The sequence below is a fragment of the Danio rerio genome, chromosome 4 (assembly GCF_052040795.2).
Source record: "Danio rerio strain M-AB ecotype USA chromosome 4, GRCz13ab, whole genome shotgun sequence".
NCBI classification, from domain to species: Eukaryota; Metazoa; Chordata; class Actinopteri; order Cypriniformes; family Danionidae; genus Danio; species Danio rerio.
The window spans coordinates 29,124,795-29,196,883 of record NC_141024.2 but is presented as its reverse complement, the minus strand read 5'-3'; the positions used below and the strand labels follow the sequence as shown (position 1 = coordinate 29,196,883).

Sequence of the window (72,089 nt, the reverse complement as noted above, 5' to 3'; positions counted from 1 at the left end):
GAAATATTTTTTCATGCTTTCTTATATTTGAACTCCTAAAGTTGGTTAAGATGATATTGATAATTTAATAATGATGTAATACATGTTTGATGCGTTTCATATTGAAGATAGTCAAACATTTTTGTTTTTGTCTAATTAAACACAAAAATGTTCATTGTTTTATTCCTTGCAATAAACAGACAGTATATATTGGTACACTGTAAAAACCAAAAAGGCAAGGTAACTAAAACCATTTGAGGAAACTAATTGCTAATTGCAACAAATCATTTAAGTTTAAAAACAAACTTAATGATAGTTGTGAACTAAATTCGTTTGAGTAAATGAAGCAATTTGAGCTCAGAAAAAAAAAATAAAATAAACAGAACCTAAACCAACTGAATGCTTTAAAACCTAATAAATAAGTTTAGGCAACTCTAACTGTTTGAGGAAACCGATTGCTACAAACCATTTGAGAAAAAAAAAAAAAAAGCATCTATATGAGTACTGTGACAATTAAGTTAAAGTAATGAAGTATTTAATAAACTCGCTACCTTCACATAACTCTTTTCAAATTAGTAGATTTAACTTCCTGTCAATTTTGAGTTAACTACACTCATTTCATTTATTAAAGTTGACTGTTGGGTTTTACAGTCTACATGTTAAAAATAGCTCACATGTTCATTCTATTTTTAAAAAAAGGCTATATTTGGCATTTTAACCATCTTATTGGCGAGAAACTTGAGAAATGTAACATAAACTGTAAATTAGAGATGAGCGGATGTGCAACAAGTGCTGTGAGCGAGCGCTCCTTTAGCGCAGCAGGGCGCATTGAGGCCAGGCGCTCTCGTCTGAATGTTAAAATTATGTGTCAAAATGCGTTTTCTATTAGGCTACAATAATAATAAAAAAAATTGTACAGTACAGTGCGTTTAATTTAGGCTATTTATTCATTTTTGTCCCTGTGCGCCAATTGGAGACGGAGTTCACTGCTGATATTCTGAGAGCTTTATAGGGTGCTTCTCATTTCTTATTTGTGTATCCTCGTTTCCTTTCCTTGCTTTCTTTCCTCGTCTTTCCACCCCTATAGGATGCGAGGGAAGGACGCAAGGAAAAGACTCAAGGACCGAGGAATTGAATCAAGTGAAACGACACGTCCTCGTATTGTTTAGCGTCACTTCAAAGCATCAATTAATGCTGGATTTGACTTGCACGTTTGAATTAACTGCATGTCATTAAAGTCATTCTCTATTTTCTAATAATCAATACAGAAACATTCATTTAATAGTAAAAAGGAATAAGCCATTCAAATAAAGAGCTCAGTCAGCAGATGGCGGGCGGGTGCGGTTTTAAAATTTGGTCAAAAATATTAATGCGCATGGATGGCGGACGGATGATGAGTTTTGTGATGCGGTTGCGGATGAAATAATAGCCCATGCGCGCATCTCTACTGTAAATTGTCATATTTAACTCCTAAAGTTAATGCATAGTCAGACTTTAAAGAACAAAGCTGTGTAAGATGAATATCAGTAATACTATCGGTAACCCTAACACGTTTTCAGATTTTACCACGTTCTCACCTTATATGCTTATCTATATCGTATATACTTATCTTATATACTTGTCTATTTTATTTTTTGGCTTCTGTTTTTGTCTTACTCAATTTCTGGAACAATGCTTTGCCGGACACGAACCCCATCGTCATTGTCAACTGCTTTTTTCATCTCAATTCCATGTCGAGCTAACTGGACAAACTAGTAACAGTGGAAAAGCCATCCACACTGAGGTAAACAGCCAGCTGGTGAGCCCAAAAAGGAACGGCATCATACCGCCTCATAGCGTTCATTTTAAAGCTGAAATGCAGCCATACGTACTTCTGGCTACATAATTTGCAATCTGCAGAAATGTATATAGAGCTACGTTTTCAGAATGAGCCCATAGTGTGAGAAATAGTTTTCTTTAATAAGAACATGTTGTTTTAATCAACACATACAGTAATTACCATGTACTATCACTGTAAACAAATATTAAAATATAAAAATATTAAGGTAAACCCAACATAACAAAAAGTGAAAGCTGATTCACTTGTTAAGAATATTTGTTTTCATTTTTTGTCTTTTTTTTTACATTGAAGAGCAGCAAAATAAAAGGTAACCTTAAAGTAACATAGTTAAACATACACTTACTATAGTAATTACAATAAATTATGCATAATTACATACAAAACTTAAGCTCCATTTTAACCCCAATCATATAGTAAGAACATGTAACTACATCACCTAAAAATAAAGTGTAATCCATTTTTTTTTAATTCCTTACGGACTTGAACATAAACACATTAAAGCAAAAAAATCCAGCAATTATGTAGTGGCTGAACAGAAATAGCATAACATACAGGCTCGTCTGACACAAAGGTGGCACTCGTTCATTGTTACTGTAAGCAGGCGGTTGATAATGTGTGCTTGTGCGTGACGGTGGCTATAGATGTCCCAGCCAAACACTCGTATTCGTGGATCTGTCCCAGAGCTGCTTGCAGCCCTGCAGTCTCTCATCCAAATCCAGCACAAGTGGATCTAACCATCTGCTCAGTGTGTGGAGACAGTGGCCACTCATAGCTCTATGCTTCTGCAGTCCCCATATGCGATTTACAAATAAATAAATAAATAAAAAGACATGCTCTTTATTTATGATTCACATTTACATTTGTTCCTTTAGCAGATGCTTTTATCCAAAGTGACCTACAATTGAGTACAAAAGGAGAAAGTAAGGTCACCACAAAAACAACACAGACAAAAAAATAACTAATATTAAACAAAGAAAGAACAAGCAAATTTAAAATAGAATAGAAAAATGCTAGTGTTTGTGCTGTTTATTTAGCTGTATGGTTGTAGTTAGAACTATACACAGTTAAAAATATGACAAAAAATAATAAAAACTAATTTTTGTTACTTTAACTTAAACATTTTTTTAAGATTACATTTATTCAACAACAACAACAAAAAAATGAATCAAAAATTTTTTACAGATATATTTTTAGTTTTATTTTGTAAATTAATTTTGAAATTTCTTCCAAATTTTCAAACCAAACGTTATAATTTCAGAGCATTTTAATTTAACAAGCCTGATTTACAATAATTGTAATCTTTTGTTATTCACCGATTGTCATTTTCCAGGAAAAGTAGGTCTAAATGAGACATAATTGACATGAAATTTGGAAAAGAGTCAATAATAAATTTAATAATCATAATAATAAAAAAAATTAAATAAAACTTTTTTTCTCAGGTAGTTTAGCTTTGTACACACACACACACACGCATATATATATATATATATATATATATATATATATATATATATATATATATATATATATATATATATATATATATTTTTTTTTTTTTTTAACAAAAAAAGAACTAAGGATATAATATTTAATTTTATATACTTTTTTGATATAATATTTTCGATTTGCTGTACTAGTAGGCGGGGCTTTATTAGCCATATTGACCGTTACACTTTTCCCCATTCAGAATTTTATGAGTGACATGTCTTGTGTATTCTAGAGTCTTTGGTATTGCACCTTTCACAATACATATCATTTCAAAGCAGAATAGAATAGAAAGTGCTAGAGTTGGAGGATTGTTGATTATTAGTTGTGTAGTTGTAGATTTATACAAACCCAGGCTCATTCTGAAACGTACCTCTATATAAATTTCTGGAGAGCACCAAATACGTCCCAGGAGCTATGTTTTTTTTTTTTTTTTTGCAGTTTTTGTTTTTGTGAACCCACCAGAGGTCGCTGTGTACACTTTTTGAGACCAGAAAATTCTCTTACAATGCCATTCACGCCTTCTGTTCTCGTGTAAATCTATCAGATGCCTGACTGACTGACTGAACTTGATCGACTAACTCACCCTCCTCCTTGCCTAAACCCAACTGATAGTGTTTTCAAAAGCACTAATTGACCTGCCCACCCACTTCCCTAAACCCAACCGACAGTTTTAAAAAGCAATCTTGAAAAAGAAAAGCCCTTGTCTGATTTTTACCACGTTTTCAGATTTACCACATTTTCACCCTGTTATTTACTTCTTTATTTTTTACGGCTTTTTTTGACCTATGCTCTTTTTAGAAACTATTCTTCGCTGAACTCGAACCCCGTTGTCATGGTCAACTCCCCTCTGCGTCTCAACTCTGTCAACGTACATGGTGAGCAAACTGGACAAACCAGTAACAGAGGGAAAGCCATCTACATAAGGGTGGGTAGTCAGCTGGTAAGTGCAAAAGAGGAACGTGACATACCGCCCCATAGCGTTCGTTTTAAAGAAGAAATGCAGCCATACATACTACTAGCTACAAAATCCCTGATCTCCAGAAATGCATATATTTACACTGTAAAACATTATATGACAAAAAGTTAAGACAACACATATTTTTGTCATTTAAGTACATTTGTTAAAAAAAGTATATTTCATTTAACTTAAATAAGGCAGACAAAAAATAAGGCAGTTAGAACTTTCCTATTGTTTTTAATTTTTGGTTTGTTTTGTAAACTGCTGATGAAATTTGATCCAAAATTTCAAATTAAAAGTCATAATTTTGAGCCTTTTAATAGAATAAGCCTGAATTCATTTATTCATTCATTTTCTTTTCAGCTTAGTCCCTTCATTAATCAGGGGTCGTCACAGAAATGCCAACTGACCCAGCCAAGGCTCAAACCAGCAACCTTCTTGCTGTGAGGCAATCATGCTACCCACTGCAGCACCGCGTCACCCCAGGCTGAATTACAATAATCTTAATCATTTGTAATTTTTACCACCATTTTCTGGAAAAAGAAGCTCTAAATGACAAAATCTTTATATGACATTTGGAAAAAATGAAAAATAGAGTAATATAAATGTTTATTATTAATAAAACATTATTATATAATTATTAACAAAGAACATACCCACACCTCTGTTCTCCAGTCCCTGTGTGAAATTTACAAACCGACAACAAAACTCATTAAGCAGATGCTTTTATTCAAACATATCTCAATATAGTACAATAGAAGCAATTAGGATCATCTGAAAAACATGTAGATGCTGTGACAAGCCTCATTATTCAATGCAGGTATATTTGTATAACAACAAATATCAATCTAAAGCAAGAATAGAATAGAATAGAATAGAATAGAATAGAATAGAATAGAATAGAATAGAATAGAATAGAAAAGGATAGTGGTAGTGTTGGAGTAACAAGTGTTGACTAATCTATAAGATTAGTTTGAATAAAACATGTATTTTGATTTTGTGTTTTATTCTGTAATCAACAGATGGAACAAAACTCCATCATTGGATTAAGAAATAAAACAAAAATTGTAAATTCATATGTCCAATTAAAATGTTATTTTGAGCATTTTAATAGAATAACCCTGCTTTAAATTGATTGAAGCCATTTGTTATTCAGATCGATTATGATATCTGAAAAAATAAGCTTTTAAAATTACAATATTTTTACATGAAATTTGGATAATGAAATTGGAACAATAATAATGATTTTCCATAAAAAAACCCTACCCACTCCACTGTTTATTCGGTGTATTTACAAAGCATCTTCCTTAACATCCCACTGCGCATACATGGAAATCTTGATCTACATGAGATGACAGCACACATCAACCCTATACGTGACCTCCAAAATCACTAAAATGAGTCAGTGTTGCTTTTGGGGAAGTTGGCCCTAAAATGGAACAGTCCATCTCTTGAGTCGTAGGTCTCATGCAAGGGTTTAATATGTGACATAACAAGCGCAGGCCATACTATGTTTGACAGCATCATTAGAGACACATCAGGCACTCGGAGCACCTCTGGGTGACATGCACTACAGCACCATCTTTGTCCTTCTGCCTATACGACGCTCAGGGCGAAAAATCAGTCAGTGTTCTAATCCAAGAGGATGTATTACTGTCTTGAGACTTCCACAGACATGGCTGACAGTTTCGGAGAGAGCTCTGTCATTAGAGATGAGAGATGAATTGTTTGCCTTTGTGTGCTTATGCGATTACAAGCCCCCCATAGCAAACAGTCTCTGCTCCAGATACATAACTAAGCAGTTCTGAATGAACATTGTTCATTTGTGCTGTTGGGAAGGGTGAATTTCTTAAAAAAATAACAAAAACATGCCCGTGTCTCCTTTCACCATACACACACAAATGTATTATATTTATATATTATTTAACTACTGTTTCTAGGCATAGGTGAACTAGGCAGTTAATTCCAAGTTCCTAATTCCAGTCCATGGGACCACATGCCACGCACATTTTCTATGGCTCTTTCATTTGACACAGTTTATGGATCTCTCTGCACTGAAAGAAGTGATTATTTACAGTACTTTACTTTTTTTATAAAGTGAGTAAACCTATTGCTTTAAAAGCAACCTATTGCATTATTTAGTTATCTATTTTAAGGCATCAGGCTTACTTTTTTTAGATAAAGTAAACTAATCAATAGAAGAAATAGAAGAATGGGATAGAATATATATATATATATATATATATATATATATATATATATATATATATATATATATATATATATATATATATATATATATATAGGTAGGACACTGTTTGTTCTCACATTCTCCAGCTGACCGATTACCTCAGTAAGGACGGCTTTCCCTCTGTTACCAAATTGTCCAGTTAGCTCACTATGTACGTCAATGGACTTGAGACATAGAGAAAAGTTGACCATGATGACGGGGTTTGGGTTGTAGAAGTACAGTTCTAGGAGCGGGTAAGACAGAAACAGAAGGCAAAAAATAAAATAAACAAGTAAATAACATGGTAAGAATGTCATAAAATCTGAAACGTGGTAAAAATCAGGCGAGGGCTGATGGTGGGATTATGGCTGTCGGTTCGGATATTGAAAGTGGGTGGGCAGGTCAATCAGTGCTTTTGAAACACTATTGGTTGGGTTAAGGGAAGGAGGAGGGTGGGTCAGTCAGTCAGTCAGTTGATTGCAGCCTTTAGTAAATTTACTTGAGAACAGCAGGTGCGAATAGTACTCGCGAGACAAATTTGTGTGTATATATATATACACACACACACACACATACATACATATATATTGTATATATATATATATATATATATGCGTGGGTTTCCTCCGGGTGCTCCGGTTTCCCCAATCGTCCAAAGACATGCGTAACAGGTGAATTGGGTAGGCTAAATTGTCCATAGTGAATGAGTGTGTGTGTGAATGTGAGTGTTTTCCAGAGATGAGTTGTGGCTGGAAGGGCATCCGCTGCGTAAAAACTTGGTGGATAAGTTGGCGGTTCATTCCGCTGTGGCGACCCCAGATTAATAAAGGACCTAAGCCGACAAGAAAATGAATGAATGAACATTATATTAATATTTATATTAATTATATATATTTTTTTTTTCTTACGGTACAAATCACACTAAACAACAAGTTACAGTTAAAAAAAAAACATTTAGACATTAAATAGTATTGCAAAAATAGGGGATGGGTGGAGAAAACAGTTGAGGTAGAGCGAGACATTTATATTAATATCATAACCTTAATTTTACCATTAAAAGCACATTAAGATTAAAGATTTATTTTACAAGAGTGGCCTGGCCAAGATTTGGCAGTATACAGTACACATGGGTTTAACAAACAAATTTTTACAAACTTTTTACAAAAACAAATAACAGATAACAACGTTAATGCATCAAAACACACATACAATGACAGTTGAAAACTTTTTGGAACATCTACAGGCCAATGTTTCAAACACCAAATATTTTAATATATATATATTACAATAAAAAACAAATAAAACTTAATATAACTAAATTAGCATTAATTAAAGCCAGTTCACCAAAAGCAGCAATAATCTATTTTTTTTTATTTCTCGTGAAGTTGAGGTGAAATATTTTCTTGACAGGTTTCATGAGATTCTCCCTCATAGGAGCAATGGTACGCATGAACATTATATATCAAGAGGACATGCTCTTGGGCTGCTGATGCATTTGCTGTATAACTCATACAGGGCATTACAGTTGTGATGTAATCACCATGGCAACAGATGCTGGCTCTCATTGTGAAGTCCACTGGCTTGCATGTGTGTTTATCATGATTTACTGACAAATAGACCTTAAAAGACAGAAGAGCTGTAATTTATGTGGTTCAGACATGCCCCTGAAACACATTAATAATATCCAGTGAGATTGAGAGGGAAAAGGACAGAGGTGTGCTTTATGGAGAGGGAAGCTATTTTAGGAACAGGGTCTGTCTGAATATGGTTTAAAGCCTCATTTCAATTTCTGATGCAAGTCAAACTGCAGCTGGAGTCAAACTGTTGAAAAAACACTTTTTTTGCACTTGACTGCAGGAGGTCAAAGGTTGAATGCCTGATGAAGTTCTGGTTTCAACATGAACCTTAAAACACACACAGTTCTTCAACATTCTGCCCACTAATTAACAGGACTTATGAAATCTGCTAATTGTTCCCAGAGAGCCATGTCAAGACACAACCAAAAAGTGTTCAACATGAATCCACCAATTTCTAGTAGTTGTTTTAAGCATGCATTGTATTCAACATTCAGTTCCAAACAGCTCCCACCCCGCAGATGGGTCATTCTTCATTATGAAAGGTTCATTTTGTGGTTTTTCCATTATCAATTTTTTTTTTAATAGTACATTTTTTGTACTTCAGAAAAGGCTCTTGTTGTAATTGTAGTCTTTTCCTGCCGAACTACATATCCCAGAAATCATTGCACCAATCACTCCTGCCACTCAGCTGTCAGTCATTTGGACACCTACACTCAGAGCTGAAACTCATCTTCATTGATTACCTGAACTATTTAGACCCAATCCCAATTCTACTCGTTAGCCCTTTCATTATTCCTCGTTTTGCTAGTTCACATAAAGAGATGTCCCAATTCTCTTTAGCGTAGGGCTAAGGGGAAGGGTTAGATAGCCCTTCAAACTGAGATTTTTTAGGAACACACCCAAAACCAAGTGGTAAGAAAACTTCCCAGAATACACCATCTACAAGCATCCATGTCAGAACAGTCTAGTGGCTGGGAATGACCTCCCTACATTGTCTGGTATAATGTTCAATGTTGTTTTTGTGTGTTTACATGAATGTATATGGCCACAGTGTAAATGCACAGTGCAGTTACAAGCTTATTGCCACATTATATCATTATGATATCATGATACCGTTGCCTTCAGTGATTTCCTGAGGATGAATACCAAAAATTAATGCAACTGGAATAACTACGGCAGTTCTCATCGTCAATCTCACATGAAGCAAGAGATCATGATGACATACGATAAAGTGTGCAGGTGTTGTAGTGCTGTTCTATTTCTTAGGGGTCAATTTTGAAATCCTTCCCCTTCACACTCTGTTTCAAGGGTCAAGGGAAAGGGGTAGGGGTACAAAAATAGAATTGGGATTGGGCCTTAAACTGCTTAGTTTCACACATACATTGCTGAGTATTGTCTGGCAGTTGTATTCAATTCAAAGCAGTTTTACTTGTTTCCTGTGTGTATTGACCTTGGACTGTTTATAATGTGTTTTGATTTTTTGGATTTTGCTCTTGGATTGTCTACTACACTGTGTATGCTGGTTTTCGACCCCTGCTTGCCTGTAGTAGTGGGCAAAGTGAGGCTTCATTAAACACTGGAACAGTCAAAGCAAATTTGTTAAAGCTTCAAAACGTTTCGAAAACCTCCTCTAGAGTGAGACCTATTGGTAATTTTTTAAATGAAGGTATTAAACACTACGTTGTAGAGTTAAAGCTTCAAGTGATTTAGTGAAGCGTTGAGAGTTCCATGCTAGTATGCCGAGATAATGGTTTCGAATCCAGGGTTTTGCAGCGATAGGTCACCCATGTCATCATGTCGACCTATGTCACACATGACATCACACGGGTCCCTGGTTGCAAAAAAGACCCGCTGCAATAACAAACATGTTGTGTTGTGCGATAGGATGCCAAATTCGAATCGTGATTTGAAATTTGAATCGAAAAAGTGAAAGTTATTATGATAAAGTTGGTTTTATATTCACATGTTCATTCAGTGACAACTTGTGACGCACTCCCTATATTGTTTACCATGGCACTTTGATTATTCAGACTGAAATAACCTGCAAGTGTGACTTGAAAACAACATTAACACTGTTTATTTGACTGTGAACAATGTTGTACTATGATAGTCATTGGCTGCTAATATGATTTCGCTATTTAGAGTTTGCAAAAAATACTTTTATGAAATTATATTATCAAGGAGAAAGACCGTATGTGTGAATATAAAACCAACTTAACCTTTATGCGTAAGTTCACATAACCTGCAGTACAGGTGTAGTTCGCTGTCAGAATGCAGTTGTTTTGCTTGTTGATGATTAACTACCCAGGCCTTGTACAGCTCCGTCTTCTTTTCTTGTTTCGCCAGGCACAACCTCGGTTTTTAGCACTACATAGTGTTCAATCTGGTAACCATGGAACATTATTTCTTGCATATGACCAAACAAAACAACATTTTTGGCATCCAAAGACTTGCAGGCCTTTAACGTCTCTCTTGTAGAATTGCTTGGAGCTTCATTGAGATTGTATATTTGAGGCTGGATGCTTGGTCATTTCATCTTATCCAATATTCTTTGGGAGGTTGCTATCGCAAATGGACCAGACCATAATATGCTGAAAGCATTATGTAAATTAAATATATATATATATATATATATATATATATATATATATATATATATATATATATATATATATATATATAGTATAATCAATATATCTTATATCTAAGACAACAACAAATCTTTTACTGCATCGGTTGTCATTCCCACGCTGTAAAAGTTAGAACTTTTTCTTTTGCCACCTCCCTGCACGCGCACCCTGAATGTTTACAAACATGGTAATTCGTCTATGTTAGTTTTTAAATGCTCTGTTTTTGTAGTGTGTTTTGTTTTAACATTGGTCTGACATTCGAATGAACAGTTATGTCTTGAATTAATAAATATGTCTTGTTTTGGATATAAAATGTAACATTAATAAAATACATCAATCGGAGTTCGAACTCTGTCAGTCAAATGCAGATTCGCCAGGTCTCAAAATGCTTCAGAAATGGCCAATGCTTTGAATTGCTTTATTCACGTGACCTGGTGTTTTAAAACACTTTAGTCATGTGACCTGTGTCAATCTTGACATTGTGTCGAAACATTAGTTTCACGTCAGTCATGCCTACTTGCCTGACTATTCTAAAATAAATCTGGATTTTATCCAATTTTTAATCTGCTTTTATCTGGTGTGAGTTATATATTTTTATTCTAGTGATAATGATCTGGGATGCTGAGTGAGGGTGGAGCCTGGACTCCCAAAAATAATGGTATGAAGCTGTCAACCTTTTAATGTGTACACTTTTGTACATAAAGGAAACATATTTGTACCACAAGGAATCATATTGGTACGTTTTAGCAGCAGGAGTGTCAAACTCCTGCACAGTTTAGTTCCAATCCTACTTCAACACACTTACCTGTAGGTTTTAATCAAGAACAATGATTTTAGAAAATACATTTTTTTTCCACAAAACTTATCTTTGTGCAGTTGCAATGTGCAACACTTTTTATTTTACTACTAAATAGCATTTTTAATGCATTTAATTACTTCAACTTGGACTGATTGATGGGGAATTCTTGCAATTTTGGTTAATAAAACTGTCCCACTGACCCTTTAAACAGCACTGGGCACTCCTACCATAGAATATGTACATAATTCATCATCGCTTCCATGTCTTCTAGGTTGTTTTTGAAACTCTTCTTCTCTGTCACAGCTCTCGAATCTGATTCACAGAAGAACACATTGAAACCTACTGCCTCAATACATGAAGTCAATCAATACAACATCCATTGACATAGGACACCATTTAATTACGAGCCAGCATCACAGTGTTTTTCAAACAGCCCTTAATGCCTCTCTCCTTGTTTCAGACATGTCCACCTTGGGAAAATGGGTTCACGTGTGACACAGCACACATCTGAATGCACACATGTGCTTCTCCTATAGAGACAAAAGCATATAGTGCATGTCCTTGTCTTGGTAAAGCGCATCTTAGCTGAATTGACGTCTTCCTCTGAAAGCTCTAGGCACCTAAAGAAAGCTCTGTCTGGCTGAGCTCAGGGCAAAACAAATTAGTGCCTTGCGACTTCAAAGCCTCTCACCAAGGAAACGGCTGAAAGCTGGCCAGACCAGAGCCGAATTCAGCTGGACAGACTGAGGGTTTAATACAGAGGATACTTCAATCCTATAAGTCTCTACCATAACATTCCAGGGTGCAGCTATGTTGATGATAGCTTTGATCCAATCATGTTTTATTTATCTGTCCATCCATCCATCTATCTATCTATCCATCCATCCATTCAGACAATCCCTGAATTAATTGAATGAATCCTATTATTGGATGAATGAATCAGGCAGACAGCCAGTCCATTTATCCATTTGTTCATTCATTTGATCAATCATTTCTATGTTTATTCCTCCGTCCGTCCATTCATTTGTCCGTCCATCCATCCATCCATCCATCCATCCATCCATCCATCCATCCATCCATCCAACCAACCAACCACCCATTCAGACAATTCCCACTTATATATCTCCATCTGTTAATGAATGAATGAGCCAGCCAGTGCATGTATCCATTCGTTTGATCGTTCATTCATCCATTTGTTTGTTTGTTGGTCCGACCTTCTGTCTGTCTGTCTGTCTGTCCGTCCGTCCGTCCGTCCGTCCTACCATCCATCCATCCATCCATCCATCCATCCATCCATCCATCCATCCATCCATCCATCCATCCATCCATCCATCCATCCATTCATCTATCCATCAGGCTATCAGGATTCAGTCAATCCCCACTTATATATCTTCATCCGTTAATGAATGAATTAATCAGCCAGCCAGACCATTTATCCATTTGTTCGATTGTTTATTCCTCTGTTTGTTTGCTCGTTGGTCAATCCGTTTGTCCACCCATCCATCTATCCTTCCATTAAGATAACAAAATTAAACTGCATATATAATGAAATAATAAATAAATTCTTTAAAAACAACTATGGAGCTTTAAATAACATTTCAAGCAAGAATGATTATAATAACCATAAAAAGTTCTTAAAAAATGTCCTCTGTAAAATGTTGAGTTGCTTCATACCAGCTCTGAATTTCATACAATTGATTTAATATATAATGTATTTATTTATTTATAACTTAGAAAGAAAATATGTAGAATGCCATAAGGTTTACATTCTAAATAATTGCAAATTTAGGGTTAGGGTTAGGATTATGTTTATTGTCTGTATATTTGCATGTATAAATATACTGAATACTACCTGGCCAAGTGAGCTTAACTTGCTGCAATTTAAGAAACTGCGTGCAAGAACAAAAAATGCCTACAAATTGAGAAAAGATAATCATCTGTTTGACAGCACACATGCTGCAAATCCTCACAACACAATATTTTTTTTTTTCAAAATTACAGTTAACAGTTAACAAAATCTGCTGCATTTTCTCACAGTGCAAACAATTTATGAAAATGCGCTGCATTTTTACATACTTTCAATTAGCTCAAAACACAACGTAAATGGTTCAAGGAGACTCTAAAACGTGTTGGACCTGGCTATTTTGGTTATGATTTTTTAGGCTAATACATAGCCACAGCACAGTCACGTTTTTTTAGTCCCCTTGAAACCTTTCCATTCTGTTCTGTTCTTTTTGTGTTGTGAGAAAATGCAGCACATTTTCGTAAATTGTATGCATTGTAAGAACTTGCAGCATGTGGGCTGTCAAATGGATTAAGATCTTTTCTTAATTTGCTGGCATTTTTATTAATTTAAAAAAAATGTTTTTATTGCATTTGCATATGTATTGTAGATGTTTTCTTATATTGCAGCATGTTAAGCTCTCTCTGCCACTGTAAAATACACTATGAATAAAAAATAAATAAAAGCACAGTTTTGCAGAAGAAGCATATCAAGTGAGTTTAACTTTTGTTGTAAAAATTATTTTATTTATAAGTTTATTTATTCATTTTATGGATTTGCTTATTTTATTTGAATGAATGCTGTCAATTTGACATGTTTTATAGAAATGATGTGACCTCCCTTGGGAAGTATTGCTTTAACTGTTTTGAGGAGACTCACCTGTAGATGCCTGGGGTTTATGTGGTTCAAAACTTCGCAATCATTAAATATTGAACAAATAAATGCTTTTCAAAATTAATGCTATAATAGTTTAAAACATGTCTGTACAGTCAAGAAATAAACAACCCCATGAATTCACTAATCATTTCCAACACTGCGTGTAGAAATGCAGATGCAAACATTCTTCTATCTTTTTTTCCAAGTCTTTTTTCCATCTGTCTTAATAAAACTGATGAAAGAACAATGAACAAATGAATAAATAAGTGCCTGTATTTTCTGGTTGTATTATAATAATAAAAAGAGAGATAAATACTTCAGCAATATGTCAACATTATAACACGTCTAAAACAACAAACGTAACGGTAGTCTAAAACTTTTGCACAGTACTGTGGATTGATGGTTCATTATCATCTTACCAAGATCCAGAAAAAGTTGCCGCAGATTATAAATTACCTACACAACGTTTCTCTCTACAAAACCTGAACAACAGGCGACGCTTCAAATAACATGAAAAAGAGACAGAACGACACAGCTGAGAGGAAGGACTGACGATATTTGCTCTGTAATACCTGCTGCTGAGGGGGATCAGTGAGTTGAAAAGCTAATAGTGGCCCTGGTGTGCGGGCACAGTGGGGGGACATCACTCGACTCCAGGCCCGGGCTTTGAAGCAGTGTAGCAGCACAGGTCTCTCCGTCTCACTTCCAGCACAGCTTTTCTGCCAGAGCTTGCGGCGGCTGTGATCACAAACCAACCCTGACGGGATGGGATGCCGATCCAGCTCATTACCAACGGAACTAATGGAGCTTGTGTCACAGGTGTGTTAGGAACTGAGCTCGTGTGCGTGTCGACAATCAAAAAATGGGCTGTCTTTTTGGTCTACTACAGACTGCAACATTTATTTGTACATGCGTAACAGATGATGAGGTGTTAAATAGGCGTGTATTTAAAAATAAACACAAGTGAGGATAAATCTAAACGCATCATGCTGCTGTAAAGTGGTTTAAATGGTTGGTGTTTTGCCCGTTAAAGAATTTTTATGTATTATTGTTTTTTTTATTACCTATGTGTTAACAGCTTGTGGTACTCCTGAGAGGATTTCTAATGCATGAAACAAATAACAATTGCGTAGAATGTTCTGGATAATGGCAAAAGAGTCAATCTGTACAGTAATGTCAATATGTCATGCAAAGATAAGGTAGTCAATCAAATTACAGTCTCGCAAAGCCAAATATTTATAACTTAGGTTTATTAATAAAATTTTAAAGGTTATTTATAGTGGGAAGGGAGATTTATTAAGTGTATATGTACTATCGAAATGCCTACAAAAATAGTGCCCCTACCTTACGATATAATGTGAAGCATATACACTATATTGGCAAAAGTTTATAGACACCCCTTCTAAACACTAAATACAGATGTTCCAAACCTTGACAGATTAATAGGTTACCCACTGTATAACTATATTCATTAAATTTTCTATATACTAAAAATTCCACAGTTAATTGTTATAAAACCAGTTACCCCTTTCATGTGTGAGTTTTAAATAATCCAGCTGACCCTCGTGTGCGAGTTTCTTTTTTGTGATTGCTACTTAGAATCCATTGTGCCTAAAGTTCCCATGGCAGCGGCGTCAAGTTTATAAGGTGACCCACCAGCCCAGTGATCTACACCACACTTTATACTACACCACATTTTATCTACACCACCTGTCCAACTGCTCGTTAAAGCAAATTTCTAATCAGCCAATCACATGGCACCAACTCAATGCATTTAAGCATGTAGACATGGTCAAGACGATCTGCTGCAGTTCAAACTGAGCATCAGAATGTGGAAGAAAGGTGATTTAAGTTACTTTGAACGTGGCATGGTTGGTGGAGTATTTTAGAAACTGCTGATCTTCTGGGATTTTCATGCACAACTATCTCTAGGGTTTAAGAACTATCATCTGAAAAAGAAAAACTATCCAGTGAGCAGAAGTTTTGTGGGCACAAATGCCTTATTGATGCCAGAGGTCAGAGGAGAATGGGCAGACTGTTTTCAGCTGCCAGAAAGGCAACAGTAACTCAAATAACCACTACACATCATAGGTATGCAGAAGAGCATCTTTGAATGCACAACACTTCAAACCTTGAGGCAGATGAGCTATAGCAGCAGAAGACCACACCGGGTTTTACTCCTGCTAAGAAAAGGAAACTGAGACTACAATTCACACAGGCACAGCAAAACTGGGCAATAGATTATTGTACAAATGTTGCCTGGACTGATGAGTCTCGACTACTGCGACAACATTCGGATGGTAGGGTCAGAATTTGCCGTCAACAACATGAAAGCATGCATCCATCCTGCCTTGTATCAATGGTTCAAGCTGCTGCTGGTGGTGTAATGGTGTGAGGAATATTTTCTTGGCACCCCTTGGACCCATTAGAACCAATTGAGCATTGTGTCAATCCCACTGCCTACCTCAGTATAGTTGCTTACCATGTCCATCCCTTTATGACCACAGTGTACACATCTTCTGATGGCTACTTCCAGCAGGATAACGCACCATGTCATAAAGCATAAATCATCTCAGACTGGTGTCTTGAACATGGCAATGAGCTTCCTTTACTTAAATGACCTCCAGAGTCACCCGACCTTAATCCAATAGAGCACCTTTAGGATGTGATGCAATGGGAGATTCACATCATGGATGTGCAGACAACAAATCTGCAGCACCTGCATAATGCTATCATGGACTATTTCCAGTACCTTGTTGAATCAATGTCACAAAGTATTAAGGCAGTCCTGAAGGCAAAAGGTGGTCCAACCCTGTACTAGTAAGGTGTACCTATTAAATTGGTCAGTGGGTATGTGTATATATCATATTTGTTTTTGTTTGCCCTTTTCCGTGAGTATATTATATCTTTTAAACAGGTTAATAATGATTGTATTATTTGTTATATATAGGTAATGGGCGAGGCAGTGGCGCAGTAGGTAGTGCTGTCACCTCACAGCAAGAAGGTCGCTGGTTCGAACCTCGGCTCAGTTGGCGTTTCTGTGTGAAGTTTGCATGTTCTCCCTGCCTTCGCGTGGGTTTCCTCCGGGTGCTCCTGTTTCCCCACAGTCGAAAGACATGCGGTACAGGTGAATTGGGTAGGCTAAATTGTGTGTGTGTGTGTGTGTGTGTGTGTGTGTGTGTGTGTGTGTGTGTGTGTGTGTGTGTGTGTGTGTGTGTGTGTGTGTGTGTGTGTGTGTGTGTGTGTGTGTGTGTGTGTGTGTGTGTGTGTGTGTGTGTGTGTGTGTGTGTGTGTGTGTGTGTGTGTGTGTGTGTGTGTGTGTGTGTGTGTGTGTGTGTGTGTGTGTGTGTGTGTGTGTGTATGTGTGTGTGTGTTTCTCAGAGATGGGTTGCAGTTGGAAGGGCATCCGCTGCGTAAAAACTTGCTGGATAAGTTGTCGGTTCATTCCGCTGTGGCGACCCCAGATTAATAAAGGGACTAAGCCGACAAGAAAATTAATGAATGAATGATAGGTAATGGGTGCCACCATGTTTAGTCTGCGTATGGTATGTTTTGCTGGTAGTTATGTGTAATTTTCCTAAAATAAATATTATTTTTTTGAAAGCATGGATAAATTGTGATTTATGACGAGCACTGCGCAGCTCTTTCTGTGCCTTAGTGCGTGCCAGATTTGTATGCTTCAGGGACCAGCCAAGGCTGATCACACCGGTGTGATCACATGCATGAAAGGGTAGTGGGATAAGGAACAACAGCAATTCAGCCACAAAGTGGTAGGCCACAAAAAGTGCATGTTGAGGTGTACAGTGCACAGTCTATGCTGTAAGTAATGCGTTAGAAAAGTTATGCTTTACAGTAACTAATTGCCTTTTGACGTAACGCCGTAGTGTAAGGCATTGCTGATACATTTTCAACAATTATTTACTCAGTACATGTTAAGGAATGTGAGTTACAAAATAATCTTTGTCTAAAGTTGAATTGTTTAAAGGAAAAAAGACAGCAAGACTGCAATTAAAGGGAGGATATTTTTGCAACTTGAGAGTACTTGAGAGTAAACAAATGCAAGGTTTGATGACTATGTGACCCAGTGTGCAATCATGGGAGTTGTAGTCTTAAAATCTATAGTGTCTAGGGTAGAAATCTTGTTTATCTTGGAAGAGCTAATCCTTCTCAACTGGTGGGTTGTTCAGCTGTTTTGAAAGGGTCACAGAACATTACTGTGATGCACAACTTTAAAACCGAAAGATGTGTGTAAAAGCTGTTGCCATTCATGTGCATTCAAATTGTTCTTATTGGTTGAGATGTTTGACTATGCTCATGTAAAGTCAGTACTGTCTGTTTGTGTATTTGTTTGAGTGTATTCAGAGCAAGTGAGCGACATAAACTTAATTAATTAATTAATTAATTAATTAATTTGTTCATGTGTTCATTGGTTCATTCATTCATTTTACTTTGGCTTAGTCTGTATTTCAGAGTTCATCACAGGGGAATGTACTGCCATCTATTCCAATTCAATGGAACTCAATTAATGTTTATTTATTTAGCGCTTTTTTACAATGTGTTTTTGTCAAAGTAGCTTAATCTAGAAGTTCTAGTAAAGTCTGGATTTTAGAGTTGAAGTTCCAGCATATGTTTTACGCAGCAGATACCCTTCCAGCCGCAACCCAGTACTGGGAAATACCCAAACATATTAATTCACTCAAATGCTCATGCACTATGGTAAATAAAAACTATTACTATTTAGTTATAACATTATAACTACAATTATTTTCATTGCTGTTGCACCCATCATAAAAGACCCCAGGAATAATGTATCAACCAACTGCCTTTGCCAAAGGTAGCTAGAGCACTGTGAATGAGATCCTTTATCCCACAACACAGTGTACTCAGTTTGAGCCTCTTTTCCTGTGTGATGAATGAAGCATATAATAATAAATGCCATTAACACCTCTTTCTTGACTGATTTGGTTTGCCTTTGAAGTCTTTTGTTTTCAGTTGCACTTGAGTTACAGAACTGCAAGTTTGTCCTTGCAAATGATAAAAGTGAGACAATTTCCATTTTGTGTTACTCGCACTGGAATCTTTTGAAGTGGCTCGGTTAGTAAGAAATTTCCTAGCAACAGCACAAAAATGCTCCAAGTAATCCCTCCCACCCCACAGCAAAAAAAAAAAAAAAAAAAAAGACACCAGTTGTTATTTAATAGTACCCCTTTCGTTTTCATGCAAGACCAGTCATACCAGTCATACCACACTGCTCAACAGTTTGCTAATTATTTGGCATTGTAAATGCAAAGTAATTATCGGTAAACTGTCTAAAGGAAGCCCTATTCGATTAGTGTCACCTATGATATCAAAAACTGTAGCGGTAAAAGTCCTCTTCTTAAATACTTCTTCCTTATTATTTTCCTGTAAATGTTCAGAAATGCAGAAAGCATCAATGTGATTCTAATGATTTTAGTTTCTCTCCGAAGGAACCTTTGAAGTTCTTTTTAGAAGAAGGGATTCAAGACACATAGCAAGAACCAATTGCCAAGGTGCCTTTTACAATTCACTGTTAACAATTTTCTTAAAGAATCTACATTAACTTTCTGGCAGTAGTTCACCAGTAACTTACTGTAAATCAATTAAAGCAAATTACTGTATTTACATTTACAGCATTATTGGCATTTCTGTATTCACATTATTATTTAAAATTTTAAGCAATTTTCACAACTGAACTTTAAAATATGGTAACATTGCATAGCTGTCCTACAGTAAAACTAATTTATTTTTACAGTTAAATAACAGTGAAAAGTACATGACAACATTTTCAAAACAAAACAGGAAAAACTTTTATGTCTTTTGATTGTTCTTTTACATGACAACAATGTTTTGGAGACTTAAAATGCATCATTTTGAAAACCACTATGCAAATTTCCATTAACGATTCTGTGTAAAGAGCCAATACTAAAATCCTTAAAAAGATTTTTAAATTGACGTGTGCAGTATATGTTTAAATGCAGGCTTGAACACACATACACAAAAATGGTGGAACACATGGTAGCTGTAATGTGAAGGGACGCTGGACAAGGGAGTTGAGGTTTCGCATGCTGTTTATTACAAGATTGGTCAGGCTGCCAATGGTCAACAGGGTCAAACAGGTACATGCAGAGCAATCCAAAGTTGTGGTCAAAGAACAGGCAAATAGTCGGTACAGGCAGAAATGAATCAAAACAGAAAGATAAAGCAAAGGGTCAAAACATGGCTAGGCTAAACAAGGAAAACTGTCTAGTAATACTCGCAGATAAACAAGACTCTGCAACTCGTGTATGTGTCTGTGCAGCATTTAAAGTCCATGTAATCAGTTCTGAACAGGTTCAGCTGTGTGTGTTAGTCAGCAGAAAATTGAAACGTGTGAGTTTGTGGTGCATGACAGGATTTGTAGTCCTTAGTGAAAGTGAATGATTCCCAGCAAACTACAAGTCTGTGACAGTAGTGTTGTTGATGCACAGGAGTTTGCTACTACTTCTTCAGAATAGTGTTGTTTTGTTTCACCAATATAGCAATAAACATTTTGCAAGCATCATTTACACACGGCTTAATTTAAATACGCATCAGTGGCAACAACATTTAAAGGCAAATTTTAGATCAGAGCAAACTTTGGCCCCAAATAACTAATCCTCACTTGTCAACAGCAACTGTTTACTTAAAGGTCACTGCACCAACTACTAGAAATTTTGGTCATTTTTTGCAGATATTGTACGCTGTTCACTTTTACTTTATTCTGGGACTCCCCAACCTTTCTCACTTTTGTCCACGACACCCTTCTGCCATCCATCGCACCAACTTCCCAGCTCTCCATTTACATGCGCGACACCTCCTTATCCTTGGGTAACATGCCGTATCTGTTACCCCAGTGTATTCCTGGATCTCGCAATTCACAAATTAAGCACTGATGGCATGAATGAAGAGGACACTAAGTTCATAGTTTCGTCAATCTGGGCAGCTTTCCCTTCAATGAACTTTTTTCCCCAATTTGTCACTCTCACTGAAGAAACGGCACTGCAAGGTAACTTTACCAAGGTAACACAGCTGAGGCCAAACAATCCCCACCCCTCAAACAATACACTTCCCCCCTCAGAGGAAAAGAAAAAAATAACATCTTCCCTACACAAATCATTTTGAAAAATGTTGTTGTGTCCGTCTGAAACTTTTAAAGAACACAAAGGAAAAAAAAAAAAAAAAAAAACTTGTCTGTGTGCTTTGAGCCAAAGCAGGCAAGGGGGCTGGCTGGGTTTGTGGTAGGGTGAAAGGCAAAGGTGAAGTTTGCTTGAGTCAAGATAGAGGGTCTGCGGCAAGATGCCAACTTCGCTAGCTTTGCAGTCATGCACAAATGTAAAGTACAAACACAAAAATGAAATAATGGAGAACAGACACTGCATGGCTGCCATTCTCGAAACCTTCTCAAGGCTACGCCATTCTTAAGTTGTACCTTAACCTGTACCTCAGTGTGAATATGTTTCACGAAATTAACTTAGTTGACTATACCCTTTTTAAGTCATACTTTCATAAGGTTGGACTGGACCACTCTTAGCTATACCTTATCACTGCTCAAGTCTTTGAATATAACTATTTAAGCTGTATATACACTCAGTTTTTAACTAGGCTATATTAAAGAGTTGTCCTGGAAATATTCAACTTATTTAAAGGGTACCATGGTATAACACTGCAATAATAATAATAACATAAATAATAATAATAAAATACCCTTTTTAAGGTATGCTTCAGGGAACACACAGAGAAGTGTAAACTTTTGTTAAAATGTACCTTTAGAACAGGGGTCTCAAACTGCCAGACCACAGGCCAGAATATCAACAATCAAAAGAAGTTTCAGCTTAACAAAACATAAATTTTTGAATCTCTATATGTGTTGTGCATATAGCCACTTGTTGTTTTGACCCCCCACCTACTGAACATTTAAAGTTGGACATTCAAACTATCGTTAAACTTTCGGTTTCTCGGGTAATTTTGGGGGCTGATTTAAATGTTGAAATATATGTATGTTAGTGCTCAATTTTTTACTAAAGCTCTATTTTTGTAAATATTTAAAGGTAATTTAATTATTATCAGTTTTGCTGGTGGTGTAAATATGATAAGTTTGCTAATATTCAATTCAAATGGTCTCATTAATAGATTTTCCTAATATGCATATGATGATTTGTATAAAAAATGTGCATTAGTAAAATGTTACTGCTGGCCAAATTAAGCATTTTAAAGTAAATGTAAATATATACATACTTTTCCCCTCTTTGTTGTAGTTTTACAAAAAAAAAAAAAAGAAAGATATTGAGAAGAACAATTCCCATTCAACAAAGTTATTCAAACTCTTTCCTGCTGTTATACGCTATCTGTTAAACTTTTGGTTAAGCAACAACTGACTGGGACATTATTATTATTATTATTATTATTATTATTATTATTATTATTATTATTATACCTATTCTTAAATTGTAGTATTTTCATGACAATGTAAACTACCTCTTCAATATGTATAACAAAAAACAAAAAGAAGGAGCTTTGAAACTCTGGGGATGAATGTCTGAATGCATTAATTACATCAGTATTCTTCTTTTTTCTTCTGGTTGAATGTAAAACAGCACTCCTATGAATTGTCAGGCACTGATATGGCCCCCTGCCAATTTGAGTTTGAGATCCCTGGTTTAGAGTCTCCATAGCCTTATAAATGAAAGCGTCATCCGGAAACTCAGTCCTGGTCAGTTGAAGAAACCTCATGAACATTTGGGCTGAGGAGAAACTAGGATGTTACAAAATGCATTTTTGCAATGGTTTGGAAGCATCAGATTCAATGCACAATGGGACATGTTTGTGAAAAGTAACACAAAGGTGGGGTTTTGTTCTGTGAGCTATTGAAAACATGGCATGATTTCAACCTCATTGCTCAAGCTCCGAGGCTATTGGCCCTGGCCGACCCGTTGAAAGCCCTGACTCACACTAGCCCGACAGTGGGAATGCGGCTATTGTTTTGTAAACATAACCTGAGTCAGTGGTCTTTCACACCTATACTTTTAGTGGGAGAACAAAAGAAAAATCGGGATCAGTTCAGCCTGTGATCAAAGGATACTGACATAATTTTTCATGTCTTCAACAAATGATACATTAGTTAAATGATAACAAAGCCTTTTCTTCTGTGGTAGTTAACATTTCCAGAATGGTTGAGTTCCTGTTTCAGTGTTCAAGAGTTCACACGTAGCTGATGATTAATTATAAAAGCTTGTTTGGCATGCTGTCCCAGGAGAAAGCCCTGAGCTCATGAGATCCTCGAGCCCAGGGCTCCCTCCCGTTGCAAGGCGGAAGGGGAGTTTGAGCTCAGGTAGATGTCGAGAACTCCCCTGCTGTAGCAAGTGATTGCTCTTGAAAATAACAACGTACTAGAAGCGTGTCTATGGTGCCAATTTGGATTGTTCAATTTACTTAATTGCATGTTTTTAGGCAGTGGGAGAAAACCGGGGAACCCGGGGAAAACCCACGTGAGCACAGGGAGAAGTGCAAACTCCACACAGAAATGTCTGCTAGTTTGGTAAAGCCAGGAACCAGAGACATTCTTGCTGTGAGGTGACAGTGCTACGCACTGGGCCAACATGTCACCCGTCTAAGAAGGAGGAGTAGGGGAGGAAGGGGGTACTCTTCAAAAGGAAGATAGCAGTGGAATGAAACCAGGGTATTTATAGTAGTTTAGGAGTGATCTGATTGGATCGTAGTGAATTGGATAATGCGGATCCAGCTGCTAGCAATCATAAGCATGTGATCCTCTCGAAATGTGTTTATACATAAACTTTCCTTAATCAAACAATATTAAAAAAATTAAACATTTATGATTCTTATTAATATTTCTTGAGCTAAACAGCAAGGTGATTATTAATTAGAAGCTGGTTTCAGAGATTTAGAATTATGGACCAAGATTATGGACCAATTTCTTTTCACATACTGTATGCATATATATGTCTATAAATTATTTTTATAAATGTGACAGATGTGTTGAAGATTACTGAAATGCACTCATTTGTGATTGTATTTCTTGAGAAATAGTCCTTGAAAAACTAAAACCGATGGTGCAAGAACTTTTCAACATATTATACAGATTTTGTGTCCTGAGGGAAAACATCTGTTTAAGGCCATATGGATTCTACAGAGAAACACAGAAGCATATATTGCATTGAACTGATGCTTGCGCTGCGCTGACATTCGACTGGTACGATGACAGGTTCAGCTGTCAGCTCTACGCATGACACTTTACAGGGTGTCTCTCACTGCTGGAAAAAATCGGCCAAGAAAGCTCCAGTGACTGTGTACAAAGACGCATGAAAAGCAGACAGCAGCATCCTGTCGAAACGCACTCTTGCATGAAGCTGTGAAATATAGAAGAGCTGGTTTAAAAGTTGTAGGTGGTGATGGGGGTCCTGGCAACCGGCCACTCCGCCAGGTTTCCCTGAGCACTTATTGTTCTCTGTTCTCTCACACACACACTTCACCTCCTATTGCCACGGCAACAGAATGTTCGTTTCTTGCAGATCATGGAGCGTTGACCTTTGAGACACCTTGTTGAGACATCTGTGGCATCTCAATATAGTCTAACATTATAATGAAGATGGGTGAGTGTGAGCCGCGAACACTGCCTCTAATTGGCACCATGCAGGTAAGTGTTTCAACATCACACCACTGAATAATTGATTTAAAACTGATATACCAATGTAATTAGCTGGTTTGAGTTAAAAAATTTGGAGGATTGTGACGCTTTTTAGGGCTTTTGAAAGGCATCTATTGAGCTCACTAATAGTACACTTATTTGATCTGAAATAAAGAAATTAATTCAATCATTCATTTTCCTTCAGCTTAGTCCCTTTTCAGGAGTCACCACAGCGGAATGAACCGCCAACTATTCCAGCATATGTTTTACGCAGTGGATGTCTTTCCAGCTGCAACCCAGTACTGAGGAACACCCATACACTCTTATTCACACACTACGACCAATTTTAGTTTACCCAACTCACTTATAGCACATGTAAACCCGAGCACCGTGAAGAAACCCACACGAATACGGGGAGAACATGCAAACTTTACACAAAAATGCCAACTGGCCCAGTCCGGACCTAAAATATTAAGAAAGTATTAATATAGTATCATGTGATCTTTCAGAAAGTAATAATGCACAATTTTACAGGAATGAGAACTGAAAAGATGAAAAGGAGGTTCAAAATAACTTTTTAAAATAAAATAACATTTTGTTGTGATCACCCGCGATGTAGCCTTTGCTTTTAGCACTCCATGTAATTCTACCGAACTACATATCCCACCGTGCCCTGCAGTCACACATCAGTTCAGTTTACCTCCTGAATACACAAACACTCACAGTTGAAGGACATCCCCACTGATTTGATGGACCATATATACACTACTCAAACTCACTTTCAGTTACTGAGCATTGTTTCCCTAAAGTGATCATTACAAAGCATTTTCCCTATCTTGCCAAGCTGTGTTTTGACCCTTAGTTTATATTCTTTTAATGATTGTTAAAAAACATAAAAAATAAATAAACAACTTATATCCTTATTAGTTTGACTGGTATACATTTCATCCTTAATAATACCCCTAAAAGAAAACAATTTTATGAAATGTATTGCCATGGTTGCTCTTGATGCTGTGGCTGATTTTGGACTGTGTTCGCAACTGAATCATGTTCTTCCTATATATATATATATATATATATATATATATATATATATATATATATATATATATATATATATATATATATATATATATATATATATATATTATTGTATTTATTATTTATTTATTTATTTATTTATTTATTTATATTTTTGCCACTGATTGACTGATGTACGGTACATAAAAAAGCTTGGCTGACACTGGAGGCAGCATATGCCCACATCAGCAAATCGTAAAACTGATTTTAAACAGATTTTTGAGACTTTTTTTGGCTTAACTGTTAACAATGGAATGCACAGGATTGTGGAATTTCTAAGGTAGTGAAGGATACAGCTATGCTGATCTGTAAAGCCCCATTCACACAGGGCTTCAGCGTCAACGCTTGACAGAGGGCGTGTCCGAAGTTGGGGCTGAGGCGATCATTATATCAGCGTCAGCTAATGAAATTAGTCAGCAACAGCCCACTGTCTAAGCTGGTGTATTTGCATACTGCAATCTGATTGGCTGATGCTTCCATCGGCGCTTGAAAAGTTGAGCAAGTCCCAACTTCTGCAGCGAGCAATGCCTCTGAAGCGGTGTCGATGGATCCACAATGCAGTTTAGCAACGCCTGACATTGTAAGAGGGTACCTTTGAGACTGGAAGCAGAATTTAAATTTGGACAAAATTGATTTCTTCCTGCTTTGGAATGCTGCATCTGAAAGCAAGATTTTAGAGCTTTAGACAAAGCCATAATATCTCTCAGATCCATGTTCTTGCATGGTGGTTCAGGGGTGAAGCCTGAAGGTTGCTGGTTCGAGTCCTGGCTGGGTCAGTTGGTGCTTGGTTTCCCCCACAATTCAAAGACCTGCATTATAGGTGAATAAATTGAATCGTCCTTATTGACTGTGTGTAAATATGAAAGTGTATGGGTGTTTTTCAGTAGTGGGTTGCAGCTGGAAGGGTATCCGCTCTGTAAAACAAATGCTGGATAAGTTGGCAAACTGTGCCGAGCTGTGGCCCTCCAGGAATTGGGTTTGACACATAGGGAATATGCCAAAGAAAAATAAATGAATAGTATCACTTCCGACAGACCAATAAACATATCTGGCCAATTTCCTGGAATATTAAAACAAATCTCAGCTCAATTCAATTTGTTTGTTTGTAGCTAGAGAAAAAAACAAACAAACATTTAAGTTGACGTAAAAATATTAATGTTAAATTGCACTCAGGTAAACTACAATTCCTCAAAATCAATAATTAAGTACAGTAATCAAATAAAATTACTCAAGTACTTCACACCTTTGATAACTGTTTCCGTTACTTTTACATTTAGTACTGTAAAGCTGCTTTATGCAACGTGAAAACGTAGCCCTATATACATTTCTGGAGATTGTGAATTATGTAGCCAGAAGTATGTATGGCTGCATTTCTTCTTTAAAACAAACTCTACATAGCGGTATGATGCTGTTCCATGTTGCTCTTATCAGCTGACCACTTACCTCTGTATTGATCTGCGGTAAATTCAAGACCTTGTGGAAATTAACTTGTGGAAATTAATGTTCAATATGAACAAATGCTGCAGAGTTAACACGTAACTCTGGCCCTTTTGTTAAGCTTATCAGAAAAGTGGCAATTGGGATGGTGACCATCTGTCCTTTGTTCTTCTGAAGGACAAAGGTGTTAAGAGCCCAGAACATGTAAAACGGCTTCTTGATATAATCAACATTCTTTCTAATCTACATCGTCTCACACAGAGACATGGATCACAATACTTGCATCTCACAAAAGGGACACAAAATGGAATATTTTTACTTGTAGATTGAAATGATCATGTATATGTTTAATATGGACTTTTTAATATACACCACTGTATGAAACTTTGCTTTTTAATGTTTATAATTGAATGCTTATGTAAAGATCAACATCACATAGTGATATTAGACGTTACATATTCAAAACAATGCCTTGGGTAAATTAGATGTGGTTTGGAAAATGATTCTTGCATATTTTAGACTCTATAATATAATAACAGTTTAACTGTGGACTATGACAATGCAAATGCCGATCACACTATGGATGACATCCATGTTCACAATCAAATCCAATCACAATGCTGGATTTAAAAGGCACCATCTTTTCAATCCCACCTTCCAGCTAGAGGATAAAACATTCTCTCAAGAAGATATACAATAGAAGTTGTGATGTTTATATTTGTGATAAATCCAATTATTACTACACTTCCGTATGGACACCTTTCCTGCAGTTACCAGTTTGTCCAGTGGCTTGCAGCGTATGTTGGCAGACTTAAGACATAGATAGGCGTTGATTGTGATGACAGGGTTCGAATCTGGTGAGGAACGGTTCCATATAGCAATTAAGAAAAAAACAAAAGCCAAAAAATAAAATAAACAAGTAAAATACAGGGTGAGAATGTGGTAAAATCTGAAAAAGGTGGTAAAAATCAGGTAAGGACTTTTCTTTTCTTTTTCTGGATTGCTTTTCAAAACACTGGCGGATGGATTTAGGCAGTGCTTAATTTGTGAATCGCGAGGTCCCGTAACAGATCCTGCATTCTACCGATGTTGAGGTGTCGTGCACAAAAGTGAAGAACGGGGTGGGAGGGTTGGTGGTGATTGGTTGTCACGGATGAAAGTGAAGAGGGTTGGGGAGTTGTGGAACAAAGTGAAAGTAGGGGGATCAGTAAAATGAGGTGCCGGATCACAAATTATGCCCTGGGTTTAGGGAAGGAGATGGATGGAGATAATGGTCAGTTAGTCAGTCAGTCAGTTGACAGCAGCTTCTAGTGGATTTACGCAAGAACAGCAGGCACAAATGGCACTCGTGAGAGAAATTTGAGATCTGAAAAAGCGTACACAGCAGCCTCTGATGGATTCACGAAAACAAAAACTGCAAAAAACATACCTACTGGAATGTATTTGGCTCTCTGCAAAATGTATATAGGGCTACGTTTGCAGAATGAGCCTGGGTTGGCTTTATAAAAAAAGATGACTTTTCACATCTGCATGTACGTATCTAGGTATTAGCATTTAAATCATTGCTAAAGTACTTAGTACAATCTTGTAAAATTTGCACCTTGTAACATAAAATCAATAAATACCATTTTTGTACAATGTCTTGTGTCGGCTTACATTTAGCTTGAAGAGCTTGCATGAATTCCCACTCTGAATGTTCACCAGAAATAATAATCCAGGGCTTTCAGAGTAATGAAACTAATTGCAGTTTTTAATACATACAGACAGCATGTGATCTGTAAGAGTCAGCACTTGCAAATGTAGTTCGTTCTGCCCCAACTACTTCTTTTTTTTATGCTGAGATATCATAATTTCACTTTTAAGACACGAATGTGTATTTATGTTGGTCAGTGAATCCGGTGGGAGCTTGGATCCACTCCAGTTGCTTTGAGCTACCGCCGTGGTCTGACTACAGCTCTTTCAAACACAAACACAATCAAATGTCAACCACGCAGTACTCAGCCCTATCCCTGTACTGTCAGTATGTTTCTGCATCTCTCCCTCTATGGCCATACTGAAAGAACACATCTAATTGCAGAATGCTGTTTCTTTCTGTTTGCATAACATTTGACACTACAGTATGAGATGTATGAGTGCATATCTTCAACATCACACTGTGTGTAGTCACTTTAGGGTAGAAGGTAGATAATTTCCACCATGGTTATGTACGCTTATTTGACTTTTTTGTGTGTATGTGTGTGTACAGGTTTATGTGGTTTACAGGAACACAAACTTGTATAATGACATTGGCTAGAGTAGTTGTACACTATTAAGTTGGTTTATGAAGAAACGCTTGTGCCCTATGATTCAAAATACTTAAAGAGTTTTTTTGTCTATTGTCTATTATAGTCTATTGTGCATTATAAAATGTAATGCTTTGGTTTTTGCGGGCCTCCAACAACAGGCTATGCCTGCAAAGTCAAAAAAACACTTTCATTGTCTTCATTGTCTAATATGGATTTATTCATTCATTCATTTTCTTTTTGGCTTAGTCCTTTTATAAATCAGGGGTCACAAAAGTGGAACAAACCTCCAACTTATCCAACGTATATTTTTACACAATATGATGTCCTTCCAGCTGCAATCCAGATGACAGCACTACTCACTGCGCCACTGTGCAGGTCCATAATATGGATTTAGTTTTACCTAATTATCCCAATGTCTACCATATGATTTATTCAGCGATATTTTTTTTTTCCAAACCCCTCCTTTGCATGATGCTAATTTGTGGTGATTGGTACAACAAACTAGGCTGTTGTGATTGGTCTACTGCATGTACTGCGAGGTTGAAAGAAATGCTTAAAAAGCAGCCATGCATGGTGCAGAGCCATGATGGGGAAAGTTACTTTTAAAAATAAGGTATTACAATTTTGAGTTACTCCTTAAATAAGTAACTAGTTGTGTCACTTGATTACTTTCAATGGTAAGTATTGCATTATGTTACTTTTTAGAGTTGTTTATGCATTACTTTTTATAACCTAACTTTTTTTTCTTTCTTTTTTTAAATAGAGGAGCTCTGCAATTAACCTTATTTAGCTTAAAAAAAGTTTATATATATATATATATACATACAGTTAAAGTCAGAATTATTAGCCCCCTTCGAATATTTTTCTTCTTTTTTAAATATTTTCCAAATGATGTTTAATAGAGCAAGGACATTTTCACAGTATGTCTGATAATATTTTTTCTTCTGGAAAAAGTCTTATTTATTTTATTTAGGCTAAAATAAAAGCAGTTTTACATTTTTTAAACACCATTTTAGGGACAAAATTATTAGCCCTTTGAAGTTATATTTTTTCTCGATAATCTACAGAACAAACTATCAATATACAACAACTTCCCTAATTACCCTAACCTGCCTAGTTAACCTAATTAACATAGTCAAGCCTTTAAATGTCACTTTAAGCTGTATAAAAGTGTCTTAAAAATATCTGGTCAAATATTATTTACTGTCATCATGTCAAAGATAAAATAAATCAGGTATTAGAAATTAGTTATTAAAACTATTGTGTTTAGAAATGTGTTGAAAAAATCTGCTCTGCGTTAAACAGAAATTGGGGAAAAAATAAACAAGCAGTCTAATAAATCAAGGGGGCTAATAATTCTGACTTAAACTGTATATATAGAGCTATACATGCTGTATATAGGGATTATTGAAAGTTTAAAGCAATGTGTTTACTACTTTTGTACTATTTGTCTCAAGTAAAATCACTGTTCATTGAGACAATCCCCTTTTCCTTTTCTTCGATGTGTTCAAAATAATGATAAACAGCTGATAAAGGTGCCAAGGCATTTTCACTATTTCACCTTCCCAGCCAGTAGTGCCACCGAATGAATTTCAAATGTTCTCTCAAATGTTTTGTAGTCTTTAATTTGTGGCCATTTTACACTTTATATTGAGTGGACAGTTCCTGTGGAATTACCATGTAAGTACACTGGTATCACAAGGTGAAACCTTCTAATGCAGCATTAGTTCTGCTATACAATGTTCACAAGTACATGGTATGCAAACAGGTGTGGGAGTGGGAAAACACCTGCAAGTACGTATTGTTGTTTAGCAATGCACTTACATAGTTCGTGTTACAAATGTGTACTTTCTTAGTGCTGTTACCAATGTCCTGTTACACATTTGAACTTACACATACTATTTAGTGGGTGGTTACATGTGTGTAATTATACCAATATTACACAAGTAAATACTATGTAGCAGTGTGTACATCGTAGTTACATACTTACACACATAGTTACCATGTAAGTTCACAGGTATAAGCGACAATAAAAAGTGGGACCAACGCTTTTTACAGTATAACATACATTTTGCCTATAGAGGTCCTTGTAAACAACATATACAAATACGTTTGTGTATGTATGTGTAATTCTCCAATTTCTGTTCACAGTTTAATTTTAGTTTCTTTTCCCATCCCTCTTTATATTTGCCTTGTGTATTTCTCCTAGCTCTTCAGCTCATATCCTTGTGTTGCGATTTTTATATTAATATCAAATTTTTGGTTATGCATCACTTAAGGCAGATTGTCAGGTAATTCCTCACTCACACAGGGACTCAAGAACTAGTTAATTGTTGTCTCTCTGGGATGGAGTCTTGAAGGATTCTGCATCTGTCTTGCTAGATGAAGAGCCTGATTGTATTTAGTCTGTTAAAGTCTATTTATAAAGGACCGGTGGCTCAAACGTTCTCAAATCTGTTGCTACCTCTCAAGTTTTAGAATTTGAGCATGGAACATGTTGTGGTCTCTTTTTTCATGCAATCTCATGACAATTTGTATGTTTTTTATTTAGTGGCTAAATCATATTAATTTGAACAATTTCATTTTAGAATGTTTGCTCATCCCCCAATGAGGTGTAGGTTTAGGGGTGAGGTTTAGAGGCATGTCTCCTTTTAAAAAATCATGCGTTTTCACAAGAGTTTTCTGACAATACTTAAAATAGTTACATCTTTTCATAAGATCTGGCTGTCAGAGACCCAAAAGAATGCATTAGGAACAGAACTTAAAAGCTAATAGTTGATCTGTCAGTAGAGAGTGCATCTATAGTGTGACCCACCTCTCTTTCCCCAATAGAGCTCATTTGCATAGACCAAAATGCACAGTTGGAAAACTGTCCTTAATGTTTTGCCAATGCATTATTCACTTACTGAACCACTACCAGAATACCACTGGCAAGGTTATAAACACATAAAATCCAAGCAAGCAACATATATTTCATTTATATGAAATGGCCCATTTGCAGTGCAGAGAAATGCCTGAAATTTCTATGACACAAATGTGAATAGGCTGGCTTGGCTAGAAGTACTTGAGATAATAGATGAGATTAATGAACATATTTGAGACAGTCATTCCAATGGAAGTCAATAAAAACATGGTCACATGTTTTTAATGATTGTGTTCAGATATATCTATGCTGAAAAGGGTACCAGTAATATACACTAAATGTACTGAATGGAAGGTCTGTTAAATTGTTTCAATACTGTGAGAATAGCAAACAATATAGGGACACTTACTCATTGGAATATTTGTTTAAAAACTTAAAAAAAAAAACTGTGTGTTTGACTGTAGTTTCTATGTGAAATGAACATCATGGGACAGTATGACAACAACAATGTGTTATTAGCATTATAGAAATGATGTTTACAAGGACATATTATTAACAAATGAATGATTATTTTCATGTAAAAATGTCGATTTGTACTCACATAAGTTTGCCTCACCTTTTTATCTTCAAATGGACAACTCTTCTGTTGTTGTTAGTTTACTCTGTAGCACACTTTGTAGTAGAGATCTGCAAAGGACTGAATTTTTAGTCCCGTTCCAGCCAGGTTTTATTCCGCATCTGACTACTCCCACTGTAAATTCAGTCTTTGTTCACCCGCTGCCCGACCCGCCCTATTTTCTACTCGACCTGATCGTTCCCGCTAAATTTAGATCTGGTTTCCAAAATCTTACATTAAAATTGGGTGCTACCAAAAGAGATAACAGATAAATATGTAGGTTGTGGAAGGATTGTAGGCTAAATGTCAGTTTTGTTTGTCCCTTTGTGGTTAGACATAAGTGCCGCGTGATGTGCGGTGCAGATATGTACAAACATATCGACTCAATATATTTGCCAAATACCAATTGTGTTTTATATACACTGTTAGACCTTACCGGGTTTTTTTTTACAGTAGAATACTGGCAACACTGTTGCCAGCCACTTACTGAAAAAGTTCGGTTAGAGTAAGTAACTGGCAACAGTGTTGCCAGTTAATTACTGTAACTGAACCATTACAGTGAGTGGCTGGCAACAGTGTTGCCAGTTATTTACTGTAACTGAACCGATACATTGAGTAGCTGGCAACAGTGTTGCCAGTTAATTACTGTAATAGAGCAGCAGTGGTAACTAACTGGAAACTGTGTACAGTTATTTACTGCATTGTAGTGTTACAAATCACAGCATTATACTGCATACACATTAATAGTATGTCATATATAGTTATTGTAGTGTTACTAAAATTAATCAGTATTCTTAGCTGTTATTCAAAAATAGAAGGCATAACATTTTTCAGACAAATTTATTTTATTGTTTTGGCACCAAACAAATAAATAACAGAAAAAGTATAACAAAATTAAGAAATCAGCAGATATAAATATTGTCGTACGTATTACAGGTCTGCACAGTAAGGCTGCGGTCACACTAACATTTGAGCAAGCAAAATTCTGCCATACTGCACTGCGAAGTGGAATTAAACAAAGCGAGTAGTGGAATTAAATAAAATAATTAGAGATTGAAAAAGCAAGCCAGAGAGGTCATGTTTTGATCTTTGATTGGCATCAAGCAATCACATGATGTGATTTCGCATGTCAGCGTTCTCCAAGATTGAACTTTCCAATGCTGCAAATTATGAAATTTGTCGCATGAGCTATCATTCCAGGTCTGCAGTACTCACATGCGTATGAATGGAAGTCTAAAGGGAGAAAAGTGCAGTGTGACCGGGACTTTAAGCTGTAACTCTAATTAAACACACCTGATCAAACTAATTAAGGCTTGTTAGAAATCTACAGGTAATGTTGAAGCAGGGTGGGTACTAAACTCTGCTGCGCTGCAGTTCTCCAGGAACTTGGAGTTTGACCCCCGTGGTATATTGCAGGGGTGCTCAATCCTGTTCCTGGATATCTACCTTCCTGCAGATTTCAGTTGCTACCCATATCAAACACACCTGCCTGTAATTATCAAGTGGTGTTCAGGTCCTAATTAATTGGTTTAGGTGTGTTTGATATGGATAGCAACTGAAATCTGCAGGAAGGTAGATCAGCAAGTGAACAGCAAAAAACACAACATAATTATTTTAAATTGTAAAGTTTTAAATAATTAAAAACTGTGTCAAATCTCAATAAAAAGTTTAAAGTAATTATAAAAAATAAAAATAAATTTGGCAACACCAAAAAACCAAAGGATCCAATCTTTTATTGTTATAATTATCTCATGACAACAAACCTTTTTATTGTTTCTAATATAAATTCATAGGTGGAAACACTGCTCTGAAAAATACTAAGCAACAAACTCACAACCTGGGACCGGACAGTGGAGCTTTTGTGTGTGGATGTATCATGTTTTTGTGATTCCCTGTGATGATGTGCACATGTTCCCTTACTGAGATGATGGAATTAAATGTTGGCTTAGTTGCCAGAAGATACATACAACTGTTAGCATCTGTACATTATGGCAGTATGCAATATCCAATAAATACATATACTTAAACAAAAGTAATGTAAGAAGTTGTATGAGGAGAGGCTAACTAGCTAACAATGTAGCTTTCAAGTACACATTTCAAGATAACAACAATATAACTTAAAACTCAGCCTTATTTTAGAAACCCTCAAAAACATTTGAACACATTTTACTTACACATTGTAGATTATTATTTAAAGCCTAAAACATATCAGACTCTACATCTGAATTGATGGACAGAGAATAGAGCACACTCAGCAGTAAACAAATCAAACACCTGATTCCCTTAAAGGGCCAGCATTTTCTGAAAACTCTTTCTAACACCTTTGTGTTTAGAAAAAGACAGACAGCCTGTGGGAGTGTGTGGTGATGCCTAAATCATTATTTTCTGCCTTTAAAATGCACGTCTCTATAAATAACAACATAAACCATCAGAGTAGATGGGACAGTAATGGTTGAACAGTAATTTGCTATTTATTGTCAGTTACTATCTGTAATGAGTACATAAAGTAAATTACTGTAATTTATTCTTTGCACTACACAATTTCATACAAAGTCTACTCCTTTTACAGTAAAATAATATGTGTTAATAAATAATAAATGTTTCCTTTTATTACAGCAAAACACTGGCTATTTTACAGTTATTTACTGCACAATCTACAGAGTAACAGTGCAGTTATACTAATTAAACACACCTGATCAAACTAAATCTAAAGGTAGTGTGTTGAAGCAGGGCTGGAACTAAATTCTGCAAGGCTGCGGCCCTCCAGGAGTTTGACATCCCTGGTACATAGCATATTTTCAAAGAAACTGCCTACATTTATCACAATCATGCACATATCATTGAATAAAAACAATAAAAATATAAAAACTTCACCCAAAGCAAAAAAATTAAAACTAAATAAATAATCTGATCCTCATGTTGTTCCAAACCTGTAGTAATAATAATAATAATAATAAAAAAACAAATAACCTGATTAATACATTTATTTAGGAAAGTCTTTATACTATACTGTTAATGCCATTTTTACCTACTTCAGTTTTCCAAACAAATTCATTGAGTCTCTGCAAAAATGTATGTACGTGCTGTCTAAGATATTTTTTAAATAACACATTTTTACTAGTTAATTAGCAAAATACTAATATTCAGCTTAAAGTGCAATTTAAAAGCTTAACTATAGGCTAAACCTGGCAAATTAGATTAATTATAGAAAAGTAAACAAAGTTATAAAAATGATTGTGATAATTTGGTTGCTCTGTGTGAATATTTTTGCCTTTAAATGCATCTCGTCAATATCTTTACCTTTTAATTAGCTCTGTGACATTGACATTGGTTGACTCCTGACTCCTACTCAATGTTAAAAACATAAAAGGAACCAAAGAAAACACTGAGATGGCTGCAGAGAAATTTAGCTTATAGTATATATATATATACTGTTATATATATATATATATATATATATATATATATATATATATATATATATATATATATATACTGTTTTATATATATATATATATATATATATATATATATATATATATATATATATATATATATATATATATATATATATATAGCAACATAAAGCATCTGAGTACATGGGGTAATAATAGTTGAGCAGTAATTTACCATTTATTATCACAGTAACTATCTGTAATGGGTACATAAAGTAAATTACTGTAATTTATTCTTTGCACTACAAAATTTCATACAAATCCTGCTCCTTTTACAGTAAAATACTGTTTCCTTTTATTACAGCAAAACACTGGCTATTTTACAGTTATTTACTGCATAATCTACAGTAAGGGTTAACAGTGTATTATATCTGTATTATTTCTATACACATAGCAGGTACATTTTGGACCAAAGAAGATTGTAAAATGTATAGCGATTTAATATGCCTTCTAAAAAACATCCAGATGGATGCTACAGAGTCCAGACAGCTTATAACAAGTGACACACAGCACCACAGCGGATGCACGCACTCTTTCTCATTCATACACACACACAGCAGCACAGTGCATGCCCGCTCTCTTACTCAGGAATGCTATATTGTTAGAATGCCCACTCCTGTTCAAATTACACCAGAGTTACCGAACGCTACCGCATTTTATTAGGAAATTTATGCAGACCTCAACTTTGTAGTGTTATAGAATGCTTGGATTTGAGTCAGGTGAAGCATGGTTCTATGTGGCAATGATGCAGTTTTTAGAGTCTGAGCACCAGTGGTGCATAGACCCTATTGGAATTGCACCCTTTGTTCATTTTATTTATCCATTGCAGAATGAATCACATTTTTGAGGGTCCACACACAACAGGAGTGGCAGACATTTATGTTTGAGATGGGTTTCTAATGTTGGTGTAGCAAAATAACTCTACAGTGCCACCTATAAACAATCAACAAAGTGCCCTGCGAGCTATGATTCATTTAAATTTACAAAAATTGGCACCACATTAAACATGCAAATACCTACAAAATACCTACTCTCGGAGTGAAATGCAAAATTGACCAGGAAGTCAGATATTTTTAACTTCCTCTGCAAAAAAAAGGACAGTTTTGCCATGTCCAGGCATTGTAACCAACTCCTAGGGATTTTGTCAGATTAGTTCCAAAATTGGCTATAGCTATTTACACGCCTTGGCGATGTTAAATTGTGAGGATCTAGAGTTTTCATGAAAGGGCGTGTCCATGGCGGCCTCACAAATGTTGATGTTTTACCACCAAATAGGTAGTCGTTATAACTCAAGCATGCATTGGCTGATCTGCCTCAAAATTCACAGATTTGACAAGTCCTAACCTGAATACATTTACATGCCAATGTACATATTCAGTCATAGGGCCACCAGCGGGCAACAGGAAATGACATGTTTTACACTTTAACGAACTCCTACTACAAATTTTATCAAATCGTATCCATGATCCATTTTTCTGCAATCCAAATGCATTTGTCATGTTAAATTGTAAATATCAAAATTTTCCGTCAAAGGGCGTGTCCATGGTGGATTGACCAACTTCAGTTCATCGCTATAGTAGAGGAAGTACTTATACCTCAGATAAACAATGTCTAATCTGCCTGAAAATTCACAGGTTTGATGAGATTATATGCCAATATTGAGTCACAGTTATAACGCCTCCTCTGAATATATTGCTCTTGAAAACACTATTGGTAGGGTTAAGGGACGAGTTTAGATCAATCAGTGATGAGGCAGTCTTTACAAGAAGCCATGCATTGTATTTGATGTGTGTATACCAATATGCACCTATTGTAAGTAATATATTTCATATTCACAAAAAATGTAGGCCAACGCATTTACTGTATTTCCAATGAGCCTGGGTTGTACTTTTAAATGTGTGATAAAAATGTAAAAGTGATTTATTACTATCAGGTTCTTGAATACACCTACATTTAAAGAACTTGACCAATTAATGTTGCAAAATTCATAACTGCAAGCTACATTTCGAATAAACAGAATATCCACTGGTGATATTTTATAGTTAAGATCTCTGTGTACCTTAAAATCACATTAAACAAATAACAGTCTCTAGACAAATGCCTCATTATGGTACATTTTCTCCTTTAGAATTAAATGATGTTCTCAAATACTGAACAATAATTCAAAGAGTATCTTCACAAGCCCTTATTGAGGAGAGAAAATATGAGTATAAAGATAAGATATAATATAATAAATACAATGGAACAAGTCAGATTCCTATTTAGGACATACAGTAATTTATATTTTAAGGCAACAATTCCCGGTAGAAACAACTTACTTTAAAAAGTGCCAAACTTCGGCTGCACTTACATTGTGTTGATTCAGGGCATTTTGTGGTTATTTATTTTTTAGCTAGGTGCATTTTCCCACCCAAAAAAATTACTCGCAGTACAACTACTTCAGGGACAAACCTCTGTTAGACGGTTTCTTCAGCTATGCTCTAGGGCATAACATTTGTAAGGTCAGACAGAAACTGAGCTAGGCTGGTAGTCTTTCTGCTAGAGTTTGATCCACTGAAAAACTGACCCACAATTTATCCAGCAGCTGAGCCTTATTTTTGTGGGCTTTTCAATACCTAAACATAGTTTCAGGATACTGGTTCATTACTAGATTGTTTAGAGCTATATGATTATGAATTATTTCATGCAAACTATTAATTGTCTCTAAATCAGTATCACTTCTTGTGTTATATCTTGTATTTATTTAATTTTTTTGTAAGTTTTTGTGACCAGTAATTCTTTCAGTGTTACGCTAAAGAAAGGTTAGAAGCTGTGAAGGGAAGTAGATCATGACATATTTATATTTTTTGGTTAAATGCAGTACAGTAATTGCCTTTTTCAATACGGTCCATGGTGTTTCACTGCTTGTTTGCATGGGGCTGAAGGTCCTGACTATCAAACACCTTCTTTCAAAGTGCAACTTCAAACTATACACCTCCGCTCCTCCTGGCTATAATCAATATGTCATAGAGATATGAAATGACAGTCTGATAGGTACTCTGAGAGACTGTAGGGGCTGTGAATCTGATCGATTCTTTCCAAAAGTGAGCCGCTATCTATAATCATCTCATGCACATTAACGGTACACGTGCAGAGCATTTTTAAATTGCGTTTAATTTTAAAACTACCTCCCGAACTTTGGTAACCCCTTTTTTTAACATACTGATAACCCGAATGAGCTGTGTACTTCAGTATTTAATTGTATTGGTAACACTTTAGTTTAAGTCACAATATATGTTATTAACTACTAGCTTATTACCTGCCAATTATTGCAATATTAACTGCTCGTTATTAGTTATAATTTATGATCTTATTCTACATTCCTAATCCTACCCAAAGCCTAAACAGTCCAATTTACCCTAACTATTAATAAGCAGCTCATTAGTGTTAGTTAATGATTTGGTTAGAACTGTGAACTGTAAATTAAAATGAAGTCTTACAATTTTATTTTATTAATCAACAGTGGAAGGAATACTTTTTTATTGAGTAGTAATTAAGTAGTAATTGATATACATTTATATCAACCTTACATTAATACTTTACATACATTTTTGCATGTAATAATAATAGCAATACATTATATAGAGTTATACTCACAATTTTGGTGTTCAGTTTTAATGATGTGTTGTAATGTATTTACATATAATTTTACTTAAGCTATTTTCTACTTTGCTTGTTTTATTCGCATAACCTCTGAGAGGAGATGACAAAAAAGGAACGTCCTTTGTCTGGAAACCATAATATATCAGTTTATTAATATTATGCCACACACTTTAATAATCTACTCCTAAACTATAATATGTATCATTCATTCCAAAAATATGAAAAAAGTTAGTGAATGAAGAAACAAACAAACTGTGAAACCAAAATGAAAGGAATAAACAAACACTTAAATCAACTAAACCAGTTAAAATAAAATACAATTAAAAAAAAAATAAAATTAATTAAAAATCACAGCTTGTTACAGGGAGATATTTGAGGAGCTTACACTATCATGACTATGCCAGTGTTCAAAATAGTCTTGCATTGAAGTCCTGATAGTTCTCCTTGGTTGAATGAAGATGGACTCGATAGGAGAATGGAGCTCCTCACTGAAGCGCATGCCATTTGTGCCATCACTCTGGCATTCATCTCTTCTTCTATCTCTGTTTTTCTCTTTGTCGGTCCACTAGTCTTCAGCCAGTTTACTGAGAAGAAACCTTTAACTTCTACAGATGTCACTGTAGTGAAGTCCCACTACATTCAAGATTTTAGCTGGCTGAGGCGGCCAAATATGGATCTGATTTCGGTTAGAAAATCAAGAGTGGAGAAGAGATTCTTTCTGATGAGCATTTATTTCTGTCCTGAATATGCAGCTGAGGTATGCACTGGAGATATTGCAAAGAATGGGTGGGTATGGTCTACAAAAGGAAATAAAGAGAAATAATTTACCAAAAAATATTCATCTAACATTTGTGTCTTATTATACTAACACAATGAGAAATATTAACTAACACAATACAAGATATACATGATACAGTCTGTATTTCCGCCTGTTATAGCAATGAAATGAACTGAAATACAACAGTAAACTAAATAACAGGGCACTATAAATCGTTATGTAAACAAACACTGGCCGCATTCGCACGTAGCATTAGTGTGGAGGGCGATGACTCAGCAAATTAGATCGGCAAATTACGGCCGAAATTAACGGGAAAAACGATCGTCAAAAACACTGAAAGTGACCAATAACATGCATGACATATAATAATCAGAATCAAACATATATATGTACTCACTTGTATAACATAAACACATTTGCAGAGCATAACCTGCGGCATAAACAGTGAATGGCATTCAGTCCGTACTGGTGTGCGTCATGTAAAAATGTCCGTGCGGGAAACAATTACTAATTTAAGTTCCTAGGACAGGCTTTCTGACACAGCCGCCCCCAATTATCTGTCAGGATAATTGTACATTTTAAGAAAGTTTGTCTGCCGTGTCAGGAACATTATCCTCTAGGTGCGGAAGGGGAATTAATCGCACAACTGGACGAGTGTAAGTTTTTTCCTTAACTTTAACTCTAACGGTACGAATTTTACCGTCAGCTCCAGGTAACGTTTCAGACACTGTTCCTACAGGCCATAAAGCACGTGGGAGTTGTGGATCAACAATAAGAACTACTTGGCCCACGGTAAGTTCCTTGCCATCCTTCCTCCACTTCTGGCGATCCTGTAAACTTGGGAGATGATGGCGGATGAAGGCAGTCCAGAAATGATCAGCCAACACCTGGCTATGTCTCCATCTGCGTCTGCCGAGCAAGTTGTTGGAGTCATACAGAACCTGAGGAAGTGAGGCATCACGTCGGCCCATAAGGAGCAGGTTGGGAGTCACTGGGTCCAAGTCTGCAACGTCAGAGGATATGTAGCCAAGTGGCTTGGAATTCAGAATGCCTTCCACCTCCACTAACAGGGTTTGCAATACTGCCTCTGGCACTGACTGCTCTCGCAGGATGACACGTAAAGCGGACTTCACCGATTTGACCTCACGCTCCCAGGTTCCCCCGAAATGAGGAGCACTTGGTGGGTTAAAGCGAAATCGAATCCTTTGCTCCGCAAGCTGCTCCTGCAGCTTTGGTGCCATGGCATTGAAGGTCTCTCGTAATTCTCGATCCCCTCCAACGAAGTTAGTGCCATTGTCACATAGCAATTCCATGGGCTTGCCTCGTCTTGCGATGAAGCGACGCAGGGAAAGCAGAAATGCATCAGTGTCTAGTTGTTCCAGTAGATCTAGATGCACGCACCTGGTTGTCATACATTTATAGAGGACTCCCCACCTCTTCTCTTGGCGACGACCAACTTTAACCGTGAAGGGGCCAAAGCAATCTACCCCTGTAGAGTAGAACGGGGGTTTGTAAAGTTGCAGTCTGCTGGATGGAAGATCAGCCATTTGGGGTGTCTGAGGTTTAGCACGCCAGAACTGACAGTCTCTACATGTGTGCTGATGTTTCCGAATTGCTTCTCTGCCTCTCAATACCCAATACTGGCGGCGCAGTTCAGCTAGGACCCGTTCGGAGCCTGGGTGAAGGAGTCGCTGATCTGTCTCCTTAATTAACAGCTTGGTGACAGGGTGGCCAGGATCCAACACAATTGGGTGGATAGAATCCAAGTCTAGGCTGTCAGTCCGACGTAATCTTCCACCTACTCGGATGAGACCTGTGGCTTCATCAAACTCAGGGGCAAGAGAGATCAAACGACTGTCAGAAGGTAGAGATTGGGCAGTCTTCAGAGCCTTGACCTCGTATGGGAACGAGTCACTTTGAGCCTGTACCAGGAGGAGTTTCTCAGCTTCAATATAGTCAGCTGCGTCACTAGAGAAGTTATTATCAGCAATAGCCGCCCCGTGCAGGGACCTAACAGTGGCCTGGACAAGTTCTTGCCATGTAGAGAACTGAGTTGGGTCTGGGAGTGAAGGGTTATTCACTGAAATAGTACCAACGAAGGCAGCTTTCTTTAATTCACTGAGTTCTGGTTCTACCGCTAGCTTGGGAATGGATGGCCATTGGTCAACGGATTTAAGGAGAAAGGATGGTCCTGAATTCCATTGGTGAGGGCCTGTTAGCTCCGCTAAAGTTAGACCCCTTGTGATATGGTCAGCCGGGTTGTTGGCCGAATCAACATACCTCCATTCAGCTGTCTCAGTGAGAGTCTGTATTTCAGCTACACGTCCTCCAACAAACACCTTGTAGCGGCAAGACTCTGCGGTCAACCAGTACAGCACAGTTGTTGAGTCAGACCAGAGAGTGACTGAATCGATGGGAAGAGTTAACTCATTTTGTATTACTTGGGCTAACTGGGCGCCGGTCAGTGCTGCACTTAGCTCCAAACGAGGCATGGATAGGCATTTTCTGGGGGCCACTCTCGATCGAGCCAAGACAAAGGTGACGGCAACATGTCCTTGATCATCAGAAGCACGTAAATAAGCCACTGACCCATACGCTCTTTCAGATGCGTCACAAAAGATGTGTAGCTCTCGAGTGACAGGAGGATTATCAGGCCAGACTGGTGTGTATAGTCGAGGGAACTGCAACTGAAGGAGTGTTGGAATTTCTCCTACCCAGGTTAACCACTTATTCCTCAGCTGTGCAGGCTCAATCAGATCATCCCAGCCCAAGTTTTGCTTCCAAAGGTCCTGTATGAGGACTTTAGCCCTTGTAGTGAACGGGATAATAAATCCTAAAGGATCATACTGACTGGCCAATGTCTTGTACATGTTCCTCATAGTAGGCTCCAATGGCTCTGCAGAACGTAAATTGTAACCCAGAGAATCATTGAGACAATTCCACCGTAGGCCAAGAGTGGGTTCTTGCAGGTCTGTACTAGCTTTGGTTAACCATCGTTCACTGTTGGTAGACAAGGCCTCTGCGGGAAGATGCTGGATCGCAGATGGTACATTACAGGCCCATTGTCTTAAATCAAAGCCTCCCTCAGCCAGCAACTGACGCAGTCCATCCACAACGTCCTTAGCTTCATTGGCTGTTGGTGTGCTGTAAAGACAGTTATCAACATAAAAGGAGTTCTCCACTATGTTAACCAACTTAGGCATGTCACCTTTGTGTCCTTGTGCATGGTGTTGGAGGGCAAAGATGGCGCAACATGGACTACAGGTAGTTCCGAAGGGAAGCACCTGCCATTCGTATATATCGGGCTCTCTATCCCTGCACATGTCCCTCCATAGGAAACGAAGCACCTGTTTGTCTTTGGGCAGCAGACGTACCTGGTGGAACATGCCTTTTATGTCACCGCTTACAGCAACAGCATGCTGCCGGAATCTCAGGAGGACTCCCAATAACGATGGTCCCAAAGTTGGTCCAGGCAGTAGCTGACTGTTCAATGACTGTCCTTGATGTTGAAAGGAACAGTTAAAGACAATCCGGTCTTTGTTGTTGTGATGTACAACGTGATGCGGAATATACCAAGACTCGTTACTCTTGTTGGCTTCCTCCGCAGTTATCTTGGCAACATATCCAGCTGCCTCCAACTTCTGGATCTCAGTGCAGTATGCTTTAGCCCTCTCTGGATCCCGTGACAGCCTGCGCTCTGTGCTGCGTAAACTGGGTAGAACTGCATCCTTTTCTGCATGGAGCAAACTCGCAGGTGTCCGTCTCAGCAGGGGTGTAGCGTAGCGTTGAACACCATCCACATTTACTCTGATGGTAGAATCCTGAAGCATGTTGTAAGCTTCCTTATCTTGCTTAGACCTGGTGATTATTTTCTCATTGTACGGAAGGGTGTCAACTTGCCAGAGTCTTTCTACATGATGGATAAGTTCATCACGGGCTGGAGCTGTCATGATGTTAAGACATTGCTGCTTTCCTCGTGAGGACTGCATAGGACTCATCGGGCCTTGGAGACACCATCCGAGTTGCGTGCAGACCGCAATGGGCCCGCCTACTGGGCCTTCGCAGACGGGCTGGATGGGTGTCAGAAGGTGAGGATTATCAGATCCAATAAGGAGCAGTGGCTTTACCCGGTCCACGGGAGGCAGAGGCAGATCCTTCAAGTGTCGATGGGCATTCTGGAGTGCAGTAACTGGGTAGTTGTGCTCTGCTAGGCACAAACCGGTTGCAGTGAATGCGTTGCATATAGCAAACTTTACCATGGGCTTTGTGACAGAGGACACCTCAAAGGAGATTGACCGCCCTTCCAGCTCTGTGTGGCACTGTTGAATTGTCTGTAGGGGAAGCAATTCAGTGGTCCCGGTTAACTTTAGCTGCCGTACTGCTGGCTGTAATACTATTGTCCTCTCTGACCCGTCGTCAAGGACTGCATGAGTTTCCATAGTGCGGTGGCCATGGTGGAGAAGGACCTTAACTACTTTCAACATAACCTTTGGTGAACGGTTAGGTCTGTCGAGGTAAACCCTGGTGGACAGCATGCTCACCATAAGTACAGCCTTGGACGTGTCATTAATAGTGTTATGTAGAACTGTGAGGTGAAGTTCTTTGCAGACCTTACATGGGCGCTTAAGGTTACAGGTCTCTACTGCATGTGTCCTGCCACATCTCCAGCAACGGTTTCCCTCTTTAATCCAAGTGACAATTTGATCCGAGGTCAACTTCTTGAACTGGTCACAAGAGTTGAGGTAATGGTCCCTGTTGTCACAATGGGGGCAGTATGGTTTCAGCTTTGTATTGGGTTTCTGGGCGGCAAATCCAGGGGGAGGTGTGCCCCTCTCATTGGCCAAGAGTACTGGTGTTGCCCGCTCCTTCGGGCGAGTAGACACTGTGACCCTACCATGAGGCTTGGATAGTTCACTCTGGAACAAAGTTGCGGCTCGATTGGAGATGCGTTTTGCTTGAGATTTGATCTCTAACCAGGTGGCTAGATCAGGAAGTGTGTAGGTCCTATCGGTACCTGTTTGGAGAATCCCCCTGCTCAGGCAGTATTCAACAAAACCATCACGATAGGCAGATGGCAGTTTACTTAACAGGCGATCGACATGAGAGCCACACATGAGCTCGTAACCATTCTGGCCCTCAAGTGTCCTTAGCATGCCCACCAACGACTGAACAGATAAGGCAAAGTTATCAAAAGCATTCGCATCACCCATTCTGATTGGTGGAGTGTTCATCATTACACCCAATTCTGACTGGACAAGCTGTCGCGGCTGGCCATACTTGTCTTGAAGAGCCTGTAGTGCAGCTGAATAAGGACGAGGATGATACATGTAGGCTTTGGCCAGCTGCTGAGCACTGGGAAGTTTTAAGTGGCTTAATAAGACATGGTACTTGTATTGCTCACTGAGATGGTTGTGATTAGTCAACAAATTGTCCAACGCTAATTTTAGCAGGGCAAAGTCACTCTCGTTACCGCTTTCAAAAACTGGTAACTTAGGCTGTGGGATGCCGTAGGCCGATGCAAACAGTAGCTCTGTACCCATATGTGCAGGGTGACTGTTGTGCATGAATGGTGGTGGCTGCACATAGCTAAGGCTGGTAGGTTGTAAAACTGGTGGCGGGTGGCTGGTGATTGGAGGCTGTAACAGACGTGCATGTGCTGTCACTGGAGGTATTACAGTTTGTGGTACAGTATATGACGTTGGCAGCTGCGGGGTGGCTGTGATAGGCGGTGGTGGCATAGACTGCATGCTTGTATGTAAGGGAAGTGCAGAAGTGGACATGACGGGAGCTCTCAAATGTGGTTGGGATAACACATTTGTTGCAGATAACAAAGTTCGAACTGGCATAGTTATAGGGGCAGTCTGAGATACCTTAGAGACCGGCGATGAGCCTCCTTGTGGCACTGCAGTAAATGGTGCACCTTTAGACTCAGCTGTCAATTGCAGAGGTCTTAATGATGGCTGAGACACCCAGGAGTCATCAGAAATACCCTGCTCTGCATGACAAGTCTGTATTGTTGACGTCACAGCGGGTGACTGAGTAGCGGGCTGCTGGAAAGAGGATGAGAGATGAGATGAACTTATGGCTTGATCGACACATACAGGCTGAGATAGAGACAAATGGTTGCCGGGTGAGCTTGTATGGATAGGAGTGGTCGAACCAGAGTCTTTAACAAGCATAGAGGACACAAGCTTAGCTACCTCAAGCTCAGTTTCTGCTTGTTGCAGCTTACGCTGTCTTTCTAGCTGCTTTGATAAGGTTTCCTTTGCTCTGAGAGCTTCCTCTTGAACTTGCTGGGCTTCTTTAGCTTGTGCCTGTAGCCGCTGGTATTCTACATCAGCCAATGAGTCCTCTGCAACCTGCTGACGAAGACTGTCTAACTGCCTTTGTTTAATCTTCTCCTCCAATATAGCAGTCTGAACGCTGGAGAGCTCAGGTGGAAGATAAACGCCTGTGGAGGTGACAGATCGCCTACTTGTCCTGGAGTGAGAGCTCACACCGCTATGAGACGTTTTCCTCGAGCTGCTTCTTGACTTACTGGGACAGTGGGAAGAAGCTTTGGGAGGAGGGTCCTCAGTGGGTCGATAGCCAACCTCATAATCGTCTAGGTGAGAAGGGAGATGAGTCTTACGGCGTGGTCTTTCCATTGTCTCTGATGCGTCATCATTTGCTGGATCCATATTGGTGTATTATTGCTCTCCTCCGGCTCGAAGGACCATAAAATGTAGTGAAGTCCCACTACATTCAAGATTTTAGCTGGCTGAGGCAGCCAAATATGGATCTGATTTCGGTTAGAAAATCAAGAGTGGAGAAGAGATTCTTTCTGATGAGCATTTATTTCTGTCCTGAATATGCAGCTAAGGTATGCACTGGAGATATTGCAAAGAATGGGTGGGTATGGTCTACAAAAGGAAATAAAGAGAAATAATTTACCAAAAAATATTCATCTAACATTTGTGTCTTATTATACTAACACAATGAGAAATATTAACTAACACAATACAAGATATACATGATACAGTCTGTATTTCCGCCTGTTATAGCAATGAAATGAACTGAAATACAACAGTAAACTAAATAACAGGGCACTATAAATCGTTATGTAAACAAACACTGGCCGCATTCGCACGTAGCATTAGTGTGGAGGGCGATGACTCAGCAAATTAGATCGGCAAATTACGGCCGAAATTAACGGGAAAAACGATCGTCAAAAACACTGAAAGTGACCAATAACATGCATGACATATAACAATCAGAATCAAACATATATATGTACTCACTTGTATAACATAAACACATTTGCAGAGCATAACCTGCGGCATAAACAGTGAATGGCATTCAGTCCGTACTGGTGTGCGTCATGTAAAAATGTCCGTGCGGGAAACAATTACTAATTTAAGTTCCTAGGACAGGCTTTCTGACAGTCACAAATACTAAAGACTGAACTACTCAATGGTAGTTTTCAGAGCAGGATTTTTTTAAATATAATATATTTTATATTACTTTAGTTAAATGAATTAGTTAAGCAAGCAAACTAAGTAATGACATCAATGTACACAGGCTCACAAGAGCATTATTTCGATTGTAGATACTATTTTTTACAATCATATAATAAGACGTGCACAATTTATAAATTACAACACTGAGAAGATTCCCCCAATGTGTAAAGCACCTTGAGTGTTCAGAAAAGCGCTATATAAGTGTAAATTATTATTTTTATTAACAGCAAGGGTACAAATAATGTCATGGAAATCGACAAGTTAATTTATACCAACTTGTTTTTTCTGGGTTTTTTTAATTATTATTGGATGTGTGCTTCATTTTAATAAAGCCCATTATTTCATTTTAACCACTAGGGTATTTATTCACAACAAACAAAGTAGTAGTTTAATGAGGGTGTGAATGAGTGTGGAATCATGGGAGTTGTTGTCTTTAATTCATCATGCAGAGTAAAACTAAAGGAAGTGAAATAAAAGCCCTGATGCAATCGCTGATTAGAGACAAGCGTGATGCAACAAGTAAACTACATAGCTTTTATTATGCCACATTCAACTGCTTCCAGTTCCATTTTCAGTAATAACAATCTCTTTTTAACCAGGTAAGTCAATTAAGAACCAGTGGTCATTTACAATGTTGACTTGGCCTAGAGTTGGTGTGAAAACATTAAGGACACAGTGCAACAACAATTAAATTTAATGCAAATAAATAAAATATAAAACAAGATGAAAAATAAAAACAATTAAAGAGATCTTGTACTATTAAATTTATTTAAATTGTAAAGGATACAATTTTAATAAAAGAACTAAGCTTTAAGTATTTAAAAGTGTAGAGAACAAAATAACCATGGGTCACATTTTATTGGGTCACCCTTTATTTTGGTGGTCTGTTTGTTTAATTTAAATTATATTGTATCTGCATGCCAATTTATTCTTATTATATTATACCTAGACTGTTAGGTTCGGGTTAGGGATGCACTGTAAAAAAAAAAAAAAACTTATTTTACAGAAAATATCCCTAATTTTTTTACAGTAATTTTTTGTCATTTAAAATTATATGTAGAACTTGGTAAAATAACAAAAAACCTCTATAAATTCACAGTTTGACTTTCATTTTAGGTACTTTATCATTAAAGACAAATTACTGACATTTTTGTTTTTTATACAGGGAAATTACAGTATTATTTATACAATATTTTTTCTGTTATTTTAAATTATATTCAAAAATCCGTAAAAATTACAAACAATATCTGTAAATTAACAGCTTGACTGTTATTTTATGTATTATATAAGTAATGACAAATTACAGCAATTTGTCTGTTTTATACAATAAAATTGCCGTAATATTTACACAGTGTTTTTTCCTGTTTTTTATGAAGTACATTTAAAATTACGTAAAATGAAAGTAATAAATTGTAATTACTTGCTCTGTAAAAAAAAAAAAAAAAATCGTACAAAAAAATGTCAAATGACTGGCAGCTACGGCTGCCAAACAAAAACCATAAAATTATGGTAAAATTTATTTGTTGAAATAAAGTGCAAAAAATAATAAATCTACAGATATTTTCATTCAAATGTTTACAGAAAAACAATTTTCCTAGATTATTAAGATCAAATCCGTTCAATAAAGTTACACACTAGTGCGCTCACATGCACCTGTTCCGGATTCTGCTGATTGCACACACACAGTCGGAGGATCGTTATGAACTGATTACATGCACTTTAAAAGCAGCATAGACAAATTACTTAGTCTTGTTATACTGTTATTGTGAACATTATGACGCGTTTCTCTTCTTTTGCCTTGCTTTGTTTGTTAATTGTTTACATTGTTTGCTGCCAGGACTGACCATTTGCCTGTTATTTGACCATGACTCTGGATTCTCTGCATAATGTTACATCTGTTTGCCCCTGTGTTGACTGTTGTTTGCCTAACAATCTCAGTGTAATAAACATGCATTTGTATCTGCACTCCTTAGTCAATGTCCCCTTCACGTTACAGTTCCATTTCATTTAAGATTTGGAACTGAATCATTCCAAATAACTTAAACCTCTACATGTTTTACATAAACACTATTCAATAAAATGTAACGACTGTAATTTTAAAGTTGTAAGAATTTTAATCAGTTGTATCACGTTTGTTGTTTTTTCCAAAATTTTTTGATCCAAAATAAAACTGTTAAATTACTATCATGAGCATGTCTTGGTATTTTATTAAAGGTGTTTAATTGTAATAATTTAGGAAAAATTATTTTAAATAACATTGTTTTCTCTTGAACTTTTAGTGCAGTCACTTTATTGATCGTGTTTGATCATAATAATCTAGGAAAAGTCTGTAAAATAACAGTGTTTCTTTGTAAAACTCTTAGTGTAACTTTATTGAACGGATTTGATCGTAATAATCTAGGAAAAGTCTGTAAAATAACAGTGTTTTTCTGTAAACATTTTAATGAAAATATCTGTAGATTTATTATTTTTTGCACTTTATTTCAACAAAGACATTTTACCGTAATTTTATGGTTTTTGTTTGGGGGGTGGCTTCACGTGAACACAGCTACTGCGCTCGTGCATCTAGGTTAATTGCAGTCTGATTACGTTTCAATCAAGGTTTATATGCATCAAATACCTAACATCTGTGCCAAACATGTCAACTGATGAACATATTAACAATAATACAACCATATAGCCAAATTAAATGTATGCATTGGCATGTTACAGCCCTAATGAGTATGATTATGTGAAACTCCATATAGATACATATTGCAATGATTTCGGGTACTTACTTAGCAATGCTCGCACACATATATGCACAATCCTTAAATGCTCTGCTGATTTGGACTGTGTAATACCTGTTTTATAACTTTAAACTATCAACAACCATCACTGAGCTATATTCTATCGTTCTTCCCGCTCCGTGGTGAATTTTGGCATAGTCCATTTCATGTGAGATGGCGGGGGTGAGTGGAAGAAAACAAGTCGCGGGAGGAATATTTTCTACATAAATAATTTATGATTTCTTATGTGGCCCAGTACCAATTGTTCCACGGACTGCTACCGGTCCATGGCCCGGTGGTTGGGGACCACTGCTCTAGACCAATGCTTTCAATTCATTTTAAGTCATAATCAACATTTTATCTTAATCTTCTCATCATAACAACAGTGTCTTATGCATGGTAATCAGAGGCCGCAGCTATTGATGTTGATTTTTGGAGGTACAGTAGTTCTCACCATTTGCTTGGGTGAGGGGTGTTGTGGATTATTTGTTAAACATAACAAATAATTGCATGTCTTATGATGCTACGCCTCTGTCATTAAGATGCTACGCCTCTGTCATTAGATCAGGAAATGCATAAAGATGAAATGCAAATACAGGCTACCTCCTTAGCATTCATCTTGTAACAGAAGTGCAACCTAGTAACCTCTACAAGAACAAACACACACGCACACACAACACACAGACATGCATATAAATGTGCACACACTGGTTTTTACCCTCTTGTGGGCTTGTGGGTTATTATCTGTGAACCTCACTGCCATCAGTTGGAGGCTTCATTAGCTGTGGCATTTAGAGGAGGCGTCGCTATATGGCCAATACAAATGCCAATGTGTCGTCCGTGCTGCACATATTACTCTGACACACATGGAAAGGTTAATAAAGTCTATGAGTGGAGAACATCCATGTTCAGAAGTGGAGCTTGTTCTGCTAACACATCTGAGGCTGCTTTTTAACAATGTTCATTTTTTTTTCCTTATTAGAGAAATGTAATTGTATCTTCAGCATGCCATTTATTAAGTACCTGGGGAAACGGTGAGCCATAATCATAAAATCAGGTCCTGAAGTCAAAGTGTTTTATTTATAAATAAAACATAGTTCCTTGCATCTTTTTAAATGGAGATTTGGGTTCATAACCTATCTCCGTTTCACCTTAGACCCACTCATATTTGCATTAATTTTAATCATTTGCGTAGAATAACCTTCGGAGTCATGTTTTTTATTTTATTTTTTATTTTGTGTGTGTGTGTGTGTGTGCTAGAAACTCTTGATACGTAGTGTCAGCTTAGATTGCAGTAGGAATAAGAACCCTGGCAGAGTGCTTTTAACAACATTGTTTGATTAACATTGCCTGACATTTTTGTAAATCAGTATATATATATATATTTATATATATATATATATATATATATATATATATATATATATATATTTTTTTTTAAGATGATACAACTACAGTACAAGCATTAATATTGTCAATCATCTCCACCATTGCAAAACAGTGCTTTCTACTTAAAGATATTTCATAAATAAAGTGTATTCCTGTGGTTAAAAGGTTAAAAAAAAAAAAAAAAAAAAAAAAAAAATATATATATATATATATATATATATATATATATATATATATATATATATATATATATATATATATATATATATATATATATATATATATAAATGTTTTTTTTGTTGTTTTTTTTTCATGTTATTGGCCTATTGTCACAACCATGAGTGATTAAGGCTTGTAGATTGCTGGGAATCATTCACTTTCACTTAGGACTGCAAATCAGTCACCATATGGACTACAAACCTGTAATGCACCACACACACCTATACCGGTTTTCCGCTGATTGCTAACACACACTGCTGAAGCTGTTCAGAACTGATTGCATGGATTACAGAAGACTCACCAACTAGTGCGTGTGTCTGAGCGGCTTTTAAAGTCCATGTTATTAGTTCTGAACAGCTTAGCTGTGTGTGTTAGCAATTAGCAGAAAACTGGAAGATTTGTAGTCCTGAGTGAAAGTGAATGATTGCCAGCGATCTACAAGCCTGAATCACTGGTAGTTGTAACACACATGAATATTTCTTGCTTGTTTTTAAACTATTTCATGATTCATTCATAAATCTTGTCAGGTTTTGTCAAAATATATAATTCAGTATCATCTGCATAATTAATAATGGGAATTGATGCTTATACTTAAGTTTTACCAAACTATTTATTAGAACTTAGTTATTGAAGCTATGTTTTAGAATGTGTTGAAAAAAAATATTCTCATTTTTTAAAAAGCATTTTCACTTTTAATTGTCATGTTAGCACCCAGGGCTATATTTTCAAACAGTTGATCCTTGACCAGACTAAGTTGTAAAAACAACAGTGAAGTGACAATACTTGAATCCTAAAATGCACTTTTCAAACTCGCTCTTTGCAAATTCTTTCATTCCTGAGGCTCAGATGGCATGCCTCTTCAAAGCAGTGTGCTCATTATGCCAATCCAGCCTTGATTTATTGCTCCTTAATTATTCATTTGTGGGCTGTAAAGCATTTGTGCCAAATTTACAGCCCTGAGCTCGTGACATCCTTTAATATGGGTGTTACTGGTAGTCATGAGGAGACAATTGCAGCTGTCCGGCTACTCATGATTTGAACCCGCCACATGAATCAGTAATGTCCCTAGTCATTTTCTCTCGACTAAGCAAATCAAGACTTCCTCTTCTCCAGTCTTGTATGAAAATGAGATATGCAAAAAGCCCTTCTCATACCTTTCACTCATTGGTGGAGGATAGCTAATTGCTGTTGTTCACTATTTGTCTGATGTGTTCTGTATGATAGCAGATGCTTACGAGCCTCATCCATTGTATCACTGTCGAATTTCTGCTCACCTCTTTTGAATTCCCAACATTCTCTAATGTCACCTCAGATTTCGAACTATCATTACGTTGCTTTATTGTCGCAAATTGATATCAGAGTGAGAGCTTTTCAAAGGGATCAAAGGGATACCTCACCCCAAATGAAAATTTCATCTTGATTTTCTTACCCTTACTGTCATTTCAAACTTTTATGAGTTCCAGTAGAACAATACTAAACACTAAAGTTCTATGCAACATAATTTTTGTACTGCACTGTACAAAAATCTGTTAATTAACAGGTTCTGTATGTCAACTTTTAATGTTAAATGTCAACAGTGCAGTTAAACAGATAAACATTAACATTTTAGTAGTTTATATGCAACATATTGCATAATAAATAGTCTGTAAAATAACAGAAAAAGTACATATATATATATATATATATATATATATTTATTATTTATTTATTTTTTTTTTTTAACCAGGTTTTTGTATTGCAATTTAAAACACCAAGCCAGACAAAATATCACTTCAAACTACAGTATTTAAAACATCTCTTTTTAAATCTTTTCTAAATCAAAAGCAGTTAAAGGAAAGATTGAGATAATGCAATTCAAAATGACAAATACATTATAAAAACAACAACAACAACACCAACAACAGCAAAGGTGACACTATTTTGATGGTCTCGTTGTTGAATTTAATTTACATTGCATCTACATGCCAACTAATTCCTATTATATTATACGAAGACTGTTAGGTTAGGGATAGGATTGAAGTTAGGGTGTATGAATTGACATGCACTTGCAAAGTTTTTTTATAGTCAGTTAAATGTCTGTTGAAGGAGCAGTATCAACAGATATTAAGCAGACTGTCTACTAATACTCAGGTGGATTATCAAAATAACGTGTTTCCGTATTCTCTCCCTTAATTGTCTCCTAATTTTTACACTTGTATATGCCTTTTTCAAGACATGTGTAACCAAAACAAATCACAAAATACAGAAAACTATTGATTTAATTATAGTTTATTTTCACCGACTCGGTCCCAGTCAGTCCCCTCGCTGGCCAGCAGAGGTCATCATCACCAGACTTCTAACATTACGTCATTCCCACTGACTGATTGGCACATACACCTGCAGTGCATTTCCCAATCACTCACCTATAAGCAGTACACGCATGCTGCTTCAGTGCGCAGTCTTGTTCTGCCCTGGCTAACACTACTGAGTGTTTCTGATCCTTGCCAGCTTTCCCGTTGATAATCCCGGACTGTATCTCGACCTTGTATTGCCTGCCGCCTGCCCTGAGCTCTAGCCTATACATCGACTTTGATCCTTGCCGCCTGCCTTTGACCCATGCCTGAATACTCCCCTTGTGTTTGCCTGCCGCCAGCCCTTCGACTAACTACAACTGTGTTTGATGTGAGTTCGCACACGCTTAACATCTGTGTGCTTATTGTTATTAAACTCTGTTTAATAAATATACTGCAAATGGATCTCTCTGTGTCAGACCCTTCGTTACATTTATACATTAGGTCAGGGGCAACGCAATGACGCAGTAGGTAGTGCTGTTGCCTCACAGCAAGAAAGTTGCTGGTTCAAGCCTTGGCTGGGTCAGTTGGCATTTCTGTGTGGAGTTTGCTAACAAATGTGATAACAGTACTTTAATCTCAAATTATTTATGTAATTTTGCAACACTTCACAATATCATGACATTATAATTAAATATATGTTTATATTCAAGTAACTTTATGTGTTAATTATTACAATGGGTCACAATACCCATTTAAAAATAAAATCTTCCTCACATGGTTCCTCACACCATGCACTTTATACCATTTCACAAAAGTTAGAGAAACAATGGTTGATTATTAAGCATTGCAAGATTAGAAATTACTAAATACAGATGAAATAAATGTATTATTTATTGCACAAAAAGCTTATCAAGCAAAAACAGTGATTACTGCCTAACTGTCACTCTGTTAAGTATTCATTTCCAGTGAAGAACTTTAGTGTGTTATCTGAGTGGCTGTTTACACAACATTTTCTGTTAAACACACCCTCATAAAAATAAAATTATTAAAGTAATTTCTAGGTAATATTACAGTGTTTTTAAGCATACTATAGGAACATGTAGTTTACTCTCTCTCTCTCTCTCTTCTCTCTCTCTCTCTCTCTCTCTCTCTCTCTCTATATATATATATATATATAGATATATATATATATATATATATATATATATATATATATATATATATATATATATATATATATATATATATATATATATTTACACAGATAGAACAATGAATATGATGCAGGACAGTGAAAAACTACTGTCACAGATGTCTATACGCAACAAGAGCAAACCACATGGACTGGAGGAGGATTGGCATCTCTGCTTGTGAGTGCTTATGTTACGGAGATCACACTGTGCATCAGTGTTTACATAGCGAAAGTGTGAAGATGTTTTTCAGACTGAAAGAGAAAGTTGAGCTGTTACAGATCCAAGTAGTAGATTGACTCTTTTTCAATTTAGTTTATGATTTATTTTAGCTTTTAGTAGGGCGAGGCAGTGGCGCAGTAGGTAGTGCTGTCGCCTCACAGCAAGAAGGTCACTGGGTCGCTGATTCGAACCCCTGCTCAGTTGACGTTTCTGTGTGGAGTTTGCATGTTCTCCCTGCCTTCACGTAGGTTTCCTCCGGGTGCTCTGGTTTCCCCCACAGTCCAATGACATGTGGTACAGGTGAATTGGGTAGGCTAAATTGTCTGTATGATATAAATGTGTGTTTCCCAGAGATGGGTTGCAGCTGGAAGGGCATCCGCTGCGTAAAAACTTGCTGGATAAGTTGGCGGTTCATTCCGCTGTGGCGACCCCGGATTAATAAAGGGACTAAGCCGACAAGAAAATGAATGAATGAATGATGAGCTTTTAGTCATTTGTTTATTATATCATATATTATAGATCATAATCAATATTTTTTTGGCAGTGGCCAGTGCCCAGGAGCAGAGGGCCCTATTGACCACCTCTGTACTCCACAACAGCCATCTCAGTCCCCTGTAAAAGTTTTTTTTACAGGGACATTGTAAATGCGTAAAGATCTCAGCTTATGCCAGAAAACATAGATATTCTGATATTTCTTTTTAAAAAAAAAAAAAAAAAAGTAAAATCCCAGCACATTGTTTTAGTTTGTTTGTATTAAAGAACCTTCTTTGATTTGTATTGTTAATTTTTGGTTTGGAATTCATTTAAATTTGTTATTTAGCTGCACACTTTATTTTAATGGTCTGTTTGTTGATTTTAAGTTACATTGCATCTACATGCCAACCAATTCTCAATAGATTATAAGTGGGCTGTTAGATTGGGGTTAGGGTTAGGGTTAGTGTAAGTTGACATGTACTTGCAAAGTTTCTTATAGTCAGTTATATGTCTGTTTAGAAGCAGTATCAACAGATATTAAGCAGACAGTCTACTAATACTCAAATGTATATATATATATATATATATATATATATATATATATATATATATATATATATATATATATATATATACATATATACACACACACACACACACACACAAATATTTATATTTATATCAATAGTGCTTGTCTTTGGGTGTGTGTTTTTTTCTTTGCAATGTCTTTGAAAATGGGACAGGCAGGCTCTGGCCAGCATCTTGGTAGATAAAATGTCACTGAGTGACTTTCATTGCCAGACTCGCTTGCACCAGGTGTTACAAACTCACGTAGAATGAACCCTTCATGTCCATTAGGTTCTGAAACTTATAATCAACAAATCATACCTAAAATATCAAACTTGTCTGTGGGTGGTAGAATGTACAGCTTTTAAAGCACAATTTTAATTCTAGATTTGGAATGTCATTGCATTCTTTAAGCTGAACCTAGCCTGCCAACGCTAAAGAGCAGAATCTTTAAAAAAATAAAAATTATAAGAATGGCATCTATGCTTGTGTTAGTCTGTATCTCCTTTATCTAAGGTTAACACAGTCACTTGGACCTGGTCCATACATAGCTCCAGATGACTAAACTGTACAAGAACATTCACATCACTTCATACCTCATTTTGTATTGTTGTACATTTTTTTTCTCTGCAAAGCCTCTTTGACCCAATGTGCACTGTATTGGCTATGGAAATAAAGGTGATTTGACCTGACTTGTTTTGATCGTGTAACATAAATAATACTGAAATATGTAATTCAACTCATTTCAAAGATCAGAATTAAACATTAAAGGGAGGGTTCACCCAAAAATAAAAAGTTACTAGTTACCATAAAATAAGAAAGTAAGAAAAATTCAAGTAAAGCTGAGAACTATTGACAATCCATATCAGGAAAAACACATTACACAGCCAATTATAGGAAATTATAACAGGTGTCACAATCACCAGTGATACAGACTTGTATATTGCTGGGAATCATTCTCTTTCACACATGACTACAAATCTGTAACCACATGGACTACAAATCCTGTCATGCACCACACACTCACACCTGTTCCGGTTTCTGATTGCTAACACACACAGCTAAAGCTGTTCAGAACTGATTACATGGACTTTAAAAGCAACACACACACACACACCATCTGCTGAGTCTTGTTTACTATGTGTGACATTACGATGCGTTTTCCTTTGCCTTGCCTGTGTTTGACCCTTGCTTTGTTTTGTTTGTTTATTTCCATTGTATGCTGCCTGCCTTTTGGCCATCCGCCTGTTTTTCAACCACAACTCTGGATTGCCTGTATACATCTGCTTGTTCTTGTATTGATCATTGATTGCCTGACTATTCTGTTAAATAAACCCTGCATTTGGATCCACACTTCCTAGTCTGCGTCCCTTTCACATTACAACAGGATTTCAGCTTTCTTCAAAATTCCATCTTTTGTGTCGATGGAAGAAAACACAAACAGGTTTGGAACAAAGGTGAGTAAATGATGACATAATTTAGATTTTTGGTTGAACTATCTCTTTAATGATGTAAATAAGTTTTGATTGCTACTAAAATAAAATTTGGTTTCCCTTGTTGTTTATTTGTTACTTGTTTGTTCTGTTGTAAATATGTTCAGTCATTGTGAATCATCTGTGCTGAAGAAGAGAAAAGGTTAAAGTTGCATGCATGTCCTTGATCAGACTCTTGCATCACTATGTGATTCATTTCTCCTTAGGCAGGACCCCTGTGTTACCAAAATAACTGCCTGTCCCATCATGCCATCTGTCTAGACTAAGCACAGTCTTTCATGTAAACGTTCAAATTTTTTCGTCACTTTCTGATGAACAATTTGGTCGTAAATGCAGATGAAATCATGCGAACATAGAAGCTGCTAAGCCCTGAATGTCTACACACACAGATTTTTTTTATCACTAAAAGATCTCACAAATTTCTTTGTACATTTCAATCAGTGCTTTTATACTCCCTCTCCCCTCTCCTGAAATTGTTCTTTTCTATGATCATGTCAAGATGGTGGAATTAATCCAAACTCATTTAAAGGACACACACACCACTTGTACTATTTTCTGCTCTTTTGGAAGCCTTAGTAAATATGACCAATAGCTTTGAAGTTTTCCCATTACCCTCCGTTCACCTCAAATCATCGGTAAGCGCCTGTAGAGATGGCCAGACAGACAATCTAATAAAGCTGTAAATTCACGACGCTCCGCTGGCTCTTGGAATATTTCTGTCATTCCCTTCCTAATCATTTTACAGGTCATGTTCCGTGGCTTATTGAGATGATTATTTCGCCACGCTTTTGTCTAACCCCTGTAACGCTTTTGAGCAGCGCAAGAACGGGACGATAAATTTCTCTGTAACAACCTGATTTAGAGCTGTCATAAAATTGATACGTTTGCCCATGCTCATTCGGCCAGTTGTCATAAACAGCTCAGCTTTCATTTTTAGATATTGGGCTTTGTCAGCCTGTCAGAGATTGAGGGTCCGGCAATGTCACACACTATTCTGAAAGCATCTTTACTTTACTAATGCACTTTTATACACAGTCTTGAATAATAACAAGATTTATGAAGATGATTTGAGAATGTAAAAGAGTGCCTTACAAGCACCATGGGTAAATAAAATAACTCACTCCTTTCAACTTATTGCCAACTAACTCTCATTATAGTTTTAACAGACTATAAGCAGACTGTTAGGTTGACATAATATGTTTACATAAAAATATAATTAACTGCAAAGTTACAATGGAATGTCAGAAAAATCAAGTGTAATCAGATATTAGGCAAAGTACCAAATACCAAAGACTGATAGTAACTGCTAAGTTACTAAGAGTTAGTGGCAATATCTATAACACTGTAGTTTAAGTGCAACTTCCCACTATTAACTTCTGGTTTGTTAGCTACCAGTTATTAAGACGTACGTTTATTAGTATTTATATTCGTATAAGTATGATTTTATTGTATGCCACTTATGGAAGAAAAATGCTACAATGGATCATTTGTTGCCCTTGGTCTGGACCAAATGAACCAAACTACTCATGTGAAAGCACCCTAAAAGAATTATTACAACCTAAGACTCCTCCTCCTCACCATTTCTGATTGTTGTCAAAACTGACAGTTAGCCACATTCATTAGCTCAAAATCATGTAATCTGATAAACTAACTAAAACAAAGTGGGAGTGCATTTTCAGATTTCAATTAAAGTTTAGAAGGGCAAACAATTTTATGTTTTTTAATCACATGCACAGATGATTTATTCACCACAAAACTAGCTATGTGATCTAACGAAATCATATGGTTAGTTTTTATTTCTTGGGTAATTTAACCTCAACTACCTTAATAACTATTAATAAGTAGCAAGTTGGGAATTTATTGAGCTAAACATCATAGTTAAAGGTGCAGTCTGTGATCTTCCTCAATGCTAACAGCTTAGCAAAAATCTCTGAATCACAGTCCCTCCCCTGCCATCCACAGCCACGCCTCCTGAAACACAAGCACAGCGAAAGAACCCTCTCTCATGTGTTAAACGCGACTAGTGCTTGTCTGGTGGTGTGCAAGCCAAACTGACATGCTATTTCAGAGCGAATATTTAGAGTTTCATGGTAAACAATATAGGGAGAGACTAGGCAGAAAAATCGCTGTTTACTTGTGTTTTGTTGTTAAACTGATTAAAATCTACATTATCGATATTGTAAAAGGTTCCTTATGAAACTGAAAATAGTCTTGTCAGTCTTTCATCGGAATATTTTAGTGGTTGAACAACACTTCTGTGAAGATATAACCCATTTGTAACAACAACATTCAATGTTACATCAGCTTTATACGTGAAGCTAAAAAAGTTTTAAAACAGAACCTTACCTGTCTAAGAGAAATCCTTCAGCCATTGTCTCATCCTTTCTCCAGCGTGCAAAGGTAAATCCAATATTGATTCAGGTTTTTAAAAAGTTTTGATTCAGTTTTGATTCGTGCGCATGCTCTCTCTCCCTCTCTCGTGAACGCGCGGCGGTCGGCAGATCTGCATACAAAAGGCTGCACAGTTGTTTAAATCTGCATTTGCTGACAGACAGTTCGGCCTACTTATCGAAATTATGAGAAAAGTCGGCCCGACTCTTTTTATTTGGATGAACATTTTTTAGTTTTATGCCATACCCAAAATATAAAAATGCATATAAATACATTTAGATCCTATACTTTAATCATTACTATTAGACTGTGAAGAGACTTTTAACCAGCACAACAAAAAAATGCTTCTGAAGACAATCACCTACTGCACCTTTAATGCTTTGTTAAAGGCAATAATTGTACCTTAAAGTAAGTATAACCAAGAATTGTTACTTTTTATGGTTAGATAATCTCTTTACTATCATAAACTACTGTAGTTTACTAATGCAGTCTTAAAATTGTGCGTGTTAACAGCTAACTAGCTGAATGACTTTATTTGCATTAACTAACATTAAAAACTATTCATAAAAACTGTAATTAATATATTGTTCATTCATTATTAGTGTAACATCAATGGGACCTTGTTGTAACATTGACTTCACTAATCCTGGATCACTGAGGATGAAAATGAGGCTTAAATTTGTTAAATGGAATGGAGTATATATACATTCTTTGACTTGAAAATAAATAAAGATTCAACAACCAACCAAATTTGCGACATGTGCCGTGAATTTCATCATTTTGTTCCAAGAACATGTAGTCAATAACAAGGCTTGCATCATTCTGCAAAACAAATTACCTTACACCAGCTCTAGAAATCATCAAGTAGGGGGCTGTCTCATTTTTCACTGTTTGATTTTGGAAAGGGACACATTTATTTTTAGACACGTTTATTTTAAGTGAGCAGAGATCATGCTAATCATGCAAATAATGTTGGACAGAGGCAAGAGTGGTCTGAGCCACCAAATGCAGAGTGAACTCTGAAGAGGACTACATTGTTAACTATGTGCATATTATAAGTATATAACTATGTGTTGGAAACAGGAAATAATCATTTTATTGACTCTAGCACATCAAAATACACAACACATGAGCTAGATAATCAAGCCTGAAACATTTTGGAAACATATACACTGCACAGATGAAACTTAGATCAAATTATTTGGTCACAATAACAGGCGGGAAAAAAAACAGCATTCCAGGAAAAGAACCGTATTCCTACTGTAAAATATGATGGAGGGTCCATCATGCTATGAGGATGTGTGGCAAGCACAGGTACTGGAAACCTTGTCGAAGGTTGCATGGATTCCACCCAGTATCAGCATATTCTTAGGAAGAATGCTCAGTAACCAGTCAAGAGGCTGACGTTACAGCAGGGTGGATATTTTTGCAGGATAATGACACAAAGCACAGTTCCAGATCTACCAATGAATTCATGCTCAGACACAATGTTCTAGAATGGCCATCCCAGTTCCCAGACTCGAACACCATTGAAAATCTATTGATTGATTTGAAAAGGACTGTTCACCCTCAGCACCCATCAAACCTTACTCAACTGGAAAAAATTAGCAAGAAAGAACGGTCCAAACTGCCTTCAACAAGAATTCACAGATTTATTCTTGACTATAAGACATGTCTACAGGCTGTTATTTCAGCAAAACGTGGCTCTACAAAAGATTAATGCCATTATTCTGTTGGAATGCCCCAAATTTTTCCACATGTCTGTTTTGTTATGATTCATATTACAATAAATCTTTTGATTAAATAAATGTTAAGTAAGAACTGAAATGTTTCTTTTTTTATAGGGTATAAAATATTTTGGGTGATGCGTTGGCGCAGTAGGTAGTGCTGTTGCCTCACAGCAAGAAGGTCGCTGGTTCAAGCCTCGGCTGGGTCAGTTGGCGTTTCTGTTTGAAGTTTGTATTCTCCCGGCGTTCGCGTGGGTTTCCTCCGGGTGCTCTGGTTTCCCCCACTGTCCAAAGACCTGCGGTATAGGTAAATTGGGTAGGGCCAAATTGTCCGTAGTGTATGAGAGTGAATGAGTGTGTATGGATGTTTTCCTGAGATGGGTTGCAGCTGGAAGGGCATCCGCTGTGTAAAACATATGCTGGATAAGTTGACAGTTCATTCCGCTGTGGTGACCCCGGATTAATAAAGAAACTAAGCCGAAAAAGAAAATGATTGAATGAATGAATAAATAAAATATATATTCTAATGAAACTGCTGCTTTCAGTGACCAGCACACTGTAAACCAGGCCTGGATTCCCGGTGGGCCGGTCTGCTTTATCTCTGTGAGGGCCAGTGTCCCTAGCTGCTTGCACTTTCAGCAGTCATACTTTTTCATTTATTTATTTATTTAACCACAGCTTCGCTCTTTTTATTTATTATTTTGACGCAGCTCCGCTCTTTTTATTTATTTTCCCCCAGCCCCATGAGCAAAATGCAGCCAGCAGGTTAATGATGAGGTGACTATCATTAGACCCCAAACAGCAGCACTTTGGTGAATATAAGAATTGGAAAAATTAACATTAATATAACACCTGCTTAATGAAAATCAGATGATCCACTAGATTAATAAATCTGACATAACTTGATCAGAAATCTAATAAGGGGAGAAAAAGATTAAGCCATCAATCTAAAGTAATACTGTGGTTGACATCATCAGCATATTAGCACCATAGTGGTCCAATGGTCAACACATTGCGTTACGATGCCGCCAACCTGAGTTCAAACCTCATCTGAGCAATGTGTTTATTTTTTTATTTTTTCATTTTTAGTGTTAAGACATTTAATACTGTTTGGGTTACTTATGTTGGTGCACATATTATTATTATTTTTTTTTTTTTGTGTGTAACCACCGTTACAAAGGACTGGATTTCTATAAAGAATTTTGCACAGAATATATATTCAGATATTGCAGGAAAGGACATTGTGATGTTTTAAAGAATAGTGTTGGAGATTTAGCTACCCATTAATATTCTTATATTTATGAAAAACAATTGAAGTTCTAAAGCAGCTGTGTCCTTAAAAAATACTTGATAGCGTCATTAGAAATTGAATTTGTAATTGATGTTATTTTAATATAGTCAGTCGTGAACTGAGGTGGGCCGGTCCAAGGCTTCAAACTCCAGGGCTGAAAAGGAGTCCCACTCCGGCCCTGCTGTACACCCTAATAAGTTGAGACTACTCAGATGATTTGATCTCTAATTTAACTCTAATTGAGTTGACCAAATGTGGTCTCTTCATAGAACTAACCTAAATGTTTAATTATAGATAACTCAAATGTTTAAGTACAGATAATTTAAATGCTTATGTACAGATAACTTAAAATGGCTAATAGACTAAACTTTCATTTTTTCGACTATTATATTCTTTACTTACTTACTTATTTACTCCCAGGGCCATTTTTATATCGAAGTTGATATTTAGCCACACCACATTGGTGTTTTGAAACATCTAATTTTTATGTCTTTGGACTTGTGGGGGAAACACCGGAGCACCTGGAGGAAACCCACATCAACAAAGGGAGAACATGCAAACTGCCCCAGTTGGGACTCGACTCAGCGACCTTCTTTCTGTTAGGTGACATTAATAATGAATTTCTGTTAGGTGACAGTGCTACCCACTGCACCATCGTGTCACCCCTGCCTGTATATCAATAAGAAAAGAAAAAAGGTATATAACCTCTTAAATATCTACTTACTAATTTAACTTTTCTCTTTCATCAGATGGGGTTCAGGTAGTACCTCTGTCCTGCTGCACTTTAGCAAAATTCAGCATCACAAGCAAATTGACCACCTTGAGGGGTGGGGGTTGATGTACTGTCACAACTTGTCTTCCGTGTGTGTTTATTTTCATCATGTGAACCTCACCATGTATTTTTTTGTTCCTGTTCCCACCATCTCATTATGCTCATCAGTGTCACCTGTGTTCACTCCCTGTATGTAATCAGTTCCTCATCCTCTGTGTATTTATAGTCCCTATGTATCATTCAGTCCTTGTCCTGTATTCTCTCTGTTGATGTCTGTCTTCGCCCCATGTTCTTCCTGTGTTCCTCTGAGTAAGTGTTATCAATAAATATACGTGTTTTAATAATCCTGAGATCCTGTGTCTTCCTGTTGTGAACCCAGGCGTTAAATGTATATAGTAAATAGATACAGTTGAAGTCATAATTAGTAGTCCTCCTGATTAATTCCTCCTCAATTTCTAAACACAAGAGTTTTTGTTAATTTCACACAACTAATTTCTATTAACTGATTTATTTTTTCTTTGCGATAATTACAGTAAATAATAATTGATTTTATATTTTTCAAGACTCTTATGCACAACTTAAAGTGACATTTAAAGGCTTAACTAGGTTAATTAGGTTAAGCAGGTAAGGGTAATTATGCAAGTCATTGTTTTATTATCAGACATACTGTGAAAATTTTCTTGCTCTCTGAAACATAATTTGCTAAATATTTATAAAAGAAAAAAAAAATCTAAGGGTGTTTATAATTCAGATTTCAACTGTAGATATTTATTTAAACTTTCAATTAGTTTTCTCTTTCCATAGCATTTTAACATGAAGATTTTAAATAAAGACATTTAAAAAGTAAGAAAACAATATATAATGCAATTAAATTAATAATTATTAATAATAATTGTTTATTATATTAATAAAATTAATATAATCTAATCTAAAACAAACAAACATACATAGAAGCATTAAAACATCATAAAGATGTCCATATGACAGATTTTTTTTGGAGAATTTAGTTCTTTCCAACCTTTTTTGTTCCTTACACTGTAAAAAAATGCCAGGTTCCACACAAATCGATTTAACTTAACCATTTTGTTTATGTTCGATTAAACATAAAACAACCAAGTTGTCCCAAAAAAAAAAAAAAAAAAAAAAAACTTAAGCATTGTGTTGTTTTAACTCCATTATCATCTCATGTTAAGATGTTAATTGTAGATAAAGACATTCAGAGGCATACACAAGCAAATATATGCATTTCTGTAGTGATGTGTCCTAACTACATGCGATAAAAGGTATCTTTTCCATCCATGACTGTGACATGCAATATTTCTATTATATTAAGAAACGGTTTCTATTTCCACACTGTCATGGCTGAACAACAGCATAAACTAATATGACAACAACATGGGCTGTAATATTTCAGTTCTTCTTATATAAATAATACATGAAATCATACAACTCCAAATGGCAATGTTTTATTTGTGCATGCCATGTTGAGGCTATGTCGGCCTTGGCATGTGCTCTTATAAAACATTAAAATGTGGCAGCATTTTTAAGAAGCTTTTATGGCCACTGTGGCTCGTACTCCTTTTTTACTCTGGTGATCGAAAAAACACTTCACTTTTTGAACTGTGCATACAAGCACATCCAGGATGGTTGTTTTGGTAAAATAAAACCCTTTAGACATATATAATATGATTTGCATTGGGCTGCCGATAAGCCTGTCTGATTTTATTCTGTGATAACAACTTCCTAAATGTACGTCATTCCTAACTTGTACTAGAGTAATATGCACGGACTTGGTAATTTAGCGGCCCAAAGCAATTAATGGTATGGGGCATTAAGTAAGGTATTCAGGGCAGTAGCATTAAAGGAGTGGTCCAGAATGTAATTTTAAGGCTTGGTTGTGTTTATAAGATACAAAGCATCATGCTTCATATGTAGAAAATCATGTTATTATTTTATATATCTTACTTTGATTACTGCTACTGTGCTAACATGAAAATTAATGTCATATTTTCTAGTTCTCTGAAAGTCTGATTGATAAGCTAACATAATGTGCTGTGATTTGCAGATCACCAATAAAGCATCTCACCTCCACAAGCATGTGCTTTGCCTCAGCTGTTTAAATATTGTCAATCAAAGTAGCTGTTAGCAGTATCTGTTTGAGGCTTAATCAGACAGAAAATTAAAAAAAATTAACCTTATATCTGCTTTCTAAAATAAAGTCTGAAAAGTGTCTGCAATGAGTGAAAATAGGGTGTGGCTCCTTTAAGAGAATTGTATTTTTGCATGTGTGCGGGACCAATGTTTATTTTATTTTATTTTATTTTATTCAATTTTATTTTCTGAGTTGTAGAATGCAAGGAAACCAGCTGCATAGAGAGACACTGCAGCGCTGCTAAAGATTGTGGGTGTTAATTTACAGCAGTTGATAAATGATAAATGATAAATATGATTTTGTAGCTAAATCGATGAGAGAGGTCTGGCTGCAGACTTAGTGCAGATGCAATCTAAGCTGCATGCAATGCTTTTGAATAGGCTCACCTAACCCCAGCCCTAACCCTAAGGCCATCACAGTGACTTCACTAGCTCCATTGTGTGCATTGTGTTAGACATTGCATCTCTGAGAGATGCAATCTCAGCTTGCATCATGAAGGCTGCCGCCAGTTATTGAAATTGTTAGTGGTGCCAAACAGCATTTCCCATTGATTACGCCCTTGCTTCAACATACCGTTAACGCTGAACACTGTGCATGTCATAGATCAATTTTAAAATATTAAAAATACAGACTCAGAATCCATAGCTTTTGCTTGTTGGAGTTGCTCCATTGAGTAGCTTTTAAGCAGAATCTATCACTAAACTGGGAGAGATTCTGGAAGTTCTCCTTTGTCAAATGCTTGCTATTTATATTTTTCTACTTCTCTGGAACATGATTAAAATGACATTGTAAGCACTTCTTTCTTCGTGTTGTGTCCTTTGGAAGCCCAAAAAAAAACAAAAACAGAATTAGTTCTGTGGAAATAGCAGCATTTGGACGGCATTTTAGCTTTCTCTGCTGTAACGTTTCTTTGCAGCACTTCTAGCCACGCCCCTTTGCTGCGCAGGTTGTGTGTGCATGGTTATTTTCTTATAGTCTCCAAAGTTTGTTCGCTGTAAGCTTTGCTAAGCTAACTCTGCAAAAGCCAATGACTATCTTGGCATTGAACTTGAGCGTATGACATTCAGAGATGTTTATGTTCATGCAGATACAATACACATCTACTAAAGTTTAAATATAATATCGTGGTGGACAACCCCTTTAAAACTCAAAACGCTATCTCTGTTTTTTTTGTGTGTAAATAAACTGCAAGTTAAAAAAGTATATTTTAACTAGAACATTTTTCTTTTTAATGAATACATACATACAACTAAGTACAGCCATATTTGTGGTTAGATTTTAATATTTGCATGTGCAATATAGAAAGAATATTTTTTTTACTCATGGGGCCACCTGGTTTTGAAAAGAAGTAATAACATTAAAATCTTACTGGTTATAGACAAATTTTACAACATATATAACATTTATAAAAGAGCTATATGATTAATGCTGGGGTCTTCTAATTCCCTGGAGCCCTAAGCGGCTACTTACCTGCCTTATCCGTCCCTTGTTATATGCTTATTTATTAGACTTTTAAATGAAAAATGCCTTACCTTTGTGACTACATTCTAAAGACTGTCTTAATGAACTACAGCAGTCCCTGACTATAACGTGCTTCACCTTTCACAGCTTTGCAGTATCGATCTCCACTGTGCCGTGTCTCCTGTACAGTACAGAATAATGTATTCAGCTAGCCAAATTTCCATAAATCTTTGATCGCTAGCAGTGTGACTCTAAAGTGCTATACTGAATGTTCGCAAGTTTTCTCCCCACAATGTTGACAAAATGTTTAGCATCGTCAAAGGCACCTGCGATAGCAATTCAATTCAATTTCAATTCATTTTTATATCTATATATTTCCAATTTGTGTCAAAGCAGCTTAACATATAAGATTATAGTAGATTGAAACTGTGTCAGTCCAGTTTTCAGAGTTCAGTTTAGTTCAGTTTAATGTGGTTTTATTTTCACTGCTGAAAGTCCAAACACAGAAGAGCAAATTCAGGTCTCGAACCATGCAAGCCAGAGGTGACAGCAGCGAGTAACAAACTTCACCAATTGACAAAAGTGAAAGCCCTGGAGGCTGAAGAAAGCTGAACGTTCATGGTGGAGAAGCTGCAGGTGAAAAGTACCCAAAAGGCAGAGGAAGATGCTAACCATCGCACAAAAAGTTGAACTACTGGACATGCTAAAGGAAGGTAGAAGTTACGTGGCCATTACGGAATATATAAATGAAGATCAAATGGTTTTGATCTCTAGCTTCTATAATACTGGACTTATTTGTCTATGAAGGCTTGAATTTTGAGAATGTTTAAACAAGAATGAAAAGTGTGAAAATGTTAATGCCTGTCTGAGAAAAGTGTATAAAGTGTGTAGTGAGGGATTTTACAGCCTTAACACATCTATAATAACAGTAAAAATATAAAACTGACTACTTTGTGGATTTCATTTATTATGGGTTACTTTTAAAATGCAATTCATGCGAAAAGAGACCACTGTACTGCAAAATCTTTTGTGACTTTTTTTAAATTTATTATATTCTTATTTTTTTTTAAATATTAATCAAAATTGATCTTTTTGCTAAGAAATTTAGTTTGAGGTAATATATATATATATATATATATATATATATATATATATATATATATATATATATATATATATATATATATATATATATATATATATATATATATGTATATGAAGAACTTTAGAGACAGGTATTATCAGTATTTTGATTAATTAACTAATTTCCTCACTGATTAGCATTAGCCAATGTAATAGGTAATGGCATTATAATGATGCACCATCTATTTTAAAATAAACATATTTGCAGTATAAACTGTATTATGTATGCTCCCAGAGACTTGCCTGCACCCTAGCTAGCTCTTGCTGATAAGCCTGAAGTGCCTGAAGTCCATTCTTATGCAGTTGTATCTGGAGTCAAACTATCAAACACAGAGAAGATTTCATCTTACAGAGGCAAATATGTAGCAATTGTTTGACTCCTTTTAAATTCACTTTATTCCTCTGATTTCATTTCAATATTTAATTGGCGATCTCGTCCATTATTCATGCGGAGGCGGACATACTGAAGAGGCAAGGGCACAGATGCTCAGCCCTGAAGGAGGGGGTTACTGAGAAGTAGAACATCTAGTATAGCAAATGTCAAAAAGGATTGCTAATATTTTGATACATGAAGTCTAAAGCCAGATGTTTTTTTTTTTTTTTTTTTTTAAGGTGACTGCAGGATGTTGTCAGCAGTGTTAGAGTAATATGTTACAAGTAATATGTAGTACATAATTAATGAATATATAAACACTTTAATGAATTGATTCACTTTTTGAACAAACAATGAATAAATTAAAGACTGAATCAAGATTTGTCTGTAGACAGTGACAATTGAATTTAACATTTTTTTGTTCTCCTGTCTTTTTACGCTGATTGTTTATAGTAGATACATTTTGATACAGATACATTTTTGATTTAAATACATTTTATTAAAATAGATACAAATGCGGTCTGAAATAGGTCTAATTATACAATTTTAGTATTTGAATACATCAACAGATAATAAAACACATTAAAGAATGCATTAGCTGGATTAAATTAAGAGTGATCAATATATTTTACAGCATTTATACATCCTTATTAATGTAAGCGAAGTTGTTCACATTAGCTTAGTGGATTTTCTACTATTTAATAATATATTTTATTAATGCATTAGCATAGGTCAAACTATATTAGTTAACGCTATAAAAGTGTCTCACGTGAAGATGGTATTGCGTCATCTTGCTTTGATCAAGATGACATTCAGATTTCAGGACATCGTGATATGTATATGTGAATGTGTTGTCCTTTTATCTCCCTAGTTGAGATTGTATCTTAAAATCAGAGATACTCTATCAACTCCATAGGGTAAACCCTGTATGTATGAGTGTGTGTATGTGTGTGTGTTTGTTTTGTATTCCCTACATTGTGTTCATTACAAAAGTACATCAATACTAGTAAATTTTGACCTCATATGGTTATTATTATAATTATTATTATGTCGCCAGAAAACAGGTCATAAATCACAGCGAATGAAGCATTTTGAAAATATATTATTTCCTTGAAATGAGATTTGATCAAAGCAGAAGCATATATACATGTTAAAAGTTTAAAACTAAAATAAAGTGGGAAGTGCGCAGGAAATAAAATATCATATTCATTAGTCAAAGCATCAAATAACCTATAAAAAAAAAAAGAGTTTAATTGATCTGTTTTATAAGATTTCTATTTCTTTACATGGTAAACTATGAGAATTGTGCTAGCTTTAACAGTATTAGACTGAAATATGAGAAAAAGCCACCAGTTGTTAGATACAAGCACACACATATTTCTTGTGCTCTCTCTCTCTCTCTCTCTCTCTCTTTCTCTCTCTCTCTCTCTCTCTCTCTCTCTCTGCGAAGACTAGGAGATCTAAGATCATAACTGATCAAAATTTATTAAAAATTTGCAATGCATAAAGCAAAACAATTTTTAACTTAGTAAATGACCATGAAATAAGCGGAATAATCACAACATAGGTTCTGAAAACGTAACCCTATATACATTTCTGGAGATTCCGAATTATGTAGCCAGAGCTATGTATGGCTGCATTTTATTTTTAAAATGAACGCTAGGGGGTGGTATGATGGCTTTCTTTTT

The 72,089-nt window shown here is 36.4% G+C and overlaps 1 protein-coding gene across 2 annotated transcripts; it reads right to left on the bottom strand.

Moving 5' to 3' along the window:
* Window positions 1-40,339: 40,339 nt before the first annotated feature.
* On the bottom strand, window positions 40,340-48,367 carry LOC148679959 (uncharacterized). 2 transcript variants are annotated; one of them, XR_015942110.1, is made up of 3 exons: window positions 48,278-48,367; window positions 41,395-47,899; window positions 40,340-41,016 (listed from the first exon to the last, which is right to left on the bottom strand). XR_015942110.1 is itself a non-coding variant. In XM_088649872.1 (2 exons), the coding sequence occupies exon 2, from the start codon at window positions 47,675-47,677 to the stop codon at window positions 41,576-41,578; it is 6,102 nt and encodes a 2,033-aa protein (XP_088505998.1). In that variant the 5' UTR covers window positions 47,678-47,899; window positions 48,278-48,367; the 3' UTR covers window positions 40,340-41,575. The 2 variants fall into 2 exon arrangements, 1 of the variants encoding a protein (XP_088505998.1); XM_088649872.1 differs by having other exon boundaries at window positions 40,340-47,899.
* Window positions 48,368-72,089: the final 23,722 nt, after the last annotated feature.

Bases quoted from the DNA above. Each gene is read 5' to 3' on its own strand.
- LOC148679959 (XM_088649872.1), bottom strand. From the start codon at position 47,677: ATGGATCCAGCAAATGATGACGCATCAGAGACAATGGAAAGACCACGC.